We start from the raw sequence: 51,596 nt of genomic DNA on the forward strand, positions 1-51,596 counted from the left end.
ATAATAAGTTTTAGAGAGAAAAACAAGTCAAAAGCTCTAACTTAAGGCGAAAAAATTAAGCTATATTTTGCGTTAAAGAGCCTTTTTAGGCTAACAAAGTTAGGGCAACAACTTTTAACTCGAGATTGAGAATAGGTTTCAATGGAAAATGAGATCAAACTTAATTACTTTATGTTGTGTTCTGTCGTACTGATGGGTGTTATCTAATTCAACTATATTGATATTTAGTGGTATTATTTAAACTATGACTTATGGACATTCCTTGTTTTTAATTTTTTTTTTAAGACTTTTATGTATTTCAAAACAATAAATAAATTTTATTATTTTTATTTTTAATAGTAATAACTTTTTATATGATACTAGTCTTAATCATTTAATAATAGCTCATTTTATCTATTTTTCTATGAAGGACATCTTCATTTAAATTTGAAACGGAAAAAATAAATAAATAGAAGCAAACTTTTTTTTTTTGTAAAGAAAGAGGGTCAAAGTCTAAAAGAGAAGAAAACTATACAGGTACACGAATATTCCTAGGCATGTAGACCCCGAAAATATTATCGAAAAAGAGACTTGAGATCCTACCAAAATGAGTCTCCATAACATGAATTTAAAAAGAATTCAGAGAAAAGTTTTAACCAGCCAATCAACACATTTATTTCATTCCTGTCAAGTATGATTGACTTGCACCTGCCAAACATAGCCTAAAAGCTCTTGAATACGACGCAAACTTTTGGTGCAAATATAAACAGAGATTTTTTTTTTTTGTAAATATTTTCTTTTATTTCGAATTGAATAGTACACTTAGTAAGAGAGTATGCTATTACCTGCTACTACTCCTAACTCCTAACCCCTACCCTCCCAAAAGTAAAGGACGCGAGAATCTTTCATATTATTTGAAAATTGAGAGAGGAAATATAAATAAATTATAAGGAATCATACCGAATCTATTAAGGATAATTTTTCCTATATAAAAATACCTTTGAAGATATTCTATAAGCTGGGAGGATGCATCAGTGGTCCTACTAGTGTTTACTTTACTTATCTTTATATTCATGGCACAATTCTAAAGTATTATATTTCCAAATAATAATATGCAAGGATAAAAATTTGCATTATATATAAATATATTATCTTCATTATTTGATCAATAAATTTTATTATATCTAATTTAATTTACTAATAAAATTATTAGTTTAATAATAAAAAACAATTTATATATGATACTCCCTCTTATCCTTTTTTTTTTATAAAATACAATACATTTTTTATATTCATTGAATAACTAATTATTTAATCTATATTATAGACCAAATAGTTTAATTATTTGATAAATTTGAAAAGACAATTGTCTCTTATAAAACGAGTCAGAAGAAGGACAAAATTTATTTTATGTGTGCACCATAAAATTTATCTTTTGGTTTTGTAAGGGTTTGAGCATTCTGATACTCCTTAATCCTTATTAATATTCAAAAAAAAAATAAAGCACAAAAGCTAGAACATGATTCTCAAGCAGAGCAGCCATTAAAACATGAAAAAAGCACCAATAATGCAAATATGATAATCATGTTGACTAATATGACTATGGGTAGATGCGTTTTCAAAGACAATGACAAGCCCATAAATGAGATGATTTTACTCCATTGGTTACTTATGGAATATAATCAACCACAACTTTTTCAATTAGAGGAAATTCAATATAGGATTCTTCCTAAATACTGTAGGTGACTACTAGTGGAGTACTACTTGTTTGTAGAGCCAATTAAGAAGTTTATTCACTTAATCAAGTTATCTAATATTTTGCAAAAAAGAGCATATGAACTTTGCTTCAAAATCCCTTTTTTTTTTCTTTCTAATTTTGTTTTTCCTATGATTCCATCCAACTCACTTGCCAAACTGAAATCAATCACATATTAAATCCAGCAAAGTTAAAACCATCAGATGAAAATCTTTAAACTCAGGAAATCAAATTTAAATAGTAAATTAAAATATTAGTCATTCTTTTTTTTGAACAAGAAAATATTAGTCATTCTATCTTTGTCACTAGTAGTAGTTCTGAAATTTTGAATTGGATGTGACTAAATCCTATTAACTAACTTCAAAATTGAAAGATATTTTCACTTATATAAAAATAACGGTCCAACAAATCGTAAATAAATTTTTATATTATCTTAATTTTTATGTTTGAACTGAAATTTCTTTGGGCACAGCTGTGTAGTTTTAATCACTTGAATCGGGTAGGATTATAATGAGTGAAAAACTCTCCATCGAGAGATTTAACATTACCACATTCTTAAGACTAAATTCGAACACAAAATCTCTAATTAAACTAGAAGACACTTTTATCGTCTAATTGAAGTTTTTTTAAATCATCATTTTAAAATTTAAGTTAAATCTAATTCAATTCTACAAAATCTACTTCTAAATTGTGAGAGATGCATCTCATTTATATAAATACATTTTTAAGTTATATCTCATTCAATATAAAACTTTCAACATTAATAATTATGGAACTTTCGATAGCAAATAATTGTTTCAAGAGAATGTCTCATTATAGCGTGTTTTTCGAGAAATCACTTAGTTGATGATTTGTTCTTCAATCTTAAAGAACTCGGCTCGAAACCCAACATCGAGAGAATATCTCATTATAAAAAAAAGTTAATTACACTTTTACAATATTTATATACCTCAATTTATTTATCTCGATAGAATATTAATGCAACATTTTTTTTTTCACCAATATAATTTTATTTATTGTTTTTCAATTCATCTAACTACCAAGTACAATAACTACTACTATTAATACGAATATTTTAATGCATTAATTTTTTTTTTGGCATAGACGAAATGACAAAGACATTAAAAACTCACACATACAAAATGGAATGACCGAAGTTCGAACTCAGATCATGACGTCCGACACTAACAATTTCGATATTTCTGCCAGTTGAGTTAGGATTTGTGGACAATGCATCAAACTTTATTTATCATTGAAATTAACACAATTACTCCCTTCAATCTCATATATTCTATTCGGTCTCATATAACAAATGTATTTGGATTATAATATTGATCATATACACTAGTTATTGAATGAACCTATAAATTGAGATTAACACAATTACTCCCTTCAATCTCATATATTCTCTGTGGTGTCAACAAATGTATTTTATATTTATATTTAGAGTAGTAAGTATTTAGTCCAATGCATGTGGTCCAAATTTATACTATCAACTTCATTTGATTTTAAGACACAGAAGACTATATTTTTAATGGAGTGAGAAAATAATGATTATTGAAATTTCCACAAAAATACTAATATATTATTATATTCAATTGCTATTGTTATTCAATTCAACAATGAACACAAATAGCAATGGTGAAATCCTCCACCAACCACCAAAAACCTCAAGCTGAAGTAAAATCTCCCATTTGCCGCACAAAAACTTCCTTTGTTATTATTGGTTTGAAATTTGTATTATATATAGAAATGCTAAATGAATGAATGAATGAATGCCTCAATTCATCATTCAAAACCGTACGTAACCAAGACCCCACCCCCCCTCCCCATGAACCTTTCTTCTATATTTTGAACACAGAGCACATTCATTCTATTCAATTCAATCATCAAAAAACAGAGCAAAAAAACAGAGCAAAAAACAGAGAGAAATTAAGCATTTACTAGATCCATCCATCCATCAATGGCATCTTCAGCTTCTACCAAACCAATTTTCTCTTCACCTATCATCTCTTCTTCACAACCCAAATCTTCAAAATCCTCAAATCTCTCATTTCTAAGCTCCAACACTTTTGGAGTCAAACCAAACAATAACATCAACAACCTTAAACTCTCTTCCCAACAACATTCCTTTGTAGTCAAAAGTGTTTTAAAAACTGCTGACCAAACAAAACAAACAACAAGTTCCAACAATGTTGCTTTTAATGATGAAAAACCAACGATCTTGGTCTCTGAGAAACTTGGAGAAGCTGGATTACAAGTGTTAAGACAATTAGGAAACGTGGTATGTGCTTATGATTTATCACCAGAAGATCTTTGCAAGAAGATCTCTAGCTGTGATGCTTTGATTGTTAGAAGCGGAACGAAAGTTACGAGACAAGTGTTTGAAGCAGGACAAGGAAAGTTGAAAGTTGTTGGTAGAGCTGGTGTTGGAATTGATAATGTGGATCTACAAGCTGCTACTGAATTTGGTTGTCTTGTTGTTAATGCTCCAACAGCTAATACTATTGCTGCTGCTGAACATGGTATTGCTCTTCTTGCTGCTATGGCTCGTAATGTTTCTCAGGCTGATGCTTCCCTTAAAGCAGGTACGATCGATATATATATATGTTTATGATTAATTCCTGAATATGGATTCTCTGCAGTCAAGGTTCCACGGCGCATTCACGTAGTTAGAGATCAGATAGTACAGATAAATTGTGCTTTAAATCCGAACAGTCTGATCTTGATCCAACAATGTGGTGACCGTGTGAATGCCTGGAATATATGACCAAAGAGAATCTAGGATACTAGTTTCATTCACTAACTATGCATGCATAGTTTAATGCTATTAATGAAAATTAGTTAGTAGCTGTTAATTTATCTATCTACTTACAAGAATTTGTATATATTATGTTGATTGTTGATTGACAATGTTTGAAATTGTGATTTAAGATCAGAGGACTAAAATTAATTTTTAAGGTTTCAAATTGTAGTTGTGTTGAGGTCACATCATACTTCTTGCTTGATTATTACCTTGTGGTATCTTGTTTTCTGCATATGCAGCCAGCCATAATTGCTGATTTTTAGAAACTTTGGATTTTCCTTTCGATCTTTAATAAATAAGGAAAAAAAACTAGTTCAAATAACCTTGTGATATTATTTTTTAATACAACATCAAAAAAACATTTGATGTTCAAATAACATGATTATGAGATCTTAATATGTTTTGTCAGGAAAATGGCTAAGAAACAAGTATGTGGGAGTATCTATGGTTGGTAAAACATTAGCAGTAATGGGATTTGGAAAAGTTGGATCTGAAGTTGCTAGGCGTGCAAAAGGATTAGGAATGAATGTGGTAGCTCATGACCCTTATGCTCCAGCTGATAGAGCACGTGCTGTTGGTGTTGAATTAGTCTCATTTGATCAAGCAATCACAACCGCTGATTTCATCTCACTTCACATGCCTCTAACTCCTACTACTAACAAAGTCTTCAATGAAAACACTTTTGCTAAGATGAAGAAGGGTGTGAGAATCATCAATGTTGCTAGAGGTGGTGTTATTGATGAAGATGCTTTAGTCAAAGCTCTTGATAGTGGAATTGTTGCTCAGGTTAACCCTTTTACTCCAATTTTACTATTATTACAGTTATCTAATCTTAATAACATACTCGTAAACAACTCATTTGAACTGCGTTAACCCTTTAAAAATTTATCGAATATCGTTGCATGATACTATATATCATGATAGATTACTATTATGTTGCATGTTGAGCAGGCAGCTCTTGATGTGTTCACTGAGGAACCACCAGCCAAAGACAGTAAGTTAGTACAACATGAGAATGTGATTGCTACCCCTCATCTTGGAGCTAGCACAAAAGAAGCACAGGTTTTTTTTTTCTCTTTAATATCCAACTTTCATTTTTTTCCTTTCTTTTGGCACACATGATTTTCTGACCAAGTTATTTTTCTTACCAATTTTGACTCAATAGGAAGGTGTGGCTATTGAAATAGCAGAGGCTGTTGTTGGTGCATTGAATGGTGAACTTTCAGCAACTGCTGTCAATGCTCCTATGGTTGCTCCTGAGGTAAAAAAAACAAAACATTTGGACATTATTTCAACTAGTTTGCCCATCAGTCTGTTTTTCTCGAATGAAGACCATAGTTGGCCTCGATGAAAATTAAACTTGAAGTTTTGACGAAATTCTTTTGTCTAGTGTTGTTATTTTTAATTCAAAATTTAATTAGAATTAGTTTAGATGTAGGTCACATTGGTTGAACCACGTAAATTATGATGTATGCACATTGTTCTTCTTTTGCTTCTATTTTATTTCTGTCATAACTGTTGGCAATTTCATCAGGTGTTATCTGAATTGGCTCCATATGTTGTGCTGGCTGAGAAGCTGGGAAGGTTAGCTGTGCAGTTGGTATCTGGAGGAAGCGGAATCCAATCTATAAAAGTGGTTTACCGATCGGCCAGAGGCCCTGATGACCTAGACACCAGACTACTCCGAGCCATGATCACAAAAGGCATCATCGAACCAATATCAAACACAATTGTCAACCTTGTAAACGCTGACTACATTGCAAAGCAAAAAGGCCTCCGCATAAGCGAGGAAAGAGTCGTTGTTGATTCATCTCCTGAGCTACCCGTTGAGTCGATCCAGATACAAATATCGCACGTGGAGTCCAAATTCGCGAGTGCTGTATCTGAGACTGGTCAGATAAGCATTGACGGAAAAGTGAAGTACGGTACACCACATCTTACATGTGTGGGATCTTTCGGTGTGGATGTCAGCTTGGAAGGGAATCTGATTTTGTGCAGACAGATTGATCAGCCCGGGATGATTGGCCTAGTTGGAAACATATTAGGTGAACAAAATGTGAATGTGAACTATATGAGTGTCGGAAGAATGTCGCGTAGGAAGAAAGCACTTATGGCTATCGGTGTCGATGAAGAACCAAATAAGGAAGCTCTTACCAATATTGGAGCTGTGCCTGCTATTGAGGAGTTTGTGTTTCTCAAGCTTTAGAAGTTGAATGGATTTCAACTTGAGTTTTGGAAAATAATACTATATATAGGTATTGATTGGGGGCAAATAAGTTAATGAATTTGTGATTTTAGTAGAATGCTTGAGGAAAGTGATAGCTATATTATGAAGTAATGGATGATAGAGAATAAATAAAGGCTAGCTGAAAATAATAGCAGCTAGTAGTGTGTAGTGTGTGAAGTTTTGTATCACGGTTTCAAGTTATGTTTTCTAGCATTAAATATGTACAAACTATTTGTTATTTTGTAATTGAAGTTTTTTTGTTACTTTTGTTCACTGTTGCAAAACTAGTGTGCAATTATTTGAAATGGAAAAAGTAGGTGAAAAATATAATGTGATGTACGACCAACTGGAACTAGCATACATAAGCAATCCATCTGTTTTCATCCCTTGATGTTTTCCTTTACCTATAATCTACTACCTTAATAAATCGACCAACTTTTATATAACCTGCACAAATCCATAGATTTGAGTTCAAGTGGCACGCACAGGACCTTCGATCGACCATGGCGAATTCATTCTATTGAAGCGTAACGTAAAACTTATCATATCGTATTTCTTTGATTTGGAATTTCCAGAATGTTGTCGGGGAATCCCCCCATTTGATTAATGAAAGTAACATTAAAAAAACATCAACATATCCCGCACAGATCCATCAACATTTAAAAAAGCAAATGCTAACGAGTGTCTCCGAGAGATCCATCAACATTGAAAAAAAAAACAAATGTTAATGAGGACCCTTGGGACACTCTTTTAATACCTTAAATAGTAAGTATGAAAAATTTATGAGAATGTATAAAGTCAACACATTGAAAATTGTAGTGTTTAATCTTTTGAATAAAAAGTTTCTTTTAATGAAAGATTTAAAAAGTGAAATAAAAAATTAAATATTATTATGAATCATGTAGTAATAATAATTATTATTTACTTTTTTTTATTAGTAAGAAAATAAACAAGAAAAAACTAAGATTATTTACTTTGAAACTAGTTATTCAAAATTATTATTTGAGAAACAACTCTTAACAATTATTCATTTGTAACTATTTTCTGATTATTTATTATTTATTTATTTTTGTCTAAAATTATTTCAAGGACAAATTTACTTTTATTATTTATTTATTTATTTATTTTGGTCTAAATATTTTTGTTAACATGTTTATTTTTACACAATTACATAAGTTTTAATTTTCAAGTAAAAATAGCACTTTGTAATAAGACATGATAAATTAGGAAATCATAGTAATTATTATTTTTTTTTTGACGATCATAGTCATTATGTTGAACTTCTTATTTAATTTAATTTTTTGAAAATATAAAGTGGCATCATCAACTTGAGTAGTGCTTTGTTTGGACAGAGTAGACAACAACAACAAACAACAACGCCAGACAGATTCAGCAGCAGTAACTAACTCTAACTGGGCGCGTGTTCTTCTAGGGTTAGGGTTAGGGTTAGGGTTAGGGTTTCTTTCCCAATTTCTCATGGCGGGTACCGGAATTCACCCTTACCACCAACAATGGCCCCCCGCTGCCGCACCTCCTCCTCCTCCACCTGCCGCTATTCCTTCTCCTTCCTCCGAAGAGGTATGTACCTTCACTTTCATTTCCAAAATCCAATCTTTCTATCAAACGTGTAATGCAATTCAATTCAATTTAATTCGATTCGATGCAATTCGTTTAGGTTCGAACGATATTCATAACTGGTCTTCCTGAAGATGTAAAAGAAAGAGAACTTCAGAACCTTCTTCGTTGGTTACCTGGTTTTGAAGCTTCTCAGTTGAATTTCAAAGCTGAAAAGCCTATGGGCTTTGCTCTCTTCTCTTCTCCTCATCAAGCTATTGCTGCCAAAGACATTCTTCAGGATATGCTTTTTGATCCTGAATCCAAATCTGTTCTTCACACTGAGATGGCCAAGAAAAATCTTTTTGTCAAAAGAGGTCATTTTGTTCAATTCAATTCAAAATTCAATCTATAAACAATAAGTGCATGTTTGAAATGACCGCGACATGCCAAAGTGGGGTTTTTGTTTTTATCCCTATCACGATGACACTGCGGAGGAACTAACCGGCAATTCAAACATGCACTAACACATTTCCTTGTGCATTAGATAAGTGTTACTTATTTTGATTTTTTTTGTAGGAATAGGAGCTGATGCGGGTGCTTTTGATCAAAGTAAACGGTTAAGAACAGCTGGGGATTATAACCATACTGGTTATGTAACCCCATCTCCTTTTCATCCTCCACCACCGCCTGTTTGGGGTCCACATGGGTAAACTAACTAAAACAAACCACACCTTATTAAGAATTATTGTCATCAAATAGTGGCTATAGCGGCACTATTGTGCAACAGAGTTTGAATAAATCACTATTGTTATGTGATATGCTATTTAGTACAAAACGTTATCAAATAGTTGCCATAGGGGCGTTATACCACTGTTGTGTAGCGGAATTTGAGCAAACCGGCAACAACTATTTTTTGCAGTCCGCTATTGACAACATTGATAAGAATCTCTTTTTGTTTGTTCCTTCTTGTTATTAACTGAAACTTTGTGTGTTTTTATGGTCTAGGTATATGGCCCCAGCACCTCCTCCTCCGTATGATCCATATGCAGGCTATCCTGTTGCACCAGTACCGATGCCTGCTCCTGTGTCTATAGCACCTAGCAGTTATGTTCCAATTCAGGTGAGAGTGGCTTACACACTGTTAATGCTGCTTTGCTCTCACTTATCTTCATAACTTCTTCACGTGCAATGTTGAGCTCGTGTTTTATAAATAAGGAAGATGGAATTTTTTATTGTTCTGTTAGCTATAAGTTATGTAATGTTTGCTTGCTTATTTAATTAAATTTCTCTTTTGTTGATGAGGGCTGGATCTCTGCTCTTGTTGGTATTACTATGTTGCTTTAGAAATTGATCAAGTATTTATCTGCATATAGTTGTGCTCACGAACTGTCAATGAAGTATTGAACGTTAAGAGTTCTACAATTGCATATAAGAGGGAAATATTTGCATATCTCCTTTATCAGATGTGTTGTTGACTTAATTGCTATATGCTGCTCATAATTAGAATCATATTTTAGAGATTACATCAGTATTTTAAATACAGATGAAGCCAACACTAAATTAATTAATACCTTTACGTAATGAATGTCTAAATGTGTTATGTGCATCCTGTTGGAAAATATACGATGTTTAAAGGGTAAAACAGAAGTATTATTCATTCCAAGTATATTTATATTTGGTTTTACCTTAGTTATTATAATGCACTGATATTTGTTTTGTCAGGTTATCTAATTTTTTGGTGTTTAATTTTATCAATTCCGCTGGATTTTTTCTGTTTATTATTAAATGCTTTCTGTTAACTTAAATATTCTGTACAGAACACTAAAGATAATCCTCCTTGCAATACCCTGTTTATTGGGAACTTGGGAGAGAACATTAATGAGGATGAAGTGAGGGGCCTTTTCAGTGTGTATGTACAACTTATCCTTTGACACAGACTAATCTGTTCAGTTTATGTAGTATTTAGTATGATGTCTCAAATATGGGATTAATCTGTTGAACTTGGCTTTGTAATGCAGACAACCTGGTTTTAAGCAAATGAAGATTATAAGGCAGGAGAGGCATACCGTTTGCTTCATTGAGTTTGAAGTCTGTAAACTTTTGTTCATATTTGTGGCTTTTATTGTCTTAAAACCTTTTCTGATTTACGATTACATTTTCATTCAAATTTTCCTCAGTTTCGAATTGAATAACCTATTGCAGGATGTGAATAGTGCTACAAATGTACACCACAATCTGCAGGGTGCTGTTATACCAAGTTCTGGTTCAATTGGCATGCGGATACAATATCCTTTTTTATTGTCAAGCATCTTAAGCTTTGTTTTCTTGATTTATTTTCACTCTCATGTTCATTCTCTAATTAAACCAGCATCTGGGAATTATGATTGGGGAATACATGAGAAGGTTTGCTTAAATGCTTGCACTTATTCCAATTTACCATGTATATTTGCTTTGGTCTTTTAATGTACTTTTCATAAATGATACTGGAACCATGAATTTCTTCCGTTTGTTTTTTCAATTGTTTTTTTTTTTTTAATTTGTAATTGTTTTTATACATTTGCAATTGGTGTTATCCCAAGTTCTGGTTCAATTTGTAATTGTTTTGATATGGATACAACTGCCAAAAACAAATATCAGTAAATTGAGGGCTCAGGCTTCGTATTTGTTGACTGATGTTTCTTGCAACTATCTCTTATCTCTCACCGTGCATTCAATAAACACTCATACTTTGCATTCAATTTGGTTGTGATTTCTTCATTCTGTTGTAGTCAGTAAATTAAGCTTTGTTTTCTTGATTTATTTTCACTCTCATGTTCATTCTCTAATTAAACCAGCATCTGGGAATTATGATTGGGGAATACATGAGAAGGTTTGCTTAAATGCTTGCACTTATTCCAATTTACCATGTATATTTGCTTTGGTCTTTTAATGTACTTTTCATAAATGATACTGGAACCATGAATTTCTTCCGTTTGTTTTTTCAATTGTTTTTTTTTTTTTAATTTGTAATTGTTTTTATACATTTGCAATTGGTGTTATCCCAAGTTCTGGTTCAATTTGTAATTGTTTTGATATGGATACAACTGCCAAAAACAAATATCAGTAAATTGAGGGCTCAGGCTTCGTATTTGTTGACTGATGTTTCTTGCAACTATCTCTTATCTCTCACCGTGCATTCAATAAACACTCATACTTTGCATTCAATTTGGTTGTGATTTCTTCATTCTGTTGTAGTCAAGAAATTCTTTTGTACTTTCCTTGACTTCTTAGCAGATATTCCAAAAATCCATTTGGGAAAAGAAAAGATGGCAACTTCCCTATGGCTGTTCCTGGTGCCAATGGAGCTCCACTTGCAATGACTTATCAGTAGCTTGAAGGGGATGTACTCTGTTCTTTATGCTCCAACCAATATTACTACATAATAGGATGCATCTTGCAGCTGTTACATGCATCCATTGATTATCAAGTCATCGCCATTATCATCCCTGCTCATGTTTAATGAATGCACAGTGGCATCATATATACATACATTTGGCTATGTTATATTTATCAGACATGCATTTCTTGGCAGCATGTGTTGGTTCACAAATTACTTTCATAGGTGTTTAGGTGATGCTCATTTGTAGAAACTGTGCATGGGTCTAAATTTTGTTTAAATTGTGTTTATTGTCATTAGACTTTCTGTATACATTGGTATTAGGAATGCTTATCCAAGCAGGCATTGGTATCTGCTTGCATTTTTAGGTTCATGTGTTGTTTATTTGACATACATCTTATTACGATGCTTGCTTTGTTTTCATGGCACTGGTTGGCTAGGGTATGTAGAAATTAGGATACCATATCATAGGTCCATCTACCCTCTTGACTCGCATTACCATTGTCATTACACCACATTTTTAACCTCCTGTTTTTCAAATTTAGTTTCAGTGAACTGGGGTTGTACTTTAGATGATAAAATATGGTGTTATAATCGGTGATTAGAAAGTTAATGGTTACATAAATATGTAATTAACTATTAAGTTCTTAAACTTCTTTTGATTGATTTTGAAATCACCGAATATAACTTGTATTTTCTCTTCTAAAGTACACTGCCATGCCTTGGGAGTAGTCTTTGTTTTTTTAAACTACATCCACCCTAGCATTCATGACTCCATTTGATCAGAGCATTAATGTTAATGCGTTGAAGTTAAACCTATTTAAAGAAATCTCCGGATTGTCTGATTTATACAGGGTTGCAACATGACAAAGCTTCCTTTCATAATGGAAGGTCCATTTCTGCTACTGCCATATTGTTGCAGGTGATTTTTCTTTGCACGGGTAAGGTAAACTACATCAAATCTGATCAGAACATTTGTTGGATATCATGTGGAGCAGCCATTGAATTATAGGTGCCCTATCACTACGAGTTTCTGATAAACAGAACATGTTAGTTCTATGCAAGAATTGGATGTCTGTACTGTGTGGAATTTTGTTTGTGTAGGAGTGACTGGTAGGCTAATTTTAATAAAACTATTGGATAATAAGAGTAATTGTGGGATCTTTATCCTGCTATGAATTTTTTGGATAGGCAAATGTCATCCTGCTATCAATGGTTTTAAACTCACAACTTTTTGCTCTAACTCTTAATCTCACACTGTTCATAAATACTTGAGATTTGAGTTTTACTTTGGAAATGGCAACTTTATATCTCATTTTCGGGTATTAAACGAGACCCATAAACAGTTCTAACTTGTTTTCCAGCAATGAAATTCGTCCATAGTATCCGCATAACTCAGCCAGTGTTGAATTCTTTCATACGTTTTACCCAACAGGGAGTTATTCATTTTGCCACAAACTCCATTTTCAGTGCTTTCCTGAATAACAGTATGTATGCACCTCGTGTTGTTGTATGTTTCATTCAAGCCTTCCCTGTGTTGATGAAAAATATTATTTCATCGAAGACTGGTAATGGTTAAGTGTTTGCCTAAAGTGTTAAAGAAGGTATAGGTTTTAAGTATTTATTTATTTGGATTCATTTCCCTTTAATTGAAAGACAAGTTCTTTAAAATAATTTTGAAAGTTAATTCAATTTATAGAACATGTATGTATTACTTCAAAACAATTTATGGTATAGGTGTGCAGCATGTCTAAACTAAACCTCAAAAGTTGGTGAACTCTTCCTAATGGTTATGATTTTTGTTTTTCCAACATTTTGTCTGTCATTAAAGACTGGTTCATTATTTAACCTGTTTTGACGATATAAAAAAAATAGTACTAATCAACTTGTGAGGTAGTAGTAATTAAATAATCACAGCATATAGTACAATTGACGTTGACAAAGTATTATCAGCGATGCAAGTAGTTATATTAATGGTGTGAAAGACTAAAATTGCAAACTCTAGCTTTTATTTGTCTCCCAGTTGAAGTGAACTTGACGTAGTTGTGAAGATAAACCAATATTCAGTAACACCATCCATGTGGTCCTGAACACTATTCACTATTGATTTCTAATCAAGCTCAAAGCTCACTTTTTCCAGCACAGTAACAGTATATTTAAAGGTTTTTGCTTTATTCAAAGGTCACTTTATACATGTGTGTCCAAAGTTTCTTTTTGGTAAAGAAAGTTTCAATAAATTTGATCTCAAAAAAAATAAAAGAAAAAAGAAATTCCAGTGTGTTTTTTGCTATGCACTATGTATGCAAATATGCTGAGTTCATAAACTTACATTCAAAGAACTACTCCCTCTTCCTTTTATAAGCATCAATTGCATATTTTATATGTAAACATTGTGGATACTAATACTTCTAAACACTTTTATTGTGTAAAACAAAAAACGGACACTTATTTGTTAAAATTTATATGGATCACATACCAAATTTATAAGAGCTCCGCATAATTTGATAAAATTCATGTAATTTTTAACTAGAGAGTATATTAAAAAGTGCCAGAGAGTAGTATGTTGCTAGCACTCTTACTAAATTATCTTTCGTATATAGATGCATACAATATTAACTTTTTATATTTTAAAACAACTAATAATAACTTAAAGCATGTAGTAAGGGGTCTAATTTTCGGCTCATAGGTATAGAGAAAATCCGATTGAAAGGAAGAAAGTCACCTCATTTGTCCCATGACAAAGATTAATCAACACTGACGATGAAAATTTCGTATCAATATCAATATCATGATAACTAAAAAAACTATTAATATTATTAGGGTTATATATATATATATATATATATATATATATATATATCTTCTGATTTGAAAATGAGTTTATATATTAAAGATAACTTGTTCAAACAGTACTTATAATAGTGAGGGAGGATTTCACGTAACATGCGAGAAAACATTAAAGTCAAATGGCAGGAACTGCTCTAACATACAAAAATTGGGCAAGAATGGCAATGTAAAAAAAAAATAGAGTAAACTTTCAAAAAATATTATTTCAGAATACGAACCAAATAATCGAGTCAGCGAGCATTTACAATCGCAACAAGGCCAAATTTGATGGGAAGAAATATTATTGTCAAACACCTGACCAAGGAAAACTTAAATCTACACAAATACAAGGTTATCTATGCCCCATTAAAAATGACTGAAGACAAAAATGAAGGGGATACCAACAGGAGAAGCAATGAAGAGATCAGCGTTAATGAGCGCAATAATCTGCCAGTAATAATTTCATGATAGATTGGACTGTACTAATTTACAGGGATTAAACTATGCATTATGAACTATTATGAGATCTGACAGATGAAATTGATTGTGCAGAGACAGACGCGGTAGGGCTGCTAAGTTCCCTCTCTCCGTTTATTTCCTTTGGTTTTCCACTTAATCTTTCCATAGCATCTTGACATATTTCATTGAACCATTCATCTTCAGGCAGATCCCTGGAAGAAAAATATATATATATCAGACTTTTAAAATGATCAAATGCATTCAAAGCCACAACTTCCAGTGGAAACGTTTGCAAACACAGATAGAATACTGATGGTGAAACATGGCTAAAACAAAATTGCAGAGCCTACCTATATGGATCCATCCCTGTTGCAGAAAATGCCGACATTGCCTTTGTTATAATTTCATTCACAATTCGTTGCAAATTCCTTGACAAATACCGACCGTTGGAGGCAAAACACACAACAAACTTCATATCCAAATAGAACTGCACAACGTACAAAAGAAAATTATTTTAACACAATTTCAAAGGGGTTGGTTTAAAACAAGAAAGTTATATAAATGAATTGTAAATATCCCATTCTTGATTTACTATGAAAGTTCAAAATATGTTTTATAATGTGAAGAAACATGGCTCCGTTTAAGTATCAAGACAAGCTCACTCTCAAGAATGAGAACTCAAGTTTATTATTGGGAATGGATTAAAATTGTTTATGAAATAATGAACACAACTTCAATGTCATACCTGTTGTAGACCAAGAGGACCTAAAGGCCTTGGTCCTTCCTCAATATCATCCCAAAAGCTCTGATCTTCTGAAATCCACAAAATAACAGTTTCTGTAAGTCTCATCAAAAGCAGCGTAGCAAATCTTTCCCTCCCTACAAACATCTCTGCTGCTATATTTGCCATTCTGTTCAGTTTTATGAAAAGCTCCTGGACAATGACATAATAGTCTCATCAGATCTTGAATAATAATAATAATAATAATAATAATAATAATAATAATAAATTTTTTTTGAACAAGTTAAAATGAGTTTTATATATATATATATATATATATATATATATATATATATATATATAAACAAATAATCTACCCAGCACAAGACGTGCCAGGAAAGACTAAGTAAGGTTACAAAGAGTCGAGATACTATTAATAATAATAATAATTGAAGCATAAACATCACTAACACCGCAAAAAGAAAGAAAATCATTAAACAGACAAACATGGTTAGCATTATTTATGGCAGTAAATCAGGAGGAAATCCTTATGAACTCTTCGTGAAAATCAAATTAAAATATGGTTAGCATTTATGGCAGTAAATCAGAAGTCAGTACAAATCTGTATCAAGATGTAACAATAAATTGTCTACTAAGGGATATGGGAGGAGCTTCAATGTTTAGCAATTTCACTTTTCTGCAAGTGAAACTGTAACCATATACAATTTCACAAGAATGAACAAGAAGAAAAATCTGAAAATCTTCAAACATAACTCACAAGAACGGAAGTGTTACATTTAAAACCCAGGTTCCAAAATACCTGAAAAATCGAAGATGGAATCCATTCAACTTCATCCGCATTTCCATCCATGTTTATATACATGTCAGCTGTAAGATGACTATCACCCTCCTCTGTAAAAATCAGGCTCAAAGCATGTTGACGACAGAATGTATCTTTCAGCCTGTCAACTGAACCCACGAGTCGTCTCCTCCATTCCCGTTGTTCCGGATGACGATTTTGCCTTTCTGAGGTTCTTCTACGGTTATCATCCTTGTAGAGATCTTGGTTTAGGGAGGAGAGCTTCATGGCTGCACGTGGAAGTAGTTCATCAGCTAGTAATGAGGCATTAGCTAGCAGTGCAATCTGCTGGGCTTCAGTCTCGGCCATTCGTACAATTTTGTTCCCAGAATCCTCAAAGCTTTCTTCTTCCTCCATTGATTCTGGTAGTGCTTTTATAAGCATGTTCACATAAGAGTTAAATACTTGAAACAACCCTTCCAGAGCTTGTCCTCCCAACTGCATACTAAGCAGTGGTCCTACATCCTCAAAGAAGTCCTGCATAAGCATACAGAACATTCAGCTTAAAGTGAATTGGAATACACACCGGAAACATGGAAAATAACTCATAGATAGAGTAAAACAATATTAAATATTGCAGGTGAGTAGCTGTGTGCATATTGGAGTGCGAAGCCAATTATTTTATTCAATCTCATTAAGTTAAAGTTCAAAATGTTATTAACAGACCAAATAAGAAAAATGAAATAAACAGAAAAAAGCATGACCAAAAGTGGATATTATTTATAAATGAACTGAAACAAACCATCTGTTTTTACAGACACAATTATAAATGTCTTCACTTAAAGGAGAAAATTTTCACATTGCAAATCAAAATAACAAATATATTTGGTACACCTAGTTTTAGAACAACTACTCACACTGTCCCAACAACTGCTATATCAATGTTTCTCAAACCAAACACCACTCCATATCATAAGTCAATATTATGTCAAAACTACAATTCTCACCTGGACCATCAAATTGAAGCGATGGGCACTACTTGTTAGTTTATGTTGAAATGCTGTAGTACTACCAGTCTGCCGATTAGTATTAGGAGGATACGTGAGTACCCAATCATCAGCAGCAGCCATAGCAGCAGTACTCTCTTGTATTCGTTTCAAATTAGCATCTAATGCCTGTTCAACACTAGGTCTAAAAAGTTTCAAAAGTACAGGACAGAGAGCCAGACCACGAGCTTCCAACAATGAGCAATGACCCAATGCTATTTGAACACACTCTGCAGCAGCTCTTAAACCTCCTGCAGCTGCTGAAGAAGCTAAGGCATGCCTTTTCACCAGAAGAGCAAATGCCTCTGTTTGCTTCGTAGCCCACATTACAAGTTCGGAAGAATAAGCAGGCTCCTCACCAAAAATAGACAGCGAGTCACTTGCAGCTTGTGCAACTGCAGAAAATACCAGCTGTGCAAGAGCTGCAGTATATGCTCCTCCATATGAGGTGTTTGACGGCCGGAGACTTTGCATGTTATACTGATATCGTTGCAGATGAGCATTGAGTAGTAAGCTGTGAGCATGCGGACCATCTCCAAGTTTTTTAAGGGCTGAAACTGATGCTCGAAGTTCAGCACCACGAGTAGAGGGCTGACAAGCAGCTTCAGCAAGCTGATCAGCTAGTTTTTGCCTACGTTCAGTAATAGAGTTCTGCAGTGCCAGAAGTAAAGTTGGGTTGAGAGATTTCATCTCCTTTGCTTTAGAGACTTTACGTTCTCCTTTATCAAGAGCATCCAACGCTTCTTCCACTCGCCTTTCAGCCAAAAGAACATCCAAGTTATCAGGAAACTCAACTAACCATTCATCCAGATCTGATATTTCTTTATCTTCAGAATCCAGTGTACCGTTTGCAGAAAAACCATCAGAATTGGAAATTGATAATGAATCAATATGAACTCCATCAGCCAAACCACGTATCAAAGTAGCTTGAGTGGATAGTAGGTTTCTGATAGACGAAAGCTCACCTTCCAAATCTGATATCTCCTTGGAAGTTCTATGACATTTAAATATGACTTAATTTAAAACACAACCAATGATAAATGATAACTCAGCTAAAATAAAATTAAAATGGTTAAATGATAACTCAGCTAAATAAAATTAAAATCGCATTGCTGTAATAGACTACTGATGTCCAAAAAAGAAATCAATGATACATCAGCTAAAACTCATTGTAGCAGCCTTTTCCTTATGGTCTTATGTATTAAAGGATAAATAAAATGATCAAGGTGGATGAAGTCTCCCCCAACTGCCACACACCCAGGGACACAATTATAAATAAAATCACAATGAGAAATGTCAGATGTCAACACCCTTTGTCATCAGATGTCAACACCCTTTGTCAATCATACATTGACAAAACATTTATTCGATGATATATGAGGATGAAGCTAAAATATTAGGACCTTTTAGAATTTATAAAGCATCACAAAATATAAATTGTATGCAACTGCAAACTAGTGTTTTGATTGGTTTATTAGTTGAAATCTGGTTTTCCCCTCTTCGGCACCCTCAATATATAAGCTAAGAGGAAGTGAAATCCAGAACTGAGCTGTGGCTGAGCACCACTTTGCCATTAGACAATTGGTATTTTGTTTCTAAATGGGCTGAATTTATATATTATCTTGATTTGGTTTATCCACATGCTTTGAGAAAATCCAAATCTACCATACAAAAGTGGTTAGAAGTTAGAACCCCACATCTTCAAATGTGAAAATCCGCGTTCTTGTGTTGTTAATTGTTATAAAACAATTTCTAAAAAACAAAATTGTTGAAGCATCAGTGTTATATGTGTAGCTGTGTCAATACTCCTCCTATATAGGTATCGGTATTGTATACAGGTGCAACACAGTGTGTGTGCATGGAGAGTATTCTCCAATTCCGAAATTTTTGCAAAAGAAAATATTGGCCTATACATTTGGGATACTGCTTTGGGATACAACTCCAAAAACTTGCTTTAAAGCGTTTTGTACAACCTTGTTCTTCAGAATTGTAGTACACGCTCATTTTTTCATTCTTTGAGAATATAAAAAAGAAGACACGTAATTGTGGGCCATAATGGGAGGCGTACATGAAAATTTTGATGATGGTGGTAGCCAACGTCTTGAATTGGTAAAGTTGCCTTTTCATGAATTAGACTTAGAAGTTATGCATTTTTGGATGGTGAGAATGGGGGGATGAAAATGATCCAGTTACTATTAGACGGTAAATGTAAGCATTTGAATGGAGTCAATGATGCATTTTGTGAGATTTTGACATTGATTAGGGAAAGAGTACATTTTTAACATGTTTACAAGGAAAAAAAAAACATTTTGAAATGGACAAGAGAATGATGTGTCTATACTTTTTTCTTATGATACAAGTTTTTTTTCTTTTGTAAATTGTGTTTATCATTTACATATACTAATAAAAAAAACAAAGCATCTCATCCCAAATATTATGCATTATGAATATTTCCACTACAAATTTTGTTAATAAATCTATTTAGGCATATCATATCTTTAGTTTTGAAGAAATCTCAGTATCCTTGCATGTGTTTCACAGATCCGCCAGACACAAAGTATCTGAACCCCCACTGCCTCTATCTCGCCCATTTACGTTAGTTTATTGTATTATAATCAATTCATTTTATTAAATTAGGGGATATATCTTACTCTGTGTCTCGGTCATGCATGTACTTAACATGTATGTTATATTGTTTATATATTATTGTCGGCTTAGTGCACAAGGCTCCCACGAGGTGGGTTAGCCTCGGCCGAACTGCAAGGTTGATGCTTTGTGACCTACTCCTTCCGTTCCTCTCAATAAATGTCGTTTTTTAGTATTTTACACATATCCATACAATCAATAAATTCTTACTTTTGATATAAATATTTATCTTTTTCCTATATTACCCTTAATCATTTTTTATCTATTTCTCTCTCTGCAATAAATAACTAGGGCAATATTTGTAAAACAGTAATTAATGGTTATATGTTGGATTGAACTTAGAAAACGACAAGTAAACAGGAACAAAAAAATTCTACAAATACGACAGGGAGTAGATGTCACGAGTTCAATTCTTGGAAAAAACCTCTTTGCTTAGTATATTGCAATTACAAAAAGTCAGTTTGACTTGAGAACCTTAAACCTCTTCCGTTACTAGTTACCAGTTGAAGGACAAGTTTAAATTTTTAAAAAAATAAATAAATGATACAAACTAACACACAACTAACCGTATGAAGGCTGCATAGTTAGCATAGACACTTCTGCGCATCTCCTCGGCAGAAGCTTTCTTCAAGTCTACTAAATATGTGCATAATTGCTTAATTTCCTGGGTAAAAGGAGATTAAAGAATCGTCAAAAATTGATATAGAAGATTTTACAACAGAAAACTCCTCCCAATAAACATACCCAATAATAGGTTTCACCATAAGATACTTAGATGACTGAATGGATGAAAAACTGTGACTAAGTGGTTTTCAACATTGGCATAACCTTATGCTCTTTTATTATGTTTATATACTATACTAACATCAAATCCATTTTGCCACAACATGAGTCTTAGTTTATCTATTATCTAGCATATAAATTAGTCTCGAACCATACAGATCACAATAGAGACAGATAAGAAACCAATACAATTTCCCCCTGTTCATCCATTAAAATGAGATTATTATCAACTAAAATTAATCTCATACTCTTATATCAGCTGGCACTAAGCATATATAATTTTAAACAATGGTCTGCAACTGCAATTGTGGCACAAGATAAATATTTTGAGGGTTCGCAGCAACATCGGGATTGCAATATAAAGGATCATAGTAACCACAATTTAGATCCTTGCTACATATAGGATGTTATCAATTTAGAACCACAATTTCAAACGAAGCAAGCAAGGATAAAGTTGTTGAGTTAAGCTACACGTAAAACATGTATAACCCCGTTTGGATAAACAGCTTATAACACAAATGCTTATTATGACAAGTGTAAACGCGATTATGTAAACGCGATTTCCACAGCAAAAGATGAAATAAAGGTAGACTATTTTGGTATAAGCTATAAACTATGAAAATAAGCCGAAAACAGCTAGCTAATAAACAATGTGATAAGCTGTTTTCATAAGTTCTCTCAAACAATGTTACAAAAGTTATACAAATAGAAAAGTTCAATTTTTTATTAACAAAATTTTGTAAAATCCTACAATTAATTAATTAATGAATTTTTTCCTACATAATAAATTAAGCTATGAAGCAATGAACTAGAAACATTTAGAAATGAAAAACAATAAACAATGGATCAGAGAAAAATCGAAGAATGAACGAACCTTATCGTTGAGAGAAGAGGTGGACTGAACATAGAACTCAGCATCAAATCTATCAGACTTGAAAGGATTAAGACCTTCTTCAAGCTTCACTCCGTTTTCTTTCACAGTCGCCGCCGTCACTCTTGACCGTGACGATGACTTAACCGTCGCCATAACAACAACCAGCAGCAGCAGCAGCAGCAGATCAGAGAGTAAATTTAGGGTTCAAAAATAGAGAAATTCAAAAGAGAGAGAGATCCACGCACGCGCCAATCTAGAAATATAACAACATTGAAATGAAATGAATTGAAGAAGAAAGAGTGATAGAAGAAACGGTCACAGAGTTTGTTGGATTTTTCGCTCTCTCTCTCTTTCTGATCCCTAACGAAGCGGTGACGGTAAGTGAAAACTTTGACAATGCCAGCACACAATACTCTCATCATTTTTCTTTTAAACCGTTTTTTTTTTCTTCTTCTTCCTCTTTTCCTTTTTTATTTAATAATAATAGTAATAAATAATAAATAAAAAATTTTGTAAAAAATAAAAATAATAAATAAAAATTATTGTTGTTAAAAAAATAAATAATTTGTTGGGTCTAACTTCTTCAACTAATATATATATATATATATATATATATATATATATACTTACTTTGCTTGCAGCAGACATGAATTTTTTTTATTTGTTTAGATGCAAATGACATATCCACTATACCAAAAGTTGATATCATAAATAAATCCAACTTGGCTTTTGTTTGGTTGAAAAGAGTAGATACAAGATAAATTAGGTGATGTACAATGAGCGTATAATATATACTTTAATTATTTATTTTTTCATAGTATTTAGCATTAAGTGATTTCAGCCTCATTTCAATTGCAGTTGTGTGAGATCGAACTGTGATTCTCTTTATCAAGTTCAGTGTTAATTATCACGAAACTAACTAACGATTGATAACATATACTCTAATTTAATCGAAAATATATTTAGACACATAAATTTAACATCTAGGATAGACTCATATGTGAATCGTGAAGGGTATCACATAACTTATGTGGATTCACTAAATGTTTGTTTTTGCAGTAAGATAGATTCAAACGTTAACGTACGATTGGACTGAAGCAACAAAATATAAATTCTTAATATAATGTTGAAATTGGCATTGAGATGCAAGATTAATACAATGGACGTAGAACAAAGTGATACATAAATTTTTGGACTTTTATAGTGCTCATGTTGCTAAGTTATGGGAAGTGTTGCAGAGTTTAGGACTAACTCGACATTACGAAATTAATAATGTGTAATTACATCTTGATTCTGAAGTGGTGGTGAGCAATTTATGCACAATTGATGTCTTGCTAAACTTTGAGCTTCATAGTGGTTGCAATTAGATTATTATGAAGAAAAAAAAATTAGCTCTTTACTTTTTGGTGATTCTGTTGGATTTCATATCTCCATAGTGTTTGCTTTTTTTTTTTTTGGATGAAGGTATAAAGATATATTGGGTGATACAGTTTTTTTTTTTTTTTTTTTGCTTAATTGCTTTGTAGTTTTCTTTTTTGGACTTAGACTGTCTCTTTTTTTTCAAATTTATTTTTATCATTTTCATAAAATAATTGATGGTGGATAAGTTAGTATATTGAAGTTAAAATGTTTAATAAATTAACTATTGAACTTACTCATAAAATAAAATAATATAAAATATTAACTATCAATATTTTAAATTATTTTAGTTAAAATAATAAAGTAAAATATAAGAGAAAAAATTATATGCTACTATAAGTTATAAACTCAAATGTCACTAAATATATGAAAAATAATTTAACACTAAGTAAAGTAAAAAGGGAAAGAAACCGTATAGTATTATCTTTGCTGGAAATGGAAGGTGTGATTGCTTTGCTTGATCTGAAATTGGAATTGCCTCATGTCGGAAGGAAGGAAAAAAAAAACACATTAGTAAGATTTCCATTCATGAAAGTGAAAGTTTGATTTACCATTCAAATCATGATATGGTTTGGTTGGGTAAATTTCCTACGTTCTTCTATCATAGTAGAAAGAAACTTTTTATTCTTTTCTTTTTATGACAAATTATGTTTAATTACAATCTGCATTATGTAAAATTCAATCATGCTTATATCGTATTAACATAAACATATGCATTCAAGTGATCAAATTTAAATAGTTAATAAACTTCATTTAAATAATAAATATTTAGAAAAAATTCAGAATAATTATAAACAGTGAAATTATGAGACAGGGAATTAAATAGTGAAATTATGCCTAAATAATGATCAGTTGACAACATTATATTATTTTTTAGGGCTAAAAAAAATATTAAAAATATTTCCTTAAAAAAAAATTTAAAAATATAATTATATAAACCACATGCATATGACTCCTGAAAACATCATAAGAAATGACACAGAATAATTAATATTAGCCATTTCATTATTTGAGAAAATCTAGCTGGCTCTTCCACCTACTCTTTTATTTTATACAAATTCTCTTAGCTTCTACCCTTTACACAGATTATGAACCTCAAGATTCTCTAATTCATTCAATTTAAAGTGAATGTTTTCCCATTGAAAAACTAATATGATCGTTTTATGAGGTGAAGGGGTAAATTTTTGGGGGTAGGAAATTCTTTGATTTCATGAAAACATATATAGTAAATTTTTATTTTTTTTAAATATAATTATTATAAATGAATAGAAGCATATCATTTCTTAAATTTTTATAAAGATTATATTATTATTCTTAAAAAAAAATTAATGGAAAAATAATTCATTACGTGCGTCTGAGTAAGCTACAACAAAAGAGGAAATAAAATACAAGAGGACAAATGGATAATCCTCAATCTAAAAAATGTATCCTTACTTAGACATTGAACTTCAGAACTTAGACATTGAACTGATAATTTTAGAGATGTGTCTGATACGAATCTCTAAAAAGTACTCAATACTAAAATTAAGTCCAGACTAACTTACCGAATAAACTAATCTTTTGAATTGAACTTATAACAAAAATAGAAATAGGTTGGAATTTTAAGAAGTCGACATTGCAAGTACTCATAAGATGTGGTCATTGCCACTTTGTACGGATGCACAAGGAAAGAAGAAAGATAGAAATTCAAAAGAAAGAAACAGAAGAGAAACAAAGAAAATTGTGCTTACCTAACTTTAAATTCTATGATAACTCTGGATATCTATATCCAACAATGCAACATAGTATCCATTTCCGCATCCATTAATTATGTAGTTACATACTTACATGTACTTCACTTAATTAATTGCATATGTACGTGGAAGATAGAACATTCATGTAACTTTACTTCATCTCCACTCATTTCATGATTCACTTTGTTCCTCACAACTAATACTGCACATTACACTGATGATGCTCAAGCTTAGTTGAACTGCAACTGCTGTCATCATGTGACAGGACCTTTGTTTTAACAACTAAACCACACTTAATTAGCTCATGCAATTTTTGTAGTTCTTTTCTGACTTGGATTGCACTGAATGGTGTACTATTGGCTTTGGTTCACAATTCTTACAATACCATTATTAATTATAAATAAGAGCCAGAAACTGCAACTTATAAAACATTAAAATTAGAATAATTAACTAATTAGTAATTACACAACTTTTTGGTAAAAAATAAAATAATTACACAACTTCAGATAATCTATTGGCACTTGGCACTAGCAGCACTTAATACTATATATTGATGTTTACTAGTAACATTATTTTAGTTTGATTTTCTGTAATTGTGATTCACCACAACTGGTTACAGTTCTGTAGCCTCGCTAAAACAATTAATACATAAAATTGTCTGGTGATGACTATGATGAAGAGTTTCTCATTGAAACACTATGTGACCAACCTCTTTTATTTAGTAAACTGGTAAGAGGATTGTTTCTACAATGTTATTGGCACTTAGTTGCTGAAAAAGTTGTCACAGTTTGTTTGTAGCACAAGAATCAACTTGATCTTCGACTAGAGAATAACTCTAAACACGCCGCCTACTTTACTTCCTCTTATCGTCCAACATTTCGGCCATTTGCATCTCAATCATTATTGCAACGAGTTTTGACCAATTATAAGATCCCAAATGGCTTCTCAATCAGAGAAATGCAAGTCCTCCACAAAACTGGGTAATGCTAGTTGTCTCCTATTATAATGAGATTTTTGTCTGGTTTGTTTATTATCTTGGGTGCTAGCTACTAACTGATCCTAGTAGTCGTGGTATATATATACTTGATTCAAGGCAAACATCACATCTATCTATTCCAAATCTTTCTATCCAAACAAGTTAGTTAGGAACCACCTCTATCTATCTGGCAATTGCAAAACTACATGAAGCACCATGCATTAGTGCTATTTGTCAACAACTAATATCAAGGCATCAACCAGAATGTCAGATGCATCAACAACCCATATGCCAGACTGCCATTGCCAAATGGAGTGGCAGATTGTTACTACAATTTGACAGCCTAAAAACACTAGAGTGAGTGATTAATTGAAACAAGTTCCAGAATCAAAGGTGTATAGTAAACTTAACTATATCTAAATTTCACAGGTTAAACATCTGCAAAGTTTCATTAGCATGATGTATCCTCAAATGATTTACGTTCATCACGTAGTTATGTTCTTCCATAGTAGCTCAGTAAAACCTCTGATTAATGAGGATTGAATGCAACTGTAACTACATGATGATCTTTCTGAAAGAAGATGCAAGGGAATCACGATCACCTCCTCTAAAAATTAGGTTTAGGTCTAGCTTGGCGGAACAAGCTTATAATATAAGAGATATTTTATAAAAATATAAAATACTATTTAAATTTTTGAAAAAATACAATACGAAAAAAAGAAAAACAAAAACGTATATGTGCAATGGTTTCAAATTCCAATTCAATCTTGGGAAGAAAAAAAAACCAAATCTTGGACATAAATTAACCACAATTTTTTTGCTTGCTCCACAAGTTTGTCTAAACCTTTAAATACTGCACGGCGCCCATATTATTCATTCATTTATTCACAATTAACCAAACCTAAACCTAATTAACCTCTCAAATCATCCTTGTTTGACCATTGGCGGCGTAACCCATAATACCAAATTCATCGTTTACTTACGTTGTTTGTTCACTATATATCGCTCAATTCAACATCAAACGTACGTAACAATGGTTGAAGCAGATAATTTATCTTTACCCGATAAATGTTGGGAATCTATCATGAAATTCCTTAACAACGACAACCACCTCTACTTAGAACCTCTCTCCCTAGTCTCTAAACAGTTTCTCTCCATCACCAACCATCTTTGATTCTCTCTCACTATCAATACCATCACACCTCTTTGTTATCCAACCCACCCTTTTCTTCATCGCCTCTTCAAAAGATTCCCCAACCTCACCTCCCTCGACCTCACGCGTTTCGAAGCTGATCTCGATCAACTTCTCTTTGAAATATCTTATTTCCCTTTGATGAAACTCACATCACTAAAACTCTCCAACCAACGAATAATTCCCGCACGCGGGTTAATAGCTTTCTCAAAAACTATTACAACTTTGACCTCACTCACTTGTTCCAACATTGATTCTAATATCGGTAACAATGACCTGGTTCTTATTTCTCAATGTTTCCCTTACCTTGAACAACTTGATCTCGGTACTAATAATAATATTCGTTTACCTAAGAATGTTGGGGGGGTAAATATTATTATGTTCATGGCGCTTCCTAGGCTCCGCAAGGTTGATCTCTCTAGCCATTCCTATATAAATGACTCTTCGTTTCTTAACTTGTGTAAGGGTTGTAAGTTTCTTGAAGAGGTTATCATCAAGACATTCCTATTTTTATCTCAAGATGGTATTGCTTCTGCCATCCGCGAGAGACCAACTTTGAGGTCACTATCCATTACTTGGCTTACATTGAATAATTCGGAATCAAATGGAATCCAAGAAAACTTTAGGTACGAATTTATTGACTCGTTGGTGAGTTTAAAGGAATTAGCTTGTCTTGATTTGTCAACTTGGCCCTATCTCGGATGAGTTGCTTTCTTCTATTAAAAAGGGATCAGGTCTTCCATTGTAAGATGCTCACTGAATCAACCTTGTTTGCACTTGTTAGAAACTGTCCTTCACTTAGAGAGATCAAAATGTTAGGCACGAGTATTGGGAAAAACTACATTGTGTTAAGATGAAGAATTTGGAGAGAAGTAAAAGGGTGAGATTCACCATTATGAAATTGAATCAATCTGATACAAGACTATGATCCTTTATATAGGAGTAGTGAGGATCTATGATAAGCTAAACTATGCCTAACATATACTATCTTGTACTACAAATTAGTTATAACAATCTAACTAACTATTTACATATGTGAATTTTATCATTCCTTTCTTCATTCTCTGTGATACTTAACATCCTCCCACAAGCTGATGCTTGATATATGTCAAGCAATCCAAGCTTGCATAAGAAGTCATGAAATTTGGGCGCTGGCAAAGATTTAGTAAGGAAATCTGCTAACTGCTCTTGTGTAGATACAGGAATAAGTCTCAGCAAACCTTCTTGCACCTTTTCTCTGACCAAATGACAGTCAATTTCAATATGTTTAGTCCTTTCATGGAAGACAGGATTAGATGCTATATGCAAAGCACTTTGATTGTCACAAAATAGTACAGGCTGTTTTGAGCATTCAATGTGCAAGTCCTTTAACAAGTATAATAGCCAGACAAGTTCACAAGTTGCTGAAGATAGAGCTCTGTATTCAGCTTCAGATGATGACTTGGATATAGTTGTCTGTTTCTTTGCTTTCCATGAAATAAGAGAGGATCCAACAAAGAAACAGTATCCAGTAGTAGATCTTCTGGTATCCAAACAGCCTGCCCAATCAGCATCTGAGTATCCAATGAGTTGAATGTCAGCATTTCTCTTGAAAATAAGACCCATACCAGGATTATGCTTCAAGTATCTAATCACTCTACAAGCTGCTTTGTAGTGTGTCATAGTAGGCTTATGCAGAAACTGACTTAGCTGTTGTGTAGCAAAAGCTATGTCTGGCCTTGTATTGGTTAGGTAAAGCAATTTCCCTACTAGTCTTCTATACATGCTGATATCTTCAAAAGGTTTACCATCATCATGATGCAATTTGACAGAAGGGTCTAAGGGAGTAGAAGCAGGTTTGGATCCCAATAAGCCAGAATCATGCAGCAAATCCAAACAATACTTTCTCTGTGAAATGCTAATACCTTCTTTAGAGTGTGCTACTTCAAGACCAAGAAAATATTTGACAACACCTAAATCTTTGATTTTGAAGTGAGTATCTAGAATGTTTTTGATTCTATTAATCTCCTGTAAGCTAGTACCAGCTAAAATTATGTCATCAACATATATGAGCAAAGCAGTAAAATTGTCTTGCTGGCTTATAGTGAACAAAGAATGATCAGATGAAGATTGTGTATATCCCTCCTGGACCAACAAGGATGTGAGCTTCTCATACCATTTCCGGCTGGCTTGTTTCAAGCCATATAAACTCTTGAGAAGTTTACATACTTGATTGGGCTTACTGCATTGTACACCATCTGGAATAGACATATAAACATTCTCTTGTAGGTCACCATGTAAGAAAGCATTATTTACATCTAATTGATGTAAAAACCAGCCTTTGATGGAGGCAATGGCAAGCAGCATTCGCACAGTAGTAAGCTTAGCAACAGGGGAAAAAGTGTCAAAGAAATCAAGGCCTTCAACTTGATTGTAGCCTTTAGCAACAAGTCTGGCTTTATACCTTTCAATTGTGCCATCAGACTTATGCTTGATCTTATATACCCATTTGCTGCCTATAGGCTTCACATTGGGTGGAAGATCTACAATCTTCCAAGTACCAGTTCGAGCTAATGCCTCAAGTTCAGATGTCATAGCTTGAATCCAATGTTGAGACTTACAAGCTTCAGTATAGGTTCTAGGTTCAGTGTGTTGTGTGAGAGACGATGTGAAGACACTATGTGAAGGAGACAATTGAGATAAGGAATGAAAGGAAGAGATAGGATAGATGGTACCTGTTGATGATGATTTTGCTGAGTCATCTGAAGCACTGCACACAAAATCTGACAAATAAGATGGTCTATGTTTAATCCTGTCAGGTCTAGTGTTTGCTGGCTGTATGGGGAAAGGAGAAGAAGGGAGAGGAGAGGAAGTGCTAGGATTAGGGTCAGATATGATGTTAGTAGGTGGAGTAGGAGATGGTGTTGTATCTGATGGGTTAGTAGAAGTATGTGATTGGTCAATATCAAGGAAATGTTCACAGTTAATGGTAGAATGATAATGCCAATGAAGTTTGGAAGTGTTAGTGGTGTAAGGCAGTATGTGATCGAAATGAGTGACATTTCTGGAAAGAAAAATATTTTTAGAATCCAAATCAAAAAGAATAGAACCTTTGACACCTTGCTTTTGCCCTAAGAAAACACATTTTCTTCCTCTAGGTGACAGTTTGGTTTTATTAACATCAAGGGTAGATGCATATGCAAGGGAACCAAAAACTTTTAATTCATTTAAATCAAGTAAACAATGGAAGAGCATTTCATGAGGAGACTTATTTTGTAAAACAGGTGTAACAATTTTATTGATAATGGCAGTAGCATGCAAAACTGCATAAGACCAGAAATATTTTGGTAAATTGGATTGGTAAAGTAAAGCTCTAGCAATATTTAAGATGTGCTGATGTTTCCTCTCCACCCTACCATTTTGCTGTGGAGATTCAACACAGCTAGTTTGATGCAAAATGCCATGAGAAGAATAAAATTCAGTCATAAAAAATTCTGGTCCATTATCACTTCTAACAATTTTAACTTGATGGTTATATTGAGTATGAATCATTTTAATCAAATTTATAACATGATTTCTTGTTTCAGCTTTAGATTTCATCAAAATAATCCAAGTAAATCTACTATAGTCATCTACAGCAGTTAAGAAATAAGAGTGACCATGAATGGACTTTATTGATATAGGACCCCATATGTCAAAATGGATTACATCATAAGCATGAGTAACTTTATTAAAACTGTTACTATAAGGAAGTTTCTTATGCCTAGCAAGGTGACAAATGTCACAAATTCCAGTTGGATCAACAGTTACATAAGGAAACTTAGCTTTCAAACTAACTAATCTATGATGGGAAGGGTGTCCTAATCTGAAGTGCCAAATGGCTGACTTAGGGATAGTAGTGTAGGTTGAACCATCAATGGATGCAACATGTGCTATCTTATCTGCAGAACCAATCATCTTCAAGTCCCTCTTGTCCTGAATAAGACAATGTGAACCAGTAAAATTAACAATGTAATGAGGTGATTGACACAATTTTGATACAGCAATTAAATTGATTGAGAAGTTTGGTACATAAAGAACATTTTTAATGACAAAATGTGGAGAGAAACTAACAGTGCCAGAATATTTTGCAATTGCAAAATTTCCATTAGGTAATTGTATGTTAATGGGATTGATCTCAATATATGATTGAAACCAATTTAATGAACTGCATATGTGGTGACTAGCTCCTGAATCTATAATCCAAGTACTAAGAACACATACATTAATGGAAAGAGAGCTTATACCTTTGTGTGTCACCGATGAATGATCAGTGATCATGGATGAACCAACCTGATTGGAGCTTGCAACCTTAGCATTGGAAGCAAGGTGTGAACTCTGAAGAAGTGACATAAGCTTGTCATATTGGTCTTGAGAGATAGAAGGAGAGGCTGCAGGAGAATTTGTTGAAGAAGTTGCAGCATTATTATAAGTGATCCCTTCCTCAGATGCAGCATTATTAGCAGAAGCAAACTTCTTCATATGTGGAGGTACACCATTCTTCTTGAAACAGTTCTCAACAAAGTGATTATTCATTCCACAGTAAGTACACTTGCGTGGAGGCTTAGAACCAGATGAGGATTGAGTAGATTGTTTGTAACCAGAGGAAGAAGGTGTAGAACGTGCAGCATTAACAAGAATTGTAGAATCATCAGATTCATGAGAAATACCTTGACGTTCATGTTGCAACACAAGAGAAAACACCTTATTGATAGGAGGAAGAGGATCCATAATCAATATCTGAGACTTAACAGTAGAAAAATTTGCATTCAAACCAGTGAGAAAGCGAATTGTATGAAGCAAAGAGTGATTGCGTCTTGCAGAGCGCATAGCTTCACAAGTGCAACGACGAGGACAGGTACATGAAGGAATAGGAAGATACAGTTCCAATTCTTCCCAAATTACCTTCAAATCAGTGTAGAAATCAGTTACGGACTTAGAATCTTGCTTCAACGCATAAGCCTCTTGCTGCAATTCAGAGATGCGAATCAAATCGCCTTGAGAGAAACGTTCACGCAAATCATTCCAAATGTCAATAGCGTTCTCCATGAACACAACGGATTGCGCAATCGACGGCGAAACTGAACTGAGAATCCATGCCGAGACGAGTTGGTTACAGCGATGCCAAGCTCGAAACGCAGGATCAAAATCGTCTTCAGGAACAGGAAGAGTTCCATCAACGAAATCGAGCTTCATCTTCGCTCCTAAAGCACGTTTCATGGAGCGAGACCACGAGTGATAATTGGAACCGGTGAGAAGAGGAGTAACGACGACGGATGAAGGACCATCGCCGGGATGAACGTAGTAAGGTGAGGAGTTGTCAAGGACGGGATCGGGAGCATTACGAGGAGGCATGGTGAAAGAAAAACAGAGAACGAATCAAGGAAGAAGATGATCGGAGAAAAACAGTTACAACGGCGGAAAACGGTTACGGTGGAGGTCAAGGACCGTTATGGCGGTGATACCATGTTAAGATGAAGAATTTGGAGAGAAGTAAAAGGGTGAGATTCACCATTATGAAATTGAATCAATCTGATACAAGACTATGATCCTTTATATAGGAGTAGTGAGGATCTATGATAAGCTAAACTATGCCTAACATATACTATCTTGTACTACAAATTAGTTATAACAATCTAACTAACTATTTACATATGTGAATTTTATCATTCCTTTCTTCATTCTCTGTGATACTTAACACATTGTTAAGAATTATTATGGTTCTTTGATGGATTTATTTGGTGTATACCCTCAATTAAAGTCACTCGATTTAGCTTTCAACTCATGTTTGAGGGATGAAAACATCATCAATATCTTTGCTTTCATCTTCCCCAATTTAGAGGTCTTGGATTTGAGCTTCTGCAATGGCATATCTGAAGAAGGTATTGGTCAAGTTTTAAGGAGATGTTGTAAAATTAGACATTTGAAGTTTGAACTTATCAGGACTGAAGCCACTGCCACTTAGAATGAAGTTTAAAGTTCCAACATTGGAGGTGTTGAACTTGTCAAGGTCTAGAATTGATGATATATCACTCAACTCGATTTCAAAAAGTTGCTCCGGGCTGCTACAACTTGACTTGGGACATTGTTTTGATGTCTCAGAGATTGGAGTGAGGCTAGTACTAGAAAACTGCACACGACTGAGAGAATTAAATTTGCAAGGTTGCGGTAATGTGTCTGTTGTTTCTGTTCACTCAATGGTATTTATAAGGCCGTCATTGAGAATGGTAACAGGACGCTTTGTTCGCCAATGTTGTGTTCTCTATTGTCAACTATGTTATGTTGAAGAAAAATGGATATATATGCTTTCAAAGTTAAATAAAATCGTGAGATTTTTTTCTTTGAAATTGTCAACTTATTCGTTATTTATTTTAGAGTCAGTCAGGTTTACATCTTTTACTGCACTGTGACAGACACACCACAAGGGAGGGACAATTCACTCTACTGCTGTGTTTAATCCCAATACTTGTGACTTCCTCATGTACTTACATTAAGTTTTTATTGCCGTTTAACCGTGATTAATTTTCATCGAATAATTTATGAAGCACACAAAGTGAATTATCCCCTTCCAATTAATTTTTTTTTTCTTCATACGTAATAATAGCCAAGATCGCACCTATGACCACTTTCTTAAGATCTAAATCCTTACTTAGGACTTGTACTAATTTATTCTCTACAAGCCACAATGTTGATTTCATGGACATTTTCACGAACAACTTAAGAGTACCCTTTTCTTATTCTAATGCTAATTATTGTGGTTTTGGCGGAGGTCAGAAAAAAAAAAAAAAAAAAAAACTAGAGGGAAAGCATCCTAAATTAGTTGCGAATCCTTTGACTCGTTGTTTGATGTCTTTTCCAGCGATGAATTAACAATGCTCACTTAGCGAGGCATGCCAAGTGAGGCTTTATTATAAAACTCAAAATAGTCCCCGATATTTTCATAATTGGAACAAACTAGTCCCTGGCTCGTTATAATTGACAAACTAATTTGTCCTCAATATAAAAATTCAGCGCCTAATTTGAGTTTATTTTTGTTACAGAGTGAATTGGGACGTGAGAAAATTGTCAAGATCAAAATGAGTCTTGACTAATTATTATTTTTTTCTTACCTAAAATAAAATTTCATTCCATGATTTCTGTCTCACTTTTATTTATGATTAACCTAACCTCAAATTTGCAAAAAAACCTTAACATATAGCGACGCCGTCAATAGGAAAAGAATGAAAGAGAACAAACTCAGTTCTCAAAGTTTTTTCTCGCTTCCTGAAACAAATACAACAATGGTTGCACATCATATAGTAGCAGATTTTTATTTACCCGATGAGTGTTGGGAATGTATCTTCATCAACATTCCTTACTTACCCTGGCTACTTGAATTCTCTCTCTGTCGTCTCAAAACGGTTTCTCTCTTTCTATCTATGATGTAACTAACACACCCTTTCCTCCCTCGCCTCTTCCATGCATAGATTCACCAACCTCACATCCATCAACCTCTCATGCTACATCGTCGGTGACCTCAACGACCTTCTTCACCAAATCTCTCTTTTCCCATTGAAACTTACTTCACTCAGTAGTATCTCCAACAAACATATATAGCATTCCCGCAAATGGTTTGCGAGATTTTTCCTGAAATATTACAACTTTGACTTCTCTAACTTGTTCCGGCATACAAAATATCAATAGTACCGACTTGATCCTCCTTATCGCTGATTGTTTCCCTTTACTTGAAGAACTCGACTTCAGTAACCCCTTAGATTACAACCACCGATTGCTTGATGGGGTAGAGACTCACCAATTGTCATTTTTCTAACTTCGCAAGGTTAATCTCTCTAATCATTGCTACATCAACGACCAATTATTTTTCCACATTTTCAAGAACTGCAAGCTTCTCGAGGAAGGAGGCCATTATGGTTTTTTGTTGTCGTGTAACCAACGATGGTATTGTTAGAATGATTGTAGATAATTATAATTAATTCTTTGACGGGTTTTGTTGTAATGTAAACCCTCAATTAAATTCATTCTCTCAATTTGGCTCAAAATTAATATATGGGTAAGAAAGAGATGAAAGCATCACAATGATTGCTTCCATATTTCCCAATTTGCAGCATCTTGATTTAACCTTTTGCAATCAGATATCTGAAGGTATTTGTGAAGTTTTAAGGAGATCGATGTTGTAAAATCAGGCATTTGAACTTAAACAAGTGCTCAAGAGTGAAGCTACTTGGAATGAACTTTGAAGTTCCCAACCTAGCTAGGTAGGGTGTTGAACTTGTCAAAAACACCGGTTGATGATGAAACACTTTATGTGATCTCAAAGAGTTGTCGTGGACTTTTGCATCTGATATTGCAACATTGTGATGATGTCACAGAGAAGGGAGTGAAGCATGCATGTGGTAGTAAACTGCACCAAACTGAAAGAGATTGATTGATTTTTATGGTTGTAATAAAGCACATTTTGATGTTGTGTGTTATCAAGGCCATCTTTGAGAAAGGTAATAACTACTCCAGCAGGTAGGTAGTTACCCTTTAAGTGACGCGGATAGGGAAGTTCTCTCGCGCGCGTCAAAGATGTTTTGTTTGGTAGCATTCTCAAACTGCTTTGTCGATGTTTAAACTTTGAAATGTAAGAGTTTCTTCTTCTTCTTCTTTTGATTTACTTGTTTGCTAGCTGTCTGAAAATGCTTTAGTGAAGTTTAAACTTTAAACTCTGAAATTTAACTTCTTAATTTAAAGTTAATTTTACTTATAAATGTTATGTTATGAATATGTATTTTTTTTATATAATTTTTTACAAATATGTTTTTAGATTTATATGCAGTACAATTTTAATTTTATTTTTTAATATTTTAACCTTGTGTAGTTATGTTTTTACATTATTTGTAGTTTTCTTTTTATGATTTCTTTTTATTGTAGTTCAGGTTCTTATCACTATAGCCTATGGTATATCGAGTATCAACTCACTATTTTTTCTCTCAATTATTTTAATTTTATTTTTTAATATTTTAACCAAATATTATTATTTTTTTTTTGGTTATTTCATTCAACCCATGCAAGTGAACTTAATTTGTCTACAGATGTAAGAGGATTATTTGGTGCTAACAATAAGTGATGATTTTTATTTTATGTTTATTTAGTTCAAAATAATTTTGGATATTATGAATTTTCAATTTTGAGTTGTATTATCACATTTGATCGACATTCGAATTATACTTTGTTATTATGGTTATATTTTAAATGGAAGTTTTGTAGTATTTTGATGATTTTATGATAACCTTGAAACAAATAAGTAAAGTATTATTTCACTTGCTTTTTCGCTTGACTTGAAAACCGACAAAACAACAGCTAACTGAAATAAAACAAACAAGGAGAGTTTACTAATAAGGTTTTTTTTAGAGAGTTTGGGGGTTTTGCTTGTTGAGGGCTGCGTCAAAAAAAAGGTGACATTTTATGACTAATTTCATTCCAACTCAATTGCTCCCTCAAAATATAAACAAAATTTATTTTTAGGTTAATGTAATATCTAGTCTATAATATAGTATAGACTAAATAATTAGGTTTAAGCTCAGTTTGGTAATGCCAATAAGTTAGTTTTTGTTTTCTAATAAGTTAGCTTGTTGAAATACAAAGTAGCTTATAAGTTTGAACTTATTGTTTGCCGCCACCATTTTGTTGCTTACTAATATTTTGTTAGTTTACTTCTAAGAAAATTCTTCAATGGGCCAAAACCCGTTCCAAAATTTTCACCATTGATGCAAACAACTCATTGTTGGAAAAGGATGTTAAAATTATGTAGTATTGATAAAGATAAGTCAAGAAACTTAAAAATGGTCCTTCTTAATGTCGGTGCATTTCAAAGACTATAAATAAATTGAATTATCTTACTATGTTATATCCTCATTAGACCGAGCTCTCTTACCACTTGTTGTAGATTATAACGGTTTTTATCTAAATATCTTAAATCAAAGAGGAAAATGAAGGAAAATATAATAACTCAAACAAAAATTCAACAAGAAAGAGAAAAGAAATATACAAATTGGGGTTAGATGAATGATACGACCTGAAAAATATTTTATGAAATTTTCTGCGTTAAAAAAGAGAAATTTGAAAAGAGGGAGAGAAACCATCAAAGAAATCGCAATAACAACCTGACCTTTATGGCCCAATTCAATTACCCAATACAAAAAAATTAAATTGGATCAGGCTAATTCATTGGGCTTTGAGCCCACATAGTATCAACTTCGATAATTTTCCTTCCCACCCCTACTTTTATCCCAAAGAAAGTGACCTAAATATCATGCAAGTTATTTGTGCAAAGGGCATGTGAGTTTTGTAAAATTTAAAATATCGATTTAAATTTTTACTAATAAAAAAACCATTCGAAGATACTAAACTCCATTTTTAAAGTTTGCATGTGTATTTCCTTAATTAAGTTTGGGTTAGTCAAAAATTATTTGACCATAAATTGCTATGTTTGACTTCTACTTTTTGTCTTTACCAAAATCTTTGACTTCCTACTTTATATTTTTTGACAAATCTTTGACTTCCTACTGTAATTTTTTTGACATTTATTTTATAATTTATTCTAGTCAAAGAATTCTCAAATTTATTAACCTATATATACATAAACAAAAGAAATTTTCATCTAAAGAATCCAAACAAAATTTGTTAAAGTATAACTTTTTTTTTCTTTGTCTATAAACATATATATAAATAAAAATAACTTTAAATTTAATTTACTTTACTTTCAACCAAATTAGTCAACAAAAAATTACTTTCGGTCAAAATCAATTCATTTAAAATTAATTATTTTCCCATTAAAACCAAACACAAGATTCATCATATTAGAAGGAAGAGGGAGTAGTTGGTTTATAAAGCTAAACTTGTTGAGTTCGTAATCATAGGCACATCACATAAATATTACATTAACCCCTCTTTATAATCTCATTAATATTGCTTCTCTCTCACATTGACTCATACGCAAAAAAAATAACAAAAAAAAAAACACAATAAAAAACAACCTCAAACACACACACACACTCTCTCAGTCAGTGCCTCTCTCTATTCCCCACATTGCTTCATTCTGGGAAGAAAAAAAAAAAAGGTTTTTTCTTCTTTTCTCACAAGATTCCAAATCCACTGGATCTGACACAACACTAACTCCTATGTGTTTCTCTTTAACATTTTCCTTCAATGTTCATCAAATCTTCAACCCCTTTTAAGTATTGGTCTTTTTGAAGTGTTTTGTTTCACAAAAATGTCTCCAAGTATTGATTTTTCCAACTGGGGTTGGTCTAAAAAGTCTTCAAATTCAACTTCAACTTCAAAGAAAGGTAACCCTGTTGTTGTTACTATGGAGAATCCAAATTACTCAGTTCTTGAAATAAATGGTCCTGATTCAGCATTTCAACCAGTTGAGAAAGATAGAACCAAAAATGCTAAACAATTTACATGGGTTTTGTTTCTTAAAGCTCATAAAGCTGTAAATTGTGTTGCTTGGATTGGAAATATTCTTTGTTCTTTGATGAATTCTGTCAAAAAAAGAATATTTTTTGGCACTATGGAAAGTGATGAGAGTGATAAATCTATGAAAGCAAAGTTACTTTTTAGAGTGATTATTGCATTTTTGGTTATGGCTTTGGCATTTCTTTTGTTTGAACTTATTGCTCATTTCAAAGGTTTGTACTATTTTCATAATCATAATTTGCACATTCCACAGACATGGGAGATTAAAGGGTTATTTCATGAGGTTTATGTTAGATGGTTGAGGTTTAGGGTTGATTATATTGCACCGACAATTCAATTCCTTTCAAATTTCTGCATAGTTCTGTTCTTGATTCAATCTGTGGATAGAATGGTTTTGTGTCTTGGTTGCTTTTGGATCAAATACAAAAAGATTAAACCATTGATTGTTGATGGAAATGTTGAACATGATTTGGAAGGTTCTAACCATGGTTATCCTTTGGTACTTGTTCAGATTCCTATGTGCAATGAGAAAGAGGTAACACTTTTCTCTTATTCATGGTTTTTTTTTTTTTTGTACTTTGTTAGTACCTATATACTGTTTTTTATTTTTATTTAAGAAAAAGGAAAAGTTTTTTATTTTTTTTTTGTCGGTGGTGACCTTAATCCAAAACCAATCACTTATCAAGTGGTTCCTTCAAACGTATTATGATGATAATCCATCTGTGCGGTGCCAAAAATTGATTTTGGCTAAAAATGAATTTAATGTAAAGTGATTTATGTTGGAATATATTCGTGTAAAAGTTGGTTAAACAGTGAATTCGAGACTAAAAATCAATTGTAGAGTCAAAAGCTTCAAGTTAGAATCTATTTTTATTACCAAAAAAAAGAAACTATTTTAGAGGTAAAATTGATTTTACTTTTGATTGTCCAAACATGTCAAAATCAGTTACCTACCTGTGCAACCAAACAGTTTTTCTTCCCTTGACTTCATAATGAAATATGCTATGTTTCATTGATTAAGGATCATGATGATGACTTTTGTATTCACTGTAGGTATATGAACAATCTATATCTGCAGTCTGCCAACTTGATTGGCCGAAAGATCGATTGCTCGTCCAAGTTCTGGATGACTCGGATGATGAAAGTATACAGTGGTTGATCAAAGCGGAAGTCGCGAAGTGGAGTCAGAAAGGTGTGAATATCATCTACCGTCATAGGAAGTTTAGAACCGGTTATAAAGCGGGAAATCTCAAGTCTGCAATGAACTGTGATTATGTGAAGGAATACGAGTTTGTAGCAATTTTCGATGCTGATTTCCAACCGTGCCCTGATTTCCTTAAGCAAACTATTCCACATTTTAAGGTGGCTAAATTTGTTTTCATTTCTTGGTAATTCAAAATCTGTTTATCAGTTTCACATTTTCATTTTTCAATTCTTGTTTTGCAGGGAAATCCTGAGTTGGCATTGGTACAAGCTAGGTGGACTTTTGTAAACACGGATGAGAACTTACTCACAAGACTTCAAAACATTAATTTGTGCTTCCACTTCGAGGTTGAACAACAGGTTAATGGGATCTTCCTTAATTTTTTTGGTTTTAATGGAACTGCTGGTGTTTGGAGAATAAAAGCACTCGAAGAATCTGGTGGCTGGCTCGAGCGAACTACTGTCGAAGACATGGATATAGCCGTCCGCGCACATCTGAATGGTTGGAAATTTATCTATCTCAATGATGTAAAGGTAACATTTTTAGCATAAATCGGTTTCTGTGTGTTTGGTTCTGTAGTTAAAAAAATTGATTTTGTAAAATCGACTTTAGTTAAAAGTAGGTTTAAAATCACGTTTGGAGGCAAAATCTACAAATCATAGTTTCAAGTTAGAATCGATTCTAGGCAAAATCATTTCTTATCAAGAACCTCAGAATTACCAAAATCAATTTGAATCGAGAACCTCGAGCATACCAAATCAATTTTTAGTCTTCAGGATCACTTTAGAATGTTAAATATCAATTAAAAACTGTGAAAATGTTAAATTTGAGTTGCAGTTGCAGTTTTGGTCTAAACATTAAGAACGACACTTCTTTCAGGTGCTTTGTGAGCTTCCTGAATCGTATGAAGCCTATAAGAAACAACAACATAGATGGCATTCCGGTCCGATGCAACTCTTTCGTTTGTGCCTTCCAGCAATCATAACCTCTAAGGTTAAGTATTATACTTTCATTGTTTCTGCATTGCACAATTTTCGTAAAAACACATATTCTAAACATGTTGTGGTTGACATGTTGCAGATTGCATTCTGGAAGAAAACAAACCTTATATTTCTATTCTTTCTGCTTAGAAAGTTAATCCTCCCATTCTATTCATTCACTTTATTCTGCATCATTCTTCCATTAACGATGTTTGTACCCGAAGCCGAGCTTCCTATTTGGGTTATTTGTTATATTCCTGTATTCATGTCATTCTTGAACATTCTTCCCGCCCCGAAATCCTTTCCCTTCATCGTACCTTACCTACTGTTTGAGAACACAATGTCGGTAACCAAATTCAACGCCATGGTATCCGGTTTATTCCAGTTAGGAAGTTCGTATGAATGGATTGTGACCAAAAAATCTGGCCGAGCGTCTGAGCCTGACCTATTAGCTGCCGAAGAACGTGAATCAAAGGCAATGAGTCTCCAACTTCATAGAGGAACTTCTGATAGTGGTCTTTCTGAGCTTAATAAGATAAAGGAATTCCGAGAAACCATTCCTCCGAAGAAAACGAACAAGATATATAAGAAAGAGCTTGCACTTGCATTCTTGTTGCTAACAGCTGCAATTAGGAGCCTGTTATCGGCGCAAGGGATGCATTTCTACTACTTATTATTTCAAGGTGTAGCATTCCTCCTTGTAGGTTTGGATTTAATTGGAGAACAAATGAGCTAGAAGATCAGAAAAGGATGTGTAAATTTGAAAATTGATAGTTATACAGTTAAATAATTGAAGAGGCCGACCGATATTGATTGCTGCTAGGCAGTTGCTTTTGGCAGTTATATTCTCAAGGTTCCTGAAAATGACTGGGTAAAATGCTGAAAGCTGGCGCGTGTCAAATCATAAATAAGTTTGTTATTTTTTGAAATGTCTTTATAGAAACTTTTCTGTTTTTTTACCTTTTCTGTTTTTTTTCCCCTTTGATTGTTGTCTACATTACAATAATTTTTATTTTTTCTTTTTCATTTGATCTCTGCCACACCATTGCTACATATCATTGGTTCATTTGTATATTTTGAATGACATATGAGGATTTATTCAAACTCGAATTTTCTGCAGTTAAGATATCACTGCATTCAATAGTTGTGTGATCTCAGCAGTTCAATCTTAATTGGACGGCTAATATACCAACTTGGTAAAACGTGTTTAAAATACGAAGTTGAATGTGAATCTATCCGTTCAATCAAAATCGAAGAATATATATCTAGAATATCATGCCCATAAGGGCGAAAATTAGATAATTTACCGGAAAACCATTCAGTTATTTATGTCTAATCTTATGCACTTTTCACAAATTTGCTTACAAGTCCAAATCACATGTTATAAACTCTCTAAAGCTAACACCATGCAACTTGTGACTCTCTTTTGAAATACTTCACCTACAACATAACATGTTATTGGTATTCTACAACTCCCAACAACCAAATTTGTTCACTTAATGTGAAGGTATGTGCATATGTGTATGGACCCAAGTTTCATTTACATGCCACTATGTACAAAGCATAATCTTTCAAAATCTCTGTCATTATTATGATAGTATTAAACTTGTTTTTTCTCTGTATAATATACCCTTCATTTCTGTTTGATTCCTCCACACATTCTTATAATTGGTGAGAGACATTTAAATATGTTAACCAAGTGATTGATTTGGAATGGTTAAGAAATTTCTCTGATAGATATTTCAAGTAAGAAGTACGTTGAGTTTAAGTGATTAATAAGTCGACTCTAAGGATGAATATTTTGGGAGAATTTGAATAAAGAAACAATTCTTAGTTAGACTTTGATTAATATAACAAAAGTAAATGAAAGATATTTTAATCAAATAATTGAGTTCAAGTGGTTAATAAGTTCTCTCTAAAAAGTGAATTGTTCGAAATAACCTGAATTCAATTTTTTGAAAAAAACAATTAGTAAATTTTACTTAAAATAAGAGATATTTTGTAGGTATTAGAAACATATATTTAATGCATTATCCTATGTTTCAAAAAAATAGGTTATTATGGTTAAGGAGAATGTTAACATGTGCATATATGGCACATGTTAAGGTAGTAAAAATAGAAATTATGTCTTTGAATTTGTGCATTTTAACTTTTCAAGCATTAAATGTCTTGTATCATTAAATGTTAAATTTCAATATTAAGATGCCTTATTATGTGCCCTACATGCACATGTTAACAAGACCCTATGGTTAAAGGTAATCTATTTTGGTTTATTTATGTGACATAATACATTGAGAGCAGTTGAGAATGGTAGAAATATTGTCGGCAGGCAGTGGAGTTTTTAGGGAAAATAGAAAGTACTGAATAAGATTTGGTTCAATAATATGGAATTTGAGCCTTAAATTAATTTATATAAGGATGAAAAATGTAGTAGTGTCCTACATTGGACCCAATTTGTTTAAATTTATACTTTAGGCATACAAAAAATATTTATTATTTTAGGGTATATGCTGCTACAGCAATCCTTGTTTCAATAATGGTAGGACACATAAACAGACACCTCTCAAGGTTTGTGGAACCTACTGCCTCCACAAAGCACTTTCTTTTCTGCTTTTGAAAATACTTTGAGTCCTAAATCCATCATAGGAAATTACTATTTTTTGTACTTTATTAAGAGATTATTGTCTAACTTTCACACGTTCAATCTTAATAAAATTTTATTTTATGTTGTCTTATGGGTTTATATGATCTGTCCACTTTACCAACTAACATTAATATAGTGTATACTTTTACTTTTATGGAGGCACAAAAAAGGTGCATTTCCAATTTGTTTTCATATCATTTCATCTTACTTTATAAAATGCAGTAAAAAATTTACTCAAAATTTTAAAATTGCCTAATGTTTAGAGTTAAGTTCGAACTCAAACCTTATAATTAAATTTTCTAGAAGAAACCGAAATCATTTCATCTAATATGTTATCGAGTGTATTGTTATTACTCTGAATGTTTAAAATATGTAAGCTGATATTGGTTGCTCGAAAGAGCTTTTAAGCTTGCCGCGTGTTCAGGGAGCTGTTGGCACTTGAATTTTGTTACCGTGTTGCGGTCAATCCATTCACCGTTTTTAAACACTAAATGTTTTTGGCAGATGTTTACTTCTCATTTTTTTTGTAATCTAGTTTCGTGGCTGTGCTTGAGATTTTTAGATTTCTGTTATGATAGTTTAGAGCTGGTCTACTAAGTCGATTTTACTGGATAAGGTTTAATTTTCCCGGTCTTTGTAGCTCTCTCCTTTATTTATTTATATTTTCCTTTTGCCTAAAAAAAAGTTTAAAATATGTAAGCAACTGGAACATGGCTTTATTTTCTCCCTTTTCTCGATAAGTAATAAAATATAAAAAGTTTAACTACACCAACTTCTATTTTAAACTAATAATCTTTGACAAAATCAATTGTGCTTAAGATTTGCAAATTTATTAAGTATGTCTCTATTGAGTCATTTGTGAATGTTTAGATTATACTGTATGGAACAAAGAAGGTTTCAAGTAATCAACATAGTGTAACATAAATGATAAATATTTAAGTTTCTTAATCATTTATTCAAAGTTCGATCTTATAGAAAAATCTTAAATAAATATCACGTTTTTAAAATGAATTAATTAATCATAGTCGCATGAAAATAATTTTGTTTATAAAAGAAGCTCTCAAATATATATATATATATATAAAAAATTCAATTTACATTGCTTAAAAGTAATTAAGGAGACACTAGTTGGTGCTTCAAATGATTACCTTACATTTATGTGGAATGTAACAAAGTAGTATGACAATATATCTTATCGAGAATGGTGGCTGAAGACTGAAGTGATCAAAGTCTCCAGCTGTCAGATAAAATTCTAAGTGTTTATGTGAAAGTCAATATGGGAGGTGAATCAGTAAGTGAATGTACTTTCCCTTTGGTCTTAATTACTTACTACTACTACTCGTATATGTCATATTGAAACAAAGTGTTATTTAAGTGAATCTTTGAGAGACATTGACATTCCACTAGGCACTAGATAGATGTTAGTAGTAGTAGTAGTATGTTATTTTCACTACTCATTGAATGACTTCACCTTTTTCAAACACATACATAGATATTGTATGTATCTCACTTATTCACAAATACACGGACCTGGATTCCATGAATTCGTTTTTTTAGTGCATTCATGCAGTCGGACTGTTTGTAGGCGTCAGATCAAGATCGGATGATCATGATTTAAAACTGTATTATTGACTGCATTTGTTTAAACCGTCCGATCGTAATCGAACGGTTATAAAATGACTGCACCAAAAATTCAACTTACTAAATCCATTTCCAACACCCAAATACACATACATAGAAATTTATAAAGATAATTAAAACAAACACACCCTATATAAAAGAAAGAAATGTGGGGTGGGAACAGAAAAATTATGAATTTTATTGCCATATCTTAAGACAAATTGTTTAGGAAAAATTGAGTTCAATTCCTTATGAAAACAATACTTGATCAGATTTTACTTACCTCGTGCGAAAATCTGGATTACCGACCGACCCCTTCTATAAAAACCAGAGAGTTAATAAAATAAAATAAAAAAAGCATAAACAACAGTAAGAACGTGCATGTTTTAAGAAGCTTGTCTATCTGTGATTGACGATTCAGTGGAACAATCATCCATAGTTCCAAAACGATCATTGTTGGACATTACTAGCAAAAGCTACCATAACCATGCAATGCAATCCTTTGGACTCTTCTTTAAAAGTTGTCATCACCCTCTAGGCCATAAAATTGGCAAATGCATTGTCCCTCTCCTTCCATGTATCCTGTTATGCGTAAAATACGATACATTCCACCGACAAATTTCACCTCATCAACTAGTGTATATGAGTTTTGCTAGCTGCTAGATTCTTTATAATTAAAATTTTGTGTTTGGGTTGAGTATCAACTGCTTATTTAGTTATTTTCTAGCATAAATACTTGTATGATTAATTTATTCAATAAACACTTAATTAAATTGTTTATTCAACAAATACTCATCTTCTAAAATAAGTGTTGTTAGACGGATTATACTAATGGCTGCCTGTCGTTGTGAACATAGCTCAATTGATATTAATATCGTATCTATAATATGTAATAAGCCAGACTTATTTCCCTTTCTCTCTCCTCTCCTCATTCAACCTCATTCCTCACATTTAATGTTTCTTTTGCAAAATTTATTTAGTATTACTATAAGTGGACGAAAATTGATTCAACATTTAATAGTGGATTTGTCCAATTACTCATTCCCCTATTCAATTTTGTCCATATCATGTTATCGTTTACTATTATTAAGGATCGCATCAATTTTGACTAATAATATTAATGATAGTTTTTGTATATATGGTAATCTATAATATGAATAAAGTCAAGGTTATTTGTCTTTCTCTCTCATCTTCTCATTCATTTTCAATCCTCATGCATTTGATATTAAATGCTATTATTACAATAATTAATAATTAAATTAATATTTTTAAAAACAATTCATATTTGATTAAAAATTCCCTTATTTTGAAATTAATATATTATTTTCGTGCAAGTTTTTTTATAAAAGTTCTTTTTTTTTTTCAAATATAAATTAAAATAATAATAGATTTTTAAATATTTTATAATAAATTTCGAAATTATTATTATTGTTGTTATTATTTTATTGGAAGGAATTATTATTAATTTTTATATTCTACTATTTTTATTATTATTTTATATTTTATAATGAAATGGAATACATATGTCTTTCATTAATAGTGAATTAATGTGTGTAAAAGTAAAATAATTGTTATCATTAAAAAAAATCGTTATTTTTTAAAATTAGAAAAGGAATCAACATATTTGTTTTTAATGAGTTTAATTGCACATGCCCATTTTTTTCTCTATAAATATGATCTTTGTGTGAGCATTTCATCTCATTCATTTTCTAACTCTTTTCTCTTTCTAACTCATATTTGTTGTGTTTACTTTTATTTTCTTCTTTCTTATATTTTTTTTAATCTTTTGATGATTTTTTCTTCATCTATTTTTTCAGGAATATCAAGAACATCTTGGGATGAGTCACAAAATTGAAAACAATAATGGCATACTGTTAATCTAGATTTTTTGTAGAAAAATATTTCTTATGTAGATGTTAGTGGAAAAAGTGGTTATGAGAAGATGAACAATAAAGTTTTTTGATTCATAATATATTGTTTACTGCACTCCAAACTAACAATTTTGTTGCTAAATATTAATTAATAAAATAATTTATGTAGTATGTATTTTTCTTTTTTTAAAAAATAGAATAAAATAATATATACAGTTCTATTTACTAATTTATAATAAAATAAAACAGGCTTTGTGCTAATGTTGAGTGTTTTTTCATTTTAATACAATATGTTCCTCGGTTTGAAATTGAGGTGATGTATATAACGAGAAATAAAATTGGTAACAAAAAATTGAGATGATTTAGCAAATTATTAATGTGAAGAATTATATACGACATAAAAAAAAATATTATGCTATATATAGTAATATAAATATGATATTGTAGGTGATCATATATAATTGAAAAAAAAATGAATTGAATATCATAAACATATTAAATTGGAAAATAGATGACAACGAATTAAATTAGAATCTATTACTACATTATTTGGGACCATTTTTTCAAAGAAATTTGTACACATGACATTTGTAAAAATGTAAAATGTCAAACTTATTTGCCTTTCTCTCTCCTCTTCTCATTCAATCTCATTCCTCATGCATTTGGCATTTATTGTAATTAATAAAATTAATAACAAAAAAAAATCTGTCCAAGGCACATAAAAATGTGATTGATGAAAGTTAATTTTCTGGTCATAAAGTCGTGGCAATGCACTAATATGTTTTACGTAAATCAACAACTCATTACATTTAAATGCATTAATATTCTTTTCTTTTTTTTCCTTCATAATATGATGTTGACTATCAAAAAATCTCTAAGTAAAATTGAAAAACTAAGAAACAAAAGTATATAACTAAATAATGATTGATAAAAAAAATATAACTAAATAATTTTTTAGAAAATATTACTTCTATTGTATTACTTTTAAATTTTTTAGAAAAATATAACTAAGATGCATTGTTACAGTTTTTTTTTATTTAAAAAAAATCATCTTTTTTAGAAAATTAATCACTTTTAAAAATATTACTTCTATTGTATTACTCACATATTTATTCTTCATATTACTTCCTGATATATCGTCCAGCTCCGTTAATAATATTTATTGGTTTGACCATAAAAGACATGATAATTCAAATAGTTACCGTATTTAGAATTTAGAAATAATAATATAGGGAATACGAATTATTATTTTTTGATAAATAGGCTACGAAATTTTAGTGGTACATCTATTCCTTTTAATTGCTTCAAAAAAAGCTATTCCTTTTAATAGTCAATCGGTAGCAATGCACTATTGAGTTATGGAAGCAAAGTTTTTATATGGATGGGTGTTGAAGCATCCCTTCAGGTAGGAGGTAGGCAACACTTTACGTTATTTGGCAACAAATTATCCAGCCCATTAGCGTATTGATAGCTGGTCTTAAAATGTTGTATGTATTTAATATGATTTTTATTGTTCTTTTCTTTTCTCTTTTGATAATAAAACGCTGCAATTTATTTGATGATTTATAGTTGTACCATTAATACTAATAATATGCAAAATTGGACGTTATTAAAAACATTCTATAATCAAATAAGCGATGCAACATTCTATTAATAGCTCTACAGAAAATTCACATCGTTAAAGAATATTATTTTTATCGCAAACATTAATTTTATTATATTTTTATAGTACCGTAAAAATAATATCCAAAACAATGTTTTATATTGGATTTAACCATTTATTATATTTTATTCGCGGATGAATAGAAAGACTATGAAAATAATGAATTAAGACCAAGATAGTTGCGATTGAACTTGACAGAATCAATGATATTCTTTTCTTAGAGTGGATTAAATTTATTTGATTAGGTTAAGATTATTTTCTGTATCAATTTTTTATTTATTTAGAGAAGACCAATAATAAAGAGGAGGAAGAGAATACAATTATTTTAAGACATTTATACGGGATTTTAAGACATTCTCCTTTTTTTTATTATTAATTTTCCTATTTTCCTATTTTTTATTTTTTTTATTTGTTATATTTTTTATCGTGGTTATATACTTTTATTTTAAGACATTTATATGGGATTTTATACTTTTACTTATATATTAATACATGGACCTATTTTTTTGTATTTTTACGTGGCCTGTGTTTTTTTATTTTTTTATTTATATATGACCTATTTGTTTTTTTATTTATGTGAGACTTTTGCACATGTATTATTTTGAGGATATACACGCATCTGGCGGTTGAACTATTAATTATCAGAGAATTCTTCCCCTAAGAACAAGATGGTAAATACCAAGCACGGGTAAAAATGCGATTAAAAAATATCATCTTAAGATTAAATTTTTTATAATTAAAAAGAGTTTAACGAATATGCTCTGTCGGTGTAAATTAATTTTGCATTGACATCTAATAGGAATCTAAAAAATTTCCATGTCATATAATTGAAATGGGATGTAGTGGAATGATTTGGTGAAATACATGGTTAAAATTGATTAACAGTATAAAATTAGTTTAAAAAAATGCGATTAAGGGAATTTTGTCATGTGCTTGGCACGAGTCCGAATACTAGGTGAAGGCAACTGTTCTGGTGGATTTTTCGTTTGAGTGTCATGCTTTTCTTATCTTCTTAAAAGACCGAGAGTGAAGAATAATGTTAGGTTTACGAGTATAGCCGAAAAAGGTTGTGGTGAATTGGTAGGGACAAATGCATGTTTTATGAGAAGATTTTTCTATTGTATTCTTTAATTACCTTTATCATTTATGTTTTTCTATTGTGTAGGAAAGTATTACTGAACATTTTGTTATTGTTAGTTTAAACTTCACTCAAAACTTCATTGTAGAATGAAAAGGCTTTTATACCATAGTAATGAGTAATAAATAATGTTATTATTGGCTAAAAACTATTGCGTTATATTTCTCTTCTCTACTATAGTAATGTTATGTTTCTCTGATTTTAAGTATATATGCATATTGTTGTATTGTTAACAATATGGATATAATCATGTTGTACACTTCACTACAATTCTAATTTTTTTTCCCCATACCATAGCATATAATTCAGTTTCAGATTTTTTTCTCCTGATTGTTTTGCACTTCAAGATTTGGTGATGCAAAAATCCTTGAGGTGATTAGTACAATCTATATAGACAACTGAGTTATTTGAAACGTTGATGTGGAATGTGGATAGAGTATCTCAATAGTCCTCTTTTTTTTTCTTTATTTTTCTTAAGACAGTTACTCAATAATCTCATATAATTTGTTTCTCTTGAACTGTTTGTATAAAAATTATGTTCAAGAGATATCATATCTGTGGAGGTTGACCATCTCCTTCCACCTTTCTACCTCCTTCAAGAATACAAGTGTAAGAGGAGGGATGAAATTAATAATATATAATAAATTAAAAAAACAAGAGAAAAAGTATTAGAGAAATAGGCACAAATTAGTAAAGGAGAAAGTGGGACAAAATTGATTGAAAGAGAGGATCTAAGTTCATATTTGCGATAGAGCTTGACTTTATAACCAAAATGAATAAGATTTAAATCCTTCAAAGACAATTGTAAAATAATTATTATTAACACTATTAACAATACTAATTTTTTCTTTTGTAATTAAAAAATACACTCTTCTCACTTAGTCAAAAACAAAATAATTAATTATCATATTAAATTATTTTTTGGTTTATAATTAAGGTATGTTTTAATTAGAATATGTCTGAAAATTCTAAAAAAACAAAGTATGTAATTTAAATTCAAGGAAGATCGATGTTGATAATTAGTGTATTAATATTCTTCTCTCCTACCACATGGCATGCTTGCAATAATCCTCTCTTCTCCTTGATTTGATATTTAGTCTATTAATATTCACAGTTATTACATGTTGACCGACCTAGAATTCCACCATATCTCAATTTCTTAACTTATGCTATCAGTAAAAAACGATTTATTGATTGCATATTTTTAGATTTTAAATTGGTAAACATTTATGTCAATTATAAATCACATTTATGTCATTTTTTTTTTGTTAATTATAAATCACTTTGATGCACAATGAAAATTGTATCACATGTAACTGTAAAAAAAATTGATTTGATGCCTTCTCATCATGATATATATATATATATATATATATATATATATATATATATATATATATATATATATATATATATATATATATATTAATTACCTGAGTGCAGTTCCCCATTGCAAAGGTCCAATATCCATGGATTTATTTTTGTAGGAGTTATAGGATTATCTGTGTGATTTAGTTTCTTTTTTACGATTATGTAATGTAGTTTATTATAGGATTATTTATGTAATGTAGTTTTTTTTTCTTCTTCCAATTATGTAAAGTTTATAGATATATATAATTGATAATTTTATATGGTGGCAGAGAATTATGAAAGTGGTGCGATGCATTTGCGGTTTTTGGATCCGTAAAATTTGGCAATTAGAAATCACATTCATTCTTTCTATACACTTCTTTTTTCGCAAAATTGGTGCTGATTGATATTAATTAATTGATTCACTCATCAATACATTTTTTTTACTGCAATTAAAATCATATATGGCA

At 32.0% G+C, this 51,596-nt stretch overlaps 4 protein-coding genes and 3 pseudogenes across 5 annotated transcripts; 6 read left to right on the forward strand and 1 right to left on the reverse strand.

Annotated features, from left to right (window-relative positions):
* Positions 1-3,185: 3,185 nt before the first annotated feature.
* On the forward strand, positions 3,186-7,151 carry LOC123882143 (D-3-phosphoglycerate dehydrogenase 2, chloroplastic-like). The gene is made up of 5 exons (XM_045930950.1): positions 3,186-4,323; positions 4,951-5,327; positions 5,493-5,603; positions 5,707-5,802; positions 6,076-7,151. Exons 1-5 carry the CDS (start codon positions 3,699-3,701, stop codon positions 6,745-6,747), a joined length of 1,881 nt encoding a protein of 626 aa, XP_045786906.1. The 5' UTR covers positions 3,186-3,698; the 3' UTR covers positions 6,748-7,151.
* A 941-nt stretch (positions 7,152-8,092) lies between these two features.
* On the forward strand, positions 8,093-12,124 carry LOC123923392 (RNA-binding protein with multiple splicing). Of its 2 annotated transcripts, none has more exons than XM_045976082.1 (8): positions 8,093-8,346; positions 8,444-8,699; positions 8,902-9,031; positions 9,331-9,445; positions 10,143-10,234; positions 10,344-10,413; positions 10,528-10,610; positions 11,599-12,124. In XM_045976082.1, exons 1-8 carry the CDS (start codon positions 8,245-8,247, stop codon positions 11,693-11,695), a joined length of 945 nt encoding a protein of 314 aa, XP_045832038.1. In that variant the 5' UTR covers positions 8,093-8,244; the 3' UTR covers positions 11,696-12,124. The 2 variants fall into 2 exon arrangements, with proteins under 2 accessions (XP_045832038.1, XP_045832039.1); XM_045976083.1 differs by having other exon boundaries at positions 8,096-8,346; positions 8,908-9,031.
* Positions 12,125-14,726: 2,602 nt separating this feature from the next.
* On the reverse strand, positions 14,727-22,299 carry LOC123920992 (exocyst complex component EXO84B). The gene is made up of 7 exons (XM_045973365.1): positions 21,856-22,299; positions 20,765-20,862; positions 17,514-18,546; positions 16,528-17,043; positions 15,732-15,920; positions 15,337-15,473; positions 14,727-15,198 (listed from the first exon to the last, which is right to left on the reverse strand). Exons 1-7 carry the CDS (start codon positions 22,006-22,008, stop codon positions 15,036-15,038), a joined length of 2,289 nt encoding a protein of 762 aa, XP_045829321.1. The 5' UTR covers positions 22,009-22,299; the 3' UTR covers positions 14,727-15,035.
* Positions 22,300-27,016: 4,717 nt separating this feature from the next.
* LOC123923052 lies at positions 27,017-27,923 on the forward strand (annotated as a pseudogene).
* A 4,971-nt stretch (positions 27,924-32,894) lies between these two features.
* LOC123923053 lies at positions 32,895-33,687 on the forward strand (annotated as a pseudogene).
* A 964-nt stretch (positions 33,688-34,651) lies between these two features.
* Positions 34,652-35,166, forward strand: LOC123923054 (annotated as a pseudogene).
* Positions 35,167-38,015: 2,849 nt separating this feature from the next.
* LOC123924552 (probable xyloglucan glycosyltransferase 5) lies at positions 38,016-41,964 on the forward strand. The gene is made up of 5 exons (XM_045977495.1): positions 38,016-39,191; positions 39,710-40,018; positions 40,103-40,393; positions 40,740-40,853; positions 40,941-41,964. The coding sequence occupies exons 1-5, from the start codon at positions 38,448-38,450 to the stop codon at positions 41,574-41,576; spliced, it is 2,094 nt and encodes a 697-aa protein (XP_045833451.1). The 5' UTR covers positions 38,016-38,447; the 3' UTR covers positions 41,577-41,964.
* Positions 41,965-51,596: the final 9,632 nt, after the last annotated feature.

Source organism: Trifolium pratense, linkage group LG4, assembly GCF_020283565.1.
Source record: "Trifolium pratense cultivar HEN17-A07 linkage group LG4, ARS_RC_1.1, whole genome shotgun sequence".
NCBI lineage: Eukaryota > Viridiplantae > Streptophyta > Magnoliopsida > Fabales > Fabaceae > Trifolium > Trifolium pratense.

Excerpts from the sequence above, each read along its gene's own strand:
- LOC123882143 (XM_045930950.1), top strand. The coding sequence starts at position 3,699 with ATGGCATCTTCAGCTTCTACCAAACCAATTTTCTCTTCACCTATCATC. Across the intron at positions 5,604-5,706 it reads CTAGCACAAAAGAAGCACAG|GAAGGTGTGGCTATTGAAAT; the intron begins GTTTTTTTTTTC and ends TTGACTCAATAG. Across the intron at positions 5,803-6,075 it reads CTCCTATGGTTGCTCCTGAG|GTGTTATCTGAATTGGCTCC; the intron begins GTAAAAAAAACA and ends CAATTTCATCAG.
- LOC123923392 (XM_045976082.1), top strand. The coding sequence starts at position 8,245 with ATGGCGGGTACCGGAATTCACCCTTACCACCAACAATGGCCCCCCGCT. Across the intron at positions 8,700-8,901 it reads AAATCTTTTTGTCAAAAGAG|GAATAGGAGCTGATGCGGGT; the intron begins GTCATTTTGTTC and ends TTTTTTTTGTAG. Across the intron at positions 10,611-11,598 it reads TCAATTGGCATGCGGATACA|ATATTCCAAAAATCCATTTG; the intron begins ATATCCTTTTTT and ends ACTTCTTAGCAG.
- LOC123920992 (XM_045973365.1), bottom strand. The coding sequence starts at position 22,008 with ATGGCGACGGTTAAGTCATCGTCACGGTCAAGAGTGACGGCGGCGACT. Across the intron at positions 20,863-21,855 it reads CCTCTTCTCTCAACGATAAG|GAAATTAAGCAATTATGCAC; the intron begins GTTCGTTCATTC and ends CCTTTTACCCAG. Across the intron at positions 18,547-20,764 it reads AACTATGCAGCCTTCATACG|AACTTCCAAGGAGATATCAG; the intron begins GTTAGTTGTGTG and ends TAAATGTCATAG.
- LOC123924552 (XM_045977495.1), top strand. The coding sequence starts at position 38,448 with ATGTCTCCAAGTATTGATTTTTCCAACTGGGGTTGGTCTAAAAAGTCT. Across the intron at positions 39,192-39,709 it reads CTATGTGCAATGAGAAAGAG|GTATATGAACAATCTATATC; the intron begins GTAACACTTTTC and ends TATTCACTGTAG. Across the intron at positions 40,394-40,739 it reads TCTATCTCAATGATGTAAAG|GTGCTTTGTGAGCTTCCTGA; the intron begins GTAACATTTTTA and ends CACTTCTTTCAG.